Here is a 71712-nt window from a genome sequence, read left to right as displayed (position 1 = left end):
TAATGACTTGATAGCAAAGTTTGAAGGTTCCTTGACTACTTTTGAAATGTGAGAGGCTCTCAAACAGAAATTCGGCATCACCTTTTTGTCTAAGTTGCGCGAGTTGACCATGAAATTTGATTCCTATCAGCAAAAGATGCATCATTTAATGAAGCAGCATCTGAGGGTGATGTCAACTATGATACACGAGCTGGCGGCAGCAGGTCATAATTTGACACAAGAGTAACAAGTTCGAGCAGTGATTTTCTCACTTCCTTATTCTTGGGAAGAAATGAAGCATCATATGACGCACAATGATAGTGTTAAAACATTTGAGGACATATCACATCATTTGAAGCTTGAAGCAGAGCACCTAGATGCAGCTAAACCTGATAGCACTACTCTTGTTGCTGAGTCTAACTCTCGTCGGGCATTTGGCTCTAGGCGTAGAGGGGCTAATCATGCTTCCAAAAAGAAAGATGTGGTTGACCTTGGGCCAAAGCGCGCTGGCACTTTCAAGCGCAGAAGAGATAAAAGGGATGGCAAGAAAGCTAAGGCTAGCATGGCGTGCTTTAACTGCAAGAAGGAAGGACACTTCGCTCGGTATTGCCCTGAGCTAAAGAATGTACTCTTTAACCTATTTTCTCGCTTTGACTGCTATGTTTCTAATCAAGTTTTAGTTGCTCACTCTCCTCATTTGTGGGTTGTAGACTCAAGAGCAACCTGCCACGTAGCGAGGGACAGAGTTAGGTTTGTTGAGTATCGTCGAGTTCCAGCTAATAGCAAAAAAGTATATATAAGGAATGAATCTAGCGTGGAGGTGCTTGGGATTGGTAGTTACAAGATGGAAATGCGACATGGGCGCACTCTATATCTTCATGGCGTACTCTATGCTCCGGAGATTCGACGAAACTTATTATCAGTTATTAGCATGATGAGTCTTGGTTTTAATTTTCAGTTTGAGAGTGGACAAGTTAGTATTTTTTGGGGAACAATTTATTATGGTAGTGGTTTTATTTTAGATGGTTTTTTGGTTATGGACGTTAATAATTCTAGTTTGAATAATGCCAATAACTCTATTTCATATATTACATCTAATTGTGATGTTGATAATGATTCTATTAAATGGTATGCTAGATTAGGCCACTTTGGAAAAGACAAAATGATCAGGTTAGCTAAAGAAGGCCTTTTAGACTCACTCGCTAGGGTTAATCTACCCACTTGTGAGCATTGCCTTGTTGGCAATGCAGCCATAAAATCATTTAGAAAAGCCAAAAGTGTATCTTTTCCATTACAACTAATTCACTCTGACATATGCGGACCAATGAATGTTAAGGCAAAAAATGGAGCTCATTACTTTATCACATTTATAAATGACTCTACGCGTTTTGGTTATGTCTATTTGACCTCCCATAAGTCAGAAGCATTGGATTGCTTTCGATGTTATGTTTAGAGATTGAAAATCAATTGAACAAAAGCATTAAGGCTTTAAGGATAGATCAAGGCCACAAATATCTATCTAAGCTATTCAAAAAGCTTTGTGAAAAGAAAGGAATAATTAGACAGTTGACAATTCTTGGTACTCCGCAACAAAATGGTGTAGCGGAGAGAAGGAATCGAACATTATTGGATATGGTTAGGTCGATGATAGCGCAAGCCAATCTTCCTATTTGCTATTGGGGAGATGCTTTGCTAACTGCTGCTTACATCCTTAATCGTGTGCCTTCTAAATTAGTACCTTTCACTCCTTATGAATTATGGATCGGCGAAAAGCCAAATTTGGACAATTTGTGGCCATGGGGTTCAACATCTTTCATACACAACACTTCTCATAAGTATGGGAAGTTAGGCCCTAGAGGAAAGAAGTGTATCTTCATTCGCTATTGTGAGCATTCTAAAGGCTATGTGTTCATTGGAGAGTAGTTGGACGGGAGTGTGATTGAAATTGAGTCGTGTGATGTGGATTTCCTAGAAGGGGATTTCCTGGGAAAGGTGAGGTTAGTAGAGATGTAGATCTCTATGAAATGGAGGAACCACAACATAGCGCACCAAGTAGCTTAGTTGAAAATGAGGAAATCCCTAAAGCTCCTAGGGACAGTGGGAGCGACATTAATGGACCAGGTCCAATAGATGTGGATTCTCAAGAACCTCAACGTCATAGAAGCGAGCATAGATCCATCCCTCGTTGTCATTTTGAGATTGAGAGGGAAGCATTCATGATTGCTCCAAGTGACATTGCTGAGCCAAAAATAGTAAAAGAGACTCTAGCATCTCCTACTAGTAATGAATGGAAAGTTGCGATGCTTGATGAGATGGAGTTTATGAGAAAAAACCATGTCTGGGACTTAGTTGATCTACCACCTAGGCACAAGACCATTCGGAACAAATGGGTTCTCAAGATCAAACACAAGCCAGATGGTTCTATAGAAAGGTATATGGCTCGCCTAGTGGCAAAATGCTACACCCAATTGGAGGGTGTAGATTATGAGGAAACTTTTTCTCCAGCAGTAAGGTTTGCCTCTATTTGCCTTATTCTGGCAATAGTAGCTCAGTTAGACCTTGAACTATGTTAGATGGATATCAAAACTGCATTTGTCAATGGAGAACTGGATGAAGAAATCTATATAGATTAGCCAGAGGGCTTTATAGTTGCTGGCATAGAGCGTAAAGTTTGCAAGCTTCAAAGATCTATTTACGGTTTAAAGCAATCATCTAGACAGTGATGTCTGAGATTTCATCGAGCAATTATCATCGATGGGGTTATGATGATCGATGGAGACCACTGTGTGTATGTCAAACGATCCAAGGACAGTTCTTTGATTTTGTCATTTTATGTTGACAATATACTATTGGCCAGAAATGACAAGGAGATGATTGGCACCACCATAGAGTGGTTATTCTTAACCTTCGAGATGAAGGACATGGGTGAAGCTAGCTATTTACTTGGGGTTAAGATCCTGAGAGATCGCTCTAAAAGACTTCTTGGTTTGTCTTAAGAGACTTACATTAAGAATATCTTAGAGCGATTTCGAATGTAAAGCTACAAACCTGTTGACACTCCTTTAGCTAAAAGTGAGAGTCTAAGCCTTAATATTAGACCTAAGACTCCAGAAGAAAAAGAAGGACGGCCTATGTACTCTATGCTAATGCAGTAAGAAGCCTAATGTATGCTATGATGTGCATTCAGCGAGATATATGTTATGCAATAGGATTGGTAAGTCGTTACCGGTCTGATCCATGACTTGCTTATTGGAATGCAGTCAAGAGAATATTGAGTTACCTTAAAAGGACTACAGACTATATGCTTTGCTACCAAAGTATGGATTTACACCTAGTTAGCTACAGTGATGCTGACTGGGGCAGTGATATAGATAAGTGAAAATCCATATCTAGATATGCTTTCTTGTTTGGTAGTAGAGCCATTACCTGGAGCAGTAAGAAGCAATCATGTGTTTTCCTATCTACCATGGAGGCAAAGTTTGTGGCGTGCTCAGCTACCATGCAGGAGGCTGTTTGGTTACGAAGGTTCTTACAGCATTTGGGAGTAGTCTCAGAAGCCACAGACCCTGTCACTATTCATTGTGACAGCATGGCTGCACTCGCCTATGCCAAAGATCCTAAATATCATGGAAGGACCAAACACAAAGACATAAAGTTTAACTTCATCAGAGAAATAGTGACACAGAAGCAAGTTGTCTTAAAACACATTTCTACTAGTCGCATGGTTGCGGACCCATTGACCAAACCCATTTCGAGTGATGCTCATTGTTCTCATGTTAGGTTGGGTTTACGCAGATGGTAGTGATGTTTACGTGTTTTTTTTTTTGACTTAGATGATTACTTACATACTTTGCAATAGTTGGGATATTATTTATGCAATTAGTATTTATGCTTGTTATATTCATTTTTTGTGTTTGGATATGACTTGTGAGAAAGCACATGCATATTTGTTGATTGATGTCAATAGGCAAGATTGGCTCACTCATACGAGCAATCGTTTTTTGCACTCGATGGAGCGAGAAAAAATGAGACATGTGGTTGTTAGGTCTTAGTGGGAGTTGTTTCTAACTTAGATTATCCATAGCTAAAGTCGCCATGGTTGACCAAGATGAGGTCATGTTACTTGATCGACCAAGGATAGAAATTTGTATTTTCCATGATGTGCCTATAGATGATGGCCAGATGCGAGATCTCATTTTATCGCTTGTATAGCGGCTAAATAAAGAACTCGAGTTAGGCACTTGAAAAACGACATGTGCACTAGTTAGTAACTGAACTAAGATTTGTATGGTGTTTGGAGGATACATCACTCTTTAGAAGAGTAACTCCACCATAGCATGTATTCATACTACATGTGCTTGGCGACCAGTTAGTGAGGTGAGAGAAAGGATCCTAATTTTTCCTCATCATGTAAGTCTAAATACATCAAAATATATGCTTTAAATTTTGACATTTATACTATACCCTTAGCAACTTTTAGACTATGTTATAAAGGGGGTGTTTGGCAAAGGCTTTTTTTGGTTTTTTGGGATAAAATTCACAAAATAACAAAATAGGCTAAAATAGTTAATAAGATAAAATGTCACATCAAATCCATAATCATTTCACTTACTCTCACAAACATCACATCTAATTACAAAAAAATTTAACTATCTTCCCAAACACAAAAATTTTATCATACTAAAATAACAAAAAATTAAAATACCTACTAAAATAGTAACTTCCCAAACACCTACAAAGTAAGAAGCCAATGTTAGCTACTTTGGTATGTTGCCTGTGGTCATGTATGATTCAGCTTTGAGGAACATGTCCAGGAAAGCAATTAACTTCAAACTAAGTGACATGAGCGTGAAATGAAAATTGTCTAGAATTACACCTTTGCTCTATATTCACTGTCGACAACTCATATCGCTCTATATGGGACGTGGATTGGGTGTAAATACATATCATGATTGAAGGAATAAAGTTTGCACATTGAGGGATTAGAGATGCTTAATTCGGCGTAACTAGATGGATCTAGGGCATATGAGATACTATCTTTGGGTTGATGCCTCTATGCTAGCTTGTGACGAGTTTCTAGTGTAGAGCTTCCACATGCAGGTATCCTCAGCGGTCACACAATCCATTGGCTAAGTATGATTGCATTTATTGGGTAGATTGAGACACAAAATGTGCGGTGTCATACCAACGCATGTTCGAATGGGAGATGTTGGAAATTGGGTCAGGTTTAGAACCCAGACCCAATAAGGTCACCCATGGTAGCATGACCTGATTAAGAGAGATCCAAATAAAATAATCGATTATATTTCAAGATATGAGATAATCTTGATATGGATAATTGTCAATATATTAGATGATAATTATTAATTAGATATTGTTGATATGTGATAGACATTATCTAGGATAATACATCTATCCTATGGGTCTCCTAACTCTCCTATATAAACAAAACTTGGGTTCTGTAATTACAACAACAAAAAATATACGTTCTTTCTTCCCATAAACCATTCCACCTTTGCACTTTGATTGGTGTGGGCAAAATTCTAGTAGTTTTACTCCATTGCTGTAGAGATTATTCAAGAGTACGTGATTCACTTTGTATGTGATTTACCTTCTAAGATGAATTTATTGTGCAATCTGTTTATCCACAAGATATGCTTGAATCGATATAATTTTCGCTGTATATATAGTATTATATTTCCTTCAAAATAGATAGTTGGACAAATATGTGATACATGTATAGATATGTGACATTTTAAGTTTTGAATATATGTGTGTCATTTTGGACAGATAATGTCATTTGGCGAAGAAAAATAATATTTAAGCTTGGGTCTATTTGCCTATCACTTGCAGAAATGTGCTTCTAGGCTTATAGTTGTGTATAAGTAGGGGAGGCCACAGGCGGTTTTGTCATTCCCTGCCCCCGCAGACAAGCTCTACCATTGCTACAAGTGGAGATTTTTAGCCCCATCCCCGCTCCCACGGATACTCGATACCCGCGAATATCCGATCACATTTCAAATAGCAAAAAAAATTGAGAACCATTTAAATTCTTAACATACAAAATAATTTTCCTTATTTCAATATATACATAAACAGTGAGATTTTTAGAATTATTATTTATTTATATTTAAATAGAATCACAGATTTTTAATATTCTTTTTTTTAATATCTAATTATGTTATATGTATTATTAATTATATTGGGTATCGGGTTTGGATTAGGGAGGCAATACCCGCCCCTGCCCCGCCCCCGTTGCGGATGATCAAAACATAATCCACCCCCGTCTCACATAAGTGTCGGGGTGGATAACATCCACCCCATTTAGACGGGTATGGGTGGACCCACGGATTGGATTAAAATAGCCATCCCTATGTATAAAGTTCACTTTTGTACCTCGTAAAATAAAATTTTGTACTTCGTAAAATAAAATTTTGTACTTTTTCACTATAATTTTATTAAAATTACAATTTACACCCTCAAATTTTTATTATTAATTTTATCATTTGGCTGTTTTCTGTTATCTTTCAAAACGATGTTATAGAAATAGGTATAGGTCGAATTGGGGACAATTAATAAATTGAATGTAAAGAGTAGGGTGTAAAAACAATCTAAAAGAAGTGTTTAGTTTGTCATAATTGATTGTAAACATTTTAATGTAGAAACCTTCAAACTAAAAAATATCCAAGCCCAGTTTTGAAAAAATAATGGATTAGGAAAAAAGTTATTTTCTAAACTAGATTGATGATTTCAAATATATGAAAAGATAGGGGGTTTCAAAATTATAAAATAAAATTAGTGGGCATGGCCCCCCATAACTCCCATTGTTTCTTCATTAAGGGTGTGTTTGTTTGGATGGACTGGATAAGGAGGGATTGGAATCCATTGGATTGTAATCTTGAAATTCATAGTCTTGAGACCATTTGGTTGAATAGGATATGTATAATGTATCCCATGTTTGTTTAGTCATGAGATTAGATGTCAGGAGAGAACTGTTTGGTTAGATAAGATATGAATCCTATCTTTATTTGGGATATTATGGAGAATGATAAATGCTCAAATGACTATTTTATCATTTTCAATTATTTACTAAGTAATAGCAATATTAAACATATATTTAATATTTTAATTATTTTTAGCTAGATTAAATAAAAATTTATTTTATTCTATTTTATTTTTTACACAATAAAATAAATTTATTTTTAAAAATTAAACAAATTAAATAAATAAAATATCAATAAAAATATATGTTATTTTTTTAATTAAAATTTTAAATAAATTTATTTAAAAAATAATAATTAAATAATGAAATTAAATAAAATAATTTTAATTTTAAATTGAGACATTAAAATTTTATTGAATTTTACTAAATATAATACATAATTAAATAGTGGAGGGTCAAAATGGTCATTTCACCACATAATCCCATATCCCTCTTATCTCCCCATTTGTGTCCCACCCCCACCCCATGGGACACAATAGTCCAATACATTTAGGACTAATAATCCGGAGCAAAATTGAAAAATCAAACAACGGATATAAATTCTATCACACCCTTTAATCCTATCCCACCCTTCAATCCCTCCAAACAAACAACACTTAAATGGATTTCATTACTTTCTTTTGAATATTGTGAACGAATTTTGGGTTTGAATGAGATTGTTTTACCATCATTAATGATGTAAGGGAGATTTTCATTACAACTTATGGGGATATATTTTCTGAGTCCCAACACGTGGCCAAGGTGACGCCGACGTGTCAGCCGAGGTGTCACGTGTCCAGGTGATGACGCCGAGGTGATCTCAGCAAGGCCGAGGTTATCTCCAAAGATATCGGAATCCGAGATAAGCGGATAAGGCACGAGAGTCCAAGAATAAGGAAGGACTTTAACATGTATAAGGATAAAAACTCTTAGGGAGTTTATCTTTATCTCTTGGGGAGTCTAGGATAAGCACTGAGCAAGAGTCCATTGAAGCTAGGCTTCTAGTGGGACTAGGATTGAGTTAACTATAAAAGAGAGGCACCCCCGATGGGTCTAAGGTACGCAATTTATATTCTGAACAGTGAGTTTAGCACTATCGATTATCTTTGAGAGATATACTAACTTGATCGTCGGAGTGCCCCCGGGTGGACGAACCACAGCCAGAATCTTCTCTTTTTGTTGCAGGTCAGCCAGGTGCCATCTATTTTGCCAGTTCTCTCCAGCTGATTACTGAGTTGTCAGTGTGATCGGAAAATCACTCACACAATTTGGCGCCGTCTGTGGGAAAGAAAGAAGAATAGATGGCCAGTGACGGACAGAAGGAAAAGATTGGGGATGGCACTCCTGCTGGGAGTGGCAGACCTATCGACCTTGACGTCGAAGAAGACCATCGCAACACAGAAACTTGTGACTAGAATCACAGCAAGAAAGACGTCGGCCAGGATGGCGACGTACCAAAGAAGCCAGATCGAAGTGGGTACTACAATGAGGATGGCCTCCAGGTATGGAAGGATAGATGCCTGCGGAGGGACGAAGAGGTAAAAGAGATGGCAAACAAATTGGTAGACCTACAATCAGTCATCAATTTCATGATGCAAAACAATGTCAAGCAGCCACTATTCCACTACAGGACACGCCGATTCCAGCGGCCAATGCTCAGAAGGGAGGACAGAAGACAATTCCAATAGCCCCCAACATACCAGAAGCGAAAAACACTCTCACCAGCCTTCCAGGGAGGTCGGGCGAGGAGAGTCGATGAGAGAAGAATCACAGAGGACGCATCACACAAAGGAGGCAGACCCCAAAGAACATTGGCATGTTCAGGGGCAGGCACTTTGCTTCGACACAACTAATGGGGAAAGGTCGAAGAGGACTCACCATGAAGCTGAAAGTAGTGCACCAAAAAGATTGAGATCAAGAGATAGTCGAGCTCTTGGGCGGAGAAAGGAGGACTTAAGAGATTACCTCAAGAGGAAACAACAAAAGCCCGATGCCGCGGTAAACTCCCCTGATAAACCGAGAACATCGTTCTCAGTGGAGTTGGATAAATTTGAGGCACCAAAGAGATTCAGTATGCCGAGATTCCAAATATACGATGGTAAGTCAGACCCAAACTTCCACGTTGGATTATATTTGAACTCAATGGCATTGTATAGTGCGAACGAGCCGTTGCTCTGCAAAGTGTTCCCCTCATTGTTCGGGGAGATCGCATCAAATTGGTTTCACAAACTACCGAAGGGAAATGTGAAGACCTAGGAAGGCCTAGCCGAGATGTTTATGGCCAGGTTCGTGACAAACAAGCTGCAACCATTAAGGGTGGACGCATTAATGGCTCTGAAGATCAGTAAGGATGAAGACCTTAGGGCCTATACAAAAAGGTACTATAAGGTGTACAACCGAATACCAGAGTGTAATCAAGAGGTGGCGGTCGTATCTTTCAAAAACGGCCTAAAAGACAACTGTCCACTACGAAAATCTTTGGCAAACACATTGCCAAAAAGTATGGAAGAGCTTATGGCGAGAATCAAGAAGTATGCCAGAGCCGAGGAAGACACGTCGGGGACTAAGGAGACAAAGCAAGAGAAGGGAAACGGCTCGCTGAAGCGAGACCGAGGTAACAATGGATCAAGAAAGTAAGAGACAGAACTGAGGGCAACATAGGCAGTGACAACTGTGTTCCGAATCCCAATTCACAAAGGCCTGGATCAAATTCGGAATCAACCTTATTTCAAAACACCAGTAAAGGCACCAGGAGAATTCATGGGAAGAAACCTTGGCAGGCTTTGTGCTTACCATAATGAAAACGGGTCAGGGCTGCAGAGCCCTGAAAACACACTTGGAAGACCTGGTGAGGCAAGGCCATCTGCGAGACCTTGTCGATGAGGCCAGAACAAGGGAAGAACAGGCAAGACTACCTCAGGCACTAGCAGCTCCGTCTCCCCTAGCACAACAACCTCAGGTAGGAAGACCTCGGGTAATTAATGTAATTCACTCGAAGGTTAATGAGAATGAAATTAGGGGGGAGACCCAAACGGTGAAGCACTTGCAGCATGTCTACCAAGTCAGGAAGAAGAGACATCGAGCATAGGAGTGCCAAGGACCAATAGTGTCCTTTACTGAAGCCGACCTTGAGATGGTGCAGCATCTGCATAATGATGCCTTGGTAGTATCCTTCCAGGTTGGGGAATGCCAAGTAAAGCGCATCCTGATTGATCAAGGCAGCTCTTGTGACATCATGTACGTCCGATGTTACAAAGAGCTCGGCCTTCACCCAGACGATATGGAGCAATCCAATAGCCCAATGGTCGGGTTCAATAGAACACCGACATGGCCACTGGGAATAACCAGCTTGGAGGTGCAGGCAGGCACCAAGAAGATAACAACAGAGTTCACCGTAATCGACACACCCTTCCCTTACAACATCATTTTGGGAAGGCCATGGTTATATGCAATGGGGGCAGTTCCCTCAACATTGCATCAACTATTGCGATTCCCAACAGAGCATGGGATTGAGGAGGTCAGAGGAGATTAGCTGCAGGCAAAGAATTGCTCCATGGCAGCAATCAAATCCACCTGCAGCATAAGAGAGCCAGCGAAGGCAGAGATCGAAGATGAAGACGTGGAGGTCTTAGAGGATGTCGGCAAGGAGCCAGCTGAGAAGAGTGAAGAAGCACTAAAGAAAATCCTCGTCCAGGAAATGGATGAAGAATGCTTTTTTCTTCTCGGCTCGGGCTTAGCTGAAGAAGAGAAAAAAAAGTTGGAAGCTTTTTTGAGAGCAAATATTGAGGTGTTTGCTTGGACGCCTTACGAGATGCTTGGCATTGATCCCGAGGTCACTTGCCATAAGCTGAACGTTGACAGGTCGGCCAAACCTATAATCCAACGAGCAAGAAGACCGACGTTGATACACGTCGAAGCAGTGGATGAGGAAGTAGACAGACTTCTCGAGGCCAGGGCCATTCGAGAGGTAAATTACCCGACATGGCTATCAAACACAGTAGTAGTGAAGAAAAAGAATGGCAAATGGAGGGTCTGCGTGGACTTTACCAGCCTGAACAAGGCCTGTCCCAAAAACAGTTTTCCTCTACCCAAGATTGACCAGCTGGTAGACGCCACTTCGGGGCATGGAAGGATGAGTTTCCTGGATGCCTACAGGGGATACCATCAGATAGCCATGTATCCCCCAGATGAGGAGAAAACTGCGTTTATCACCCCAAAAGGTCTGTACTACTACAGAGTGATGCCTTTTAGGTTGAAAAACGCAGGAGCAACTTACCAAAGACTGGTAACCAAAATGTTCAAGCACCTGATTGGCGGAACGGTAGAAGTTTACATCGATGACATGGTCGTGAAGACCAAGGAACCTAAAGGTCATCTGGCCGACCTGAAAGCAGTCTTTGATATCCTTAAAACATATCGGCTCCGACTCAATGCAGCGAAGTGTGCATTTGGAGTGGGATCTGATAAGTTTTTGGGATACCTGGTGACTAGAAGGGGCATTGAGGCTAGCCCAAACTAGATTAAGGCCATTCTGGAATTGAGGAGCCTGGCGTCGGCAAAACAAATGCAAATGCTAACTAGAAGGATCGCAACCCTGAATAAGTTCGTGAGCAGAAGCTCAGACAAGTGCAAACCTTTCTTCAATTAGTGAAGAAAGCCACAGATTTTTTATATACAGAAGAATGTGAGGTCGCCCTGGCCGACTTGAAGAAGTATTTGACCACAGCTCCAGTTCTTTCAAATCCAGAACCTGAGGAGGAGTTGTTTTTGTACTTAGCAATCTCAGAACATGCAGTAAGCGCAGTAATAATCCGAGAAGAAAAAAGGAAGCAAAGGGCTGTTTACTATGTAAGCAAAACCCTGGCTGATGCAGAAACAAGGTATCTACCCTTAGAAAAATTGGCACTGGCTTTAGTAGTGGCTTCAAAGAAACTAAACCACTACTTTCAGGCCCATAAAATTGTAGTGCTAACTGAACACCCCTTAAAGTCCTTACTGCAACAAGGAGACCTGACAAGAAGAATAGCCAGATGGGCAGTGGCCTTAGGACAATATGACTTGGAGTACAGACCCAGAACAGCAATTAAAGGCCAAGTTTTGGCCGAGTTCACACCAAAATCCATTGTACATCGGGCTCCGTTGAGCCGAGGTGAACGATGTCCAGGCAAGCAAGGAGAAGCCCAGCCAAATGCAACAGAACAAAGGAAAAAGGAAAAACTCAGACCCTGCAGCATTTATATCAGTAACTCCTTTCGACTGTTTGTCGATGGGAGCTCAAACCGGCAAGGAGCGGGGGCAGGAGTAGTACTGGTATCTCCAGATAGAGAGATATTGGAATAGTCCATCCGATTGGGGTTCAAGGCCTCAAATAATGAAGCAGAATATGAAGCATTGATTGCAGGACTAAAGCTGGCGGTAGCAGCAGAAGCAGATGAAGTAATAGTCTTCTGTGACTCCCAGCTCATAGTCAACCAGACAACAAACAAGTTTGCAGCCCGAGATGAAAGGATGTCAGCCTATGCAAAGGAAGTCAACAGGTTAGTAGCCTTATTTCAGAATTGTCGACTATATTAAGTTAGCAGAGATGATAACAGTCACGCCGATGGCCAGTGCAATACAACCTGGAAAAGCAAGGACGATAATGGTCAAATACCTGTCGGGCCCGAGCATTGAACCACCGATCGCAGAGCACAAAGCAATATGTGTGGATATGGGACTAAGCTGGATGGATGCAATTGTAGCATTCTTAAAGGAAGGGAAGCTACCAGATGACCACAAAGAGGGGCACAAGATCATATTGAAGTCGGCAAGATTCAGTCTGACAGCATAAGGACATCTCTACAGAAGATCCTTCACTGGACCCCTTTTGAGGTGTGTACATCCTTCACAAGTTGAAGATTTTTTATATGAAATACATGAAAGAATTTGTGGCAGCCATGTTGGGGGGAGATCACTAGCTCATAGAGCCATCACCCAGCGATATTGGTGGCCCTACATGCAGAAGGACGCAGAGGCCTATGTCAAGAAGTGTGAAAAATTCCAAAGGTTTACACCACTGATACACCAACCAGCAGTAGACCTGAACCCAGTATCTAGTCCTTGGCCGTTTGCCTAATGGGGCATGGATCTCGTTGGGCAACTGCCCCAAGCAATTGGACAAAGGAAGTACTTGTTAGTTGCAACAGATTACTTCATCAAATGGATAGAAGCTGAGCCCCTAGCTAAGATCCGAGATGTGGACGTGAAGAACTTCATATGGAGAAATATCATTACCAGATTTGGGATTCCAAGAGTAATAGTTGCCGACAATGGAACACAATTTGACAGCAAGCTAATCAAAAGCTTCTGTGCAAAATTCAAGATCAAGAATTATTTTTCAACCTCAAGCTTTCCTCAAAGCAATGGACAAGCAGAAACATCCAACAAAGTTATACTGGATGGAATAAAGAAAAGGCTGTAGGTAGCAAAGGGAAAGTGGGTGGATGAACTACCAAGTGTGTACTGGGCATATCGGACTACGCCGAGAAAATCAACGAGGGAGTCCCCCTTTGCCATGGCTTATGGCACAGAAGCTGTCATTCCACTGGAGGTCGGCATCCCAGGGATCAGAACCCAGGGAGTAGAGAATGGGACTAATGATGTACTTTTAACCTGAGATCTGGATCTACTAGAAGAAAGAAGGGAAAGGGCTGTAATTTAGTTAGCAGCATACCAACAACAGCTTGCCAGGGCTTACAATAAAAAAGTTAACCCAAAGGAGTTCCAAGTCGGCGACCTAGTCTTGAGAAAAGTCGTCGGCAACAAGAAGGATCCTAGGGAGGGCAAGCTTGGCCCAAACTGGGAAGGACCCTACAGAATCACTTCGGTATTGTGCAATGGAACATATCGGCTTGAAGATAATGAGGGCAAAGAGTTGCCAAGGTCTTGGAACACTTGCAATTTGAAATTTTTCTATCAATAGAATTTTTTGTCATTTTTATCGAAGTAAATGAATAAAATTTTAGCAGAATTCTTCTATATTTGTGACTGATAAGATACTTGCCGATGTTTCAAAAATACATGCATAATGAGAACCCAAGTGGAACTTAGGTTCACATTAGGGGGCAGAGAGAAGAGAAATGATGTTTAACGCTTGTTCAAACTTGAGAAAAGTTTACAAGTTGAAGTTAAACCGAAATGATGTTTAACACTTGTTGAAACTTGTGAAAAGTTTACAAGTTGAAGTTAAACCGAAATGATGTTCAACACTTGTTGAAACTTGAGAAAAATTTACAAGTTGAAGTTAAACCGAGATTATGTTTAACACTTGTTGAAACTTGTGAAAAGTTTACAAGCTGAAGTTAAACCGAAATGATATTTAACACTTGTTGAAACTTGTGAAAAGTTTACAAATTGAAGTTAAACCGAGATTATGTTTAACGCTTGTTGAAACTTGTGAAAAGTTTACAAGTTGAAGTTAAACCGAAATGATGTTTAACACTTGTTGAAACTTGATAAAAGTGTACAAGTTGAAGTTAAACCGAGATTATGTTTAACGCTTGTTGAAACTTGTGAAAAGTTTACAAGTTGAAGTTAAACCGAAATGATGTTTAACACTTGTTGAAACTTATGAAAAGTTTACAAGTTGAAGTTAAACCGAGATTATGTTTAACACTTGTTGAAACTTGTGAAAAGTTTACAAGTTGAAGATTAGACTAAGGTTAAACACTTGTTGAAATTTTATGCAAAATTTACAAGTTGAAACCGAGGTCACGCCAAGAAAGGTACTTGGGTACTTGCCAAAGTAAATCATCAGTTTGTATAAACCGAGGTATGTCACCCCGAGAAGGTTGCACAATATTGAAGTATATATTAAAGATATGCAAAAATGTTCTAAGTATGAAAGTCATACAAGAGCAATACAGAGAAGACAAACATACAAGCATTCAAAACAAAAGAGTTGAATTGAAGGCACATTGGCCAGATAAAGAGTTTACATTACTACAAAAAGAAATACAAAATACAAAATACAAAGGAAAAAGACATCAAAGTCAAGACTCTTCGGCGACAACAGATGGTGAGGTCTGAAGTTCGGATGACTGCTGAGAAGACACCTCGGCAGCCTTTTCCGCAGCGAGCTCGACATCAATTTCTTGAAGAGTTTTGTCAAGACTCTTGTCGGCAAGAAGAACGTCGGCTAATGTCTTCTCAGCTGTAGCATCTTTGGGAACCTCCTCACCCTCCTTATCTTGAGTCAAGTCCAGGACTTGCTCATTCAAAGAAGAGGACTTGGTCCCAGCAGCGTCTTTTGACTTCCTTACCAAAACCTCCTCCTCAGATTCAGAGTCGTCATCGGATTGAGTTGGAGTTGGGGGGAATGGAAGAGGAATGGCGTTGGCGTTCCTAAGAGGCGAGTCCTCGGGGACTTCAAGCTTTTTTAGAAGAGACATCTAACCAAGGGTGAAACCCTTGTTGTATGCCTGCTTCACTTGCTTCTCATAGTCCAGCGTGACGTCGGCTACCCCTTCGTTGTAGCCCTTCTCATCGGCTGCCTTGACTTCGGCCTCTTTTGTGGCCAGAGTGTCTTGCAATTCTTTTTGGGCCTGGGCCGTTTTTTTCTCGGTATCCTTCTTTTCGGCCTCAAGCACCTTCTTGATGGCCTCAGCAGAGTCCGCCTTTTCTTCGGCGTCGTTTTGAGCTTTAATGGCAGCCTCGGCTTGATCCTCCATAGTCTTCATCTTTGACTACAAATTTTTGTTAATCTTTTGCAGATTGGAGACCTCCCTCTTCTTCTCAGCCAGCTTCTCCCGGTTCTGGAAAGATTGTACTGAGAAAGAATGAGCATGCTGGATGGCCTCAAAGTAAATAAAAGTTATTAGAAAATATTGTAAGTATGTAATGAAGAAAAAGAAAGGAAAATTTCCCAATAAAGAGACTTACCTGAACAGAGTGCTAGAGCATCAGTGTATAGTTTTCATACTCGCTCAGCTCGGCGTTTTTATCGAGATCGCCGGGAAGAAGCAGAGCAGTACTAAGGGCAACGCCGACATTAATGTTGTCGGCACTGTTGCTAGCCATAACTAGCTTATCCTCCAATGTGATTCGGGGGGGCCAGGGGGCTTTTGAGACCCCGAGGTCGTTGCAGAAGATGACCTCGGCCTTTTTGATCTGATGGATTCAGATGGGTGTGTTTCAGCAGATCTCTTCTCGGGGACAGAGGCAGTCTTCTCACTCTCAGCCAATTTGGAAATTGGCAAGGTGTCCTCAGTATCAACCTGAGTCACATTTGCCTTTGGTTGAGCCTTTTTGATTCTTTTTTACTTTGGTAGAGGCTGGGTTTGTATTGGTTGAACGTTAACGTCAGAAGGGATGCTGGCTAAGTGGTCTTTTGCGACAGCTTTCTGGCAGTCCATCTCGGAAGAAAAAATAGTTCGTTGCCGACGTTGTCGCTGAGATAGTGGGATCAGGTATGGGGTCGAGGTTGACGGCTGCTCAGCTGGATCAGAGGTTGATCCTTGGTCTGTCCGAGATGTGGACGCGACTTATGGAGTTGTGACAGAAGGTGGAGAAAGGCTTTTCTTCTTCTTTTTTGGGACGTCGGGAAGAGCCGACTTATAAGTGGGGATAAAGTTGAGAAGCAGAGAGGCCTTCCGCTTGTGGACTGGCAAGTTCAGTAGTTTCTTCAAGTCTTTTCTGGGAAAGAAAGACTGACGAAAGCCCTTTGGTGGCTGAGGAAGAACTGCAAAAAAGAAAAATGCGTAGACATTAGAGCAGAATGTTGAAAACTTTATGCAAGAAAGCAAGAAAATTTGTGAAGGGTGGCCTTTACCAGCTCCTTCCCCGAAAACTGTTCGACTTAGGGGATAAAGATGGAGGTCATCGTTTGGCTGAAACCCCTAGTTACCCGAAACGATGAATAATCATCCCCCGCTTCCTTGTTGGAGTTAGGGAGGTTGGCAACAATTTGTATTTCGTGGACCTCGGCTTGAGGTAATAGATGTGGCCTTTTTCTGATTTCAGGCGACAGGTGGTATAACAGTACTGGAAATCGGCAAGAGTACTCCTAGCATTCTCTTGTTTGGCTAAGGCTATGGTACCATTAATAACTCGGTATGAATTGATTGCAAGTTACATTGGGTTCAACCTATAGAAATGGAGGATTTCACAGAAAAAAGGGTCAAGTGAAAACCTAAGTCCACACTCAATAAATGCTACTACTGGGAAAGGCATGAGGTTTACATCGGGCATGATAGAGTCGTCATCCCCAGCCAACCTCAGATGGACGTCGGCAGGGATGGAAAACTCTCGCCTAAAGTATTCTAATTTTGTCAGGGTGTCTACCATATGCTTCCACATACCCATGGTATCGGCTTAACTGAAGGGGTTGGATTTCAGAAAGGTGTTTTAAAAGGGTTATTGGGACCTCGGCAAAAACCAAAATTATGTGCTGGGTAAGAATTTGTGGAAATAGTTTCAGTTTTTCCTGATAATCAAGGGTTCTACAAGCAAATCTCAAACCTAGATCTATGAAAACGAAGATTGAATACACAAATCTAGAAAACAGAAAAGCAAGAATGCGCTTCAGAATCAAGAACAGAGATGGACTATCAAGAACATTGTAAATACGAAGGTGTACGGGGAGCAAATATTCCGGCATGCCCGTATTCCTTTCTTCTAAGCTCCGTCGATGTCCGATCACCTGCGAGCAAGTAATGGTGAGCTACCCGGCGGTGTGTGGCCGAAAAAACCCTCCGACGGTCAAGTTAGCACACACCTTAGGATGGATAGAGAGAAGGGAAAGAGTGTTTGAGTGTAAGAAGTCCTTACAGAGATGTTCGTGTGTCGCGTATGGGGGGCGCAGACATGCTTATATACCTTCTGCGCCCCATATCCACTCCCAGTCATCTCCTGACACGTGGCTCTGCTATCCCATCTGTCAGCACAAACCTTGCTGAACATCACCTAATCTCATCTGCCTGTCATCACAGCTGGAGCTCGGCAGCCGAGCTGCCCTATGCGTTGCTGCGCCGTGCCGTGCTTCATACCCAAGTGCTTCCTTGGCAAACTCCAAGGGGGGACCGGGCTAGGCGGCATCTCAGCAAAGCCTAGCCCGAAGCACCCCGTGGTCAGCTTTCACGTCGGTCAAACATTAACCTCGGCCGACCGTGCCATTCCGGGCGCCGGTCACTCGGCTTGTCTGGCTTCGGCTAATCTCGGACCGAGCATCCTGGTCCGACCGAGCTCTGCCTTACCGAGCTGCTTCTTTACGGTCTTGGACGGGACGCACTCGGACCAAGTTCTGCCCGGCCCAAGTTCTGGCAGCCCTTCTCTGGGCGAACGGTCGATCATCTCGGCCCAATGCACTGCTGGGCTCTCAACCTGCTCGGTCGATACCTCGGCCCAACTCCAGATCATAAATCACCCTCTCAGAAGGGTAACAGGCCAAGAATAGTGGCAGAAATCAACAGGAGTGTGAACAGTGTATATTCAAGAAGATGATTTGGGTAAAAACAGAATCATGAAACAAACAAGTTCAAATACATGGTGGAATACAAAATGCAATATGAAATATCAAAAATATGAACAAGATTGCAAAGACAACAGGTAAGATAGTAAAGTTCAGTAAGGTAACAAGAAACTGAAACCAGGAGGAATAGTGGCTTACCAGAAAGAGGGAAGCCAGAATGGGGATTGCCGAAGTCTGACGACGGTTGCGAAGGCGAAAGATCGGTGAAAACCACGCCGGAAGAGGTGAACAACAGCGATGGCAAAGCTTGAAAGCTTGAAACTATGGAAGATTTGAAAAGGCTAGAGAGAGAAAGCTTCAGAGACGATGGAGAAAAGTGAGAAAATAAGGAAAGAAAAAGTTTTGTTAAAACTTGAAACGGTGGCAAAACAGAATTAATGCACCTAAAACAACGTGAGCGTTAGACGGCGCATGCATGCGCGAGACGATTAAGAAGCACGTACCAAGTACGATCCAGTAAGAGAAGGACACGTGGCTGAAACGGTTGAATTGTGATGCATGACAGCTCATACGCGTGAAAAAGCTCTTAGAATTCTTGATTTTTAAGAAGATATGTCGGCCTATAGTGATGAGCTCGGCTTAAACCGATATACTGGCAGGAAATACCGAAATAGGTTCCATCACCTCAGAATGCCGAGGTAATAGAACCTAGGGGGCAGTTGTGGGGATATATTTTCTGAGTCCCAACACGTGGCCAAGGTGACGCCGAGGTGTCAGCCGAGGTGTCACGTGTCCAGGTTATGACGCCGAGGTGATCTCGGCAAGGCCGAGGTTGTCTCCGAAGATATCGGAATCCGAGATAAGCGGATAAGGGACGAGAGTCCAAGAATAAGGAAGGACTTTAGCATGGATAAGGATAAAAGCTCTTAGGGAGTTTATCTTTATCTCTTGGAGAGTCCAGGATAAGTACTGAGCAAGAGTCCATTGAAGCTAGGCTTCTAGTGGGACTAGGATTGAGTTAACTATAAAAGAGAGGCACCCCCGATAGGTCTAAGGTACGCAATTTATATTCTGAACAGTGAGTTTAGCACTATCAATTATCTTTGAGAGATATACTGACTTGATCGTCGGAGTGCCCCCGGGTGGACGAACCACCACCGGAATCTTCTCTTTCTGTTGCAGGTCAGCTAGGTGCCATCTATTCTGCCAGTTCTCTCCAGCTGATTACTGAGTTGGCAGTGTAATCGAAAAATCACTTACACACAACTATACAGAAATATCAAATTTAACATATGTGGAATATAATTTTGTGTAATTTTACTTCGCGAAAATCTTGAGGCCAACCTCAAAAGGGAATGAAAAATGAAAATTTTATATATTTATGCTTCGTTTGAAAACAGACTATTTTAATAACTTGTTAGTTTTTTACGAAAAGATATACAAAAGAGTAGAAATAGTAATGTGAAAATTTATAATAATTTTTTGACTTTTTAGCTAAAACATGTAATTGCCAAACAAGACATTACTCACCCAAAAGTTACAAGGGCCCATTTAAATCATCCATATAGTTTTTAACCCTTTGACCTCATTTGGTAACATCACATTGTAGTCTAAAAGTTAAAAAGTTATTTAAAAAATTTAAAAATCCAACAAAAAATTATACAAAAAAGTCAAAGATTCTATTTTCTTTATTTTTTTTTTTTGCACATCTTTTCGTAAAAAACTAAAAATTCATCCCAAATATATTAAATTTTTTTACCTCATATTTTAACAAAATAATCGAAAAAATTATTAAAATAACATGTTCCCAAATGCGAAAGTACAAATTACTCCATTTAAAATCCTCATTGGCTACGACTTATGCAATTGGAGTCTATGAGGTTTTTGATTGAAAATTAGTAGACACACCACTAATCCAACATGCCCTCCCACCAAGGTTTGTTTTTCAATTTTTGTACTATAGGTGGTGCTAAAAGAGATAAATCTCATTTGACTATGGGCACTTCTGTCTTCCTACATTCTTTGCTTCATCGTGGTCACCTTCACTATAAATTCCCAAGCAAAACCAGTCCAAAAAATGCACTGAACAAGAAAAACCCACTTCACTATCATCATCTCACTTCTGTTATTTCTCTCTATTATGAGTCCATATAAACATTCACTTTTGTGTCTCTTTGTGTTGTTTTTTGTTTCTAAAGCTCAAGATGAGCCTCCGAGAACTTTGAAGTACTTGTTTCGATCTGTTTACTCGTTTGGGGACTCATTTGTTGATCCTGGAAACAATAATTACTTACCCAACGTTGCTAAGAGCAATTTTCCGCCTTACGGTAGAGATTTTGTGAACAAGCAGCCGACGGGGAGGTTTTCTAATGGGAAGCTCTTCCCTGATTTTGTTGGTGGGTTGTGAATTGTTTTCATGCATAATGTGTAATGTCATAGGTAGAGCTTTTGATGAAACCCACATTATTATTTTAAAGGGAAAAGATAAAGTGTATCAAAAAATTTAATTACCGAAATTATCAACTGCTCACATTTATTTGCATTTATAGATGCAAAAATCTCAAAAATTTTAATTACTGAAATTAATTGTGTTGTGAAAACACAACTTTAAGGTTATTATTTGAATTTTAAAAACAAAGTTTAATAAATAACTCTTAGTAAACAAATTCCCTTTACCCTTTCCTTCAAACTTAGTTTATTTTTAAACAAATTCCCTTTACCCTTTACTCTTAGTAAACAAATAACTCTTAGCAAACAAAGATTATTTTTTCAAATTATTACACTTGTGTCACTTTATCTTAGAAGTATCAATTGAAAATCAAACCTAAAGTTTTAAGAAAAATCAAGAAAACTAAAATTCAATCAGATACAAAATTGAAACGATCAAAATTTATATTTTAATACTTTTTTATATTCTAATTTTTTAGTATTAGAAAATAAATAAAGTAATACCACACATTTTATATAAATGTTATGCAAAAGTGAATTAATGTTAAATAGTTTTAAGAGTAGAATCCTCTTCTTGCCTTCTTTACTTGGCTCCATCCTTACAACGATCAAGATTCATCCTAAAAGAATCCAATGGCTCAGATCACCTCAAAAAATTTATATTTTAATTTTTAATTTTTTTAATAAAGCGATCTGAGCCGTTGGATTCGCTTGAAGTGAATCTCAAGCGTTGCAAGGAAGGGTGAAGTAGGAAAGGTAAGGAGAGAATCCTTATTCAGAATATGTAATGATGGTTATTTATTGAGTTATTTATTTTTTGCAGCAATTTACTTGGGGTCAGAATACCAGCGGCCATATATGGACCCAATGCTTAACTTGACGGAGCAACCCACCGCAGTTAGTTTCGCCTCCGCCACCAGTGGTTATGACCCTTCTACAACTAACAAAAGCGTCTCTCTCTCGCACTCAAACTCAAACGCGCATGGAATATTATTGTGATAAGAATTACTACTAATTTATAACTGAATTTTTCAATTTGTGCTGGCTCGGTTTCAGAATGCAACATCAATGTTGGATCAGCTAGAGGAATTCAAAGTGTACAAAGGCAAACTCCAGAGGAAACTTGGAAAAAGAATAGCCAACAGAGAGATTAGGAGAGCTCTCTTTTATGTCAATGCTGGATCGGACGATTTTGCCCTCAGTTATTTTGGTGATGGAAACCCAACCACTACTAGTAGTGGATCAATTCCTCAAAAGATAACTCCTGAGGAATATGAGCAATCCTTGTTGAAACGTGTCAAACAATTTGTTCAGGTTTGGTTTTGATCCAAAAACATAAGATTGGAATTTTGTTTACAACTCATATGTTAATTCCACATAAAAGCCAAAGAAAAATAAAAAAGCAACTACAAATTATAGATTGAATTTTCAAAAATTATCAAAATTAGTTTGGGCAAAATAGTCCATTTACCTTTCTTAAAAGAGTTAGCATCTAATTTTAAATGTTCTATTACTATTTCCTTATAAATGGACATTTTTATCTAATTCCATAACACATATTATCAATTGGACTTTGAGAAGTGCTAAATAAGTCACCTCTTAATTTGAACTCTTTTGTCAAATTTTTTTACTTTTCTAGTTTATCTGGTGTAGATGAATCTAAAAACTAACCTTTTTTTTTTTTTATAATGAAAATTTCAATAAAAATTTAAAAAATCCAAAATAAGTGTAATATTTTTTTACTTATTTTGTCTTTTCTGTACTTTTTGGATTTTTTTTAAATTTTATTTTCCGATTCAGCTCTTCGGTTAGAATCTAAAAGCCTATACCTTTTTTATTTATTTATTTATTTATTTTTTAAGTTAGATGAAAATAAGCCAATAAAAAAAGACATCAAAAAATAAATCCCAAACACCCACTAAATAGATAGAGTGTGAAAAATTAAAGACAAAACTAATACAATTGAAACTATAATAATCATATCGACACTAAAGACAAATTAAATGTCACTTTACTCCCCTTACAACATAATAATTTCTTATCCTTGTGATTTGGTCATTAGAATTTAGAGAAACCTGTAATTTTCCTTTCTAGTGAACATATATTCAAGTTTTTCTTCTGTTAGCTTACAGGGACTATGGTATCAAGGGGCTCGAAAAATCGCAGTTAATGGTCTTCCACCTTTGGGTTGCATCCCAATCGGTATCACTCGCCTTCCTCCAACTCCAGGAAATTCGCAAGATGCACGAAATTGTGTTGAATATGTGAATGCCATTTCAAAAGATTTTAATTTGTTGCTTCAGGATGAATTGAAGGCCCTGCAGAACAAGTTTCCAAAGTTTGGCACAAAGATTGCTTACATTGACTTTGAACAACCATTGCTCGACATTATACAGAACCCCGACGAATATGGTTAGTTGTTGATAATTCTTATGTCACTTTTGTTCCAAATTGCCGCAAGCCACAATAAAAAGCTTAGGATAAACTATCAATAGGTCTTAATAGTTAAACTTAATTCTCATCAAATCCTATTAAAAATAAATCTTGGTAAAATTATCGCTAAAAATAATTTTTTTGTGACAATTTTTTATATATGTCGCTAAAAATTAACAATTAGTGACTTTTTTATCATAATTTTTATAAATTGTCGCTAAAACTTACAATTAGTGACATTTTTTTATGACAAATTTTTCACATAAGACCTATTAGATAATAAGTCCACTTATTAAGACCTGCATGTAAGTATTCCAAAAGTTTATACCTTAAAAGTGTTGCAATAAAATTATGCCGACCAGCAACTAGTATGTTGCAACGGTTTAGCCGACACTTTTCTGACTGCTAGTAAAATTTCTCAATCTTTAGTAGCAGTTTTTGGTTCATTTAGCGGCAATTTTGGCCCTTGCTAGAATTAAGAAATTTTGTTATGAAATCACCACTATTTAATCTTTTGTCAATTATTTTTTTGTCTTATTTTTGGTGTTTTTCTTACAGATTTTAGTGAAGTAAACAAAGGTTGTTGTGGGACTGGACTTTATGAAATAGGAGTACAGTGCAATGAAACAACTCCGGTTTGTGCTGACGCCTCAGAGTATGTATTTTGGGATGCAGCACACCCATCAGAGGATGCTTATTACGCCATTTTCCAAAGCAATCTTGCAACCATTGATCAAATTATTAAGTTTTGATCCCATTTCACATGGATGCACAAAAGCATATTAAAAAAGTCCACCAAAAAACATGTGGCTAAATAATTTTGTGCAACTTTTCTCGCTAATGAAATAATATTTTCCATGCTATCTCGCAAAATCATGAAATATCATGTTGATCGGATTGTCTTGCAGAGTTTAATTTTCAGCTAATATTCACTGATATATTAATTGTCAACTAATATATAATTATATCGCTAATATATATACGTATATCCTTATACTATTATTTAAGACTATGTTGTTGTGCATTTGAAAGGGAAGATATACAGAAACAAGATATCAATTGGACATAATGTGCGAGTATATGCACTGGTCAAAGCTAATCATACTGTCTATCTCCAACAATGTGAATTTTGTAAATAATAATGTGAAGTCTGTAAACAAAGTTTGGAAAAACAATGGTGTAGGAAATTTTGGATTTTAGCATCTTGACTTGGACTGATCATAACTGGAGTCTACGAAAGTGATGGTCTGCCAATTTTGTGATAAAGAGCACCATATTCGGGTGAAAATAATAGTGATGAAATAGTAAGTGGAAGTCAGAATTGGAGCTATATCAAGATTATGAAAACAATCTCCACTACATAGCAAAATTGTTTGGTGTATTTTATGAAATTGCTTATTCAAATTTTTTTTTTAATAAAAATTTTGTGTTAAAATGTTTGATATAACTTATGCTTACACGTTTATGAGCTTAAATAAAATTAAAAAGCTTTATTGAAAGCAAGGGGCGAGATATTTTAATTTTTGTTTTTTGATTCTCAACTTGCTGCACCAAACAGGTCTGGCGTGTTCTTACCAAAGAAGAATCCAAATTTTAAGTCTTGATTTGGCAAATTATTTGGGCTAAATAATCACAAAAAGACAAAAAAAAAAAAAAAAAAAAAGAAGCTACAAAATCACAAAAAGACAAAAAAACTACAAAATTACCAAACTAACCCATATACAAACAAAAAGTCAGAAAAACATCATTTCCAAGTGGAGGGCAATTTTTTCATTCCAATGTCAAAATGTCAAAAAGCCAAACAAGAAAACCAAACAAACAAAAACGTTTTAGGCTAAAAAAGTCAAAAAAACCAAAAAATCAACTAAAAAAGTCATTACCAAACTACCCCTAAATAGCATTATGTAGTTGAGCCTTAGAGCAGTGATAAAGATTGTACTATTATGACTATAATGTAATTGGGCCGATCACGTTTGGCAAGTCAATCTTTTTATTTAAAAGTCAAATTGTTATTAAAAAAATTATAAAGTCAGAGCTTGTTTAGGAAGAGCATTTGGGCTAAAATAGCCATGTAAGACAAAAATATTTTATTTTAGCTAAATAGGATAAAATGTCATATTTAACTCATAATTATTTTATTTTTTCTCTCACAAAAGTTAAAAAAACTAAAAATCTTATTTCAAACGATATTTTTTAACCCCAAACTAAAATAACCAAAAACCAATCCAGATTCCAAACAAGTTCTCAATAACATGTATAAAAAGTCAAAGATTCTTTTCTTTATACTTTTTGTATATTTTTTCGTAAAAAGTCAAAAATCATCCCAAATATAATTTTTTTACTTTATATTTTAGTTAAAAAAACTAAGGTTGCATTTGGTAGAGTTTTGTAACTATGATTTGAGAGTATGAGTTGTATTTTGAGTTTGTGAGGTTTGGAATTATGATTTGAGTATGAAAAATTTGTTTGGTAGCCTCCGTTTGGGAAGTGGGTTGGCTTTTTGGCTTTTTTGGCTATTTTAGCCTGGGTTTAAAAGCTTGGTTTGGGAAGGGCTTTTTGGCTTTTTTGAGTTTTTTTGTGAGAGAAGAATGTAATGATTATGGGTTGGATGTGATGTTTTGTTTGTTATGGCTAAAATAGCCTATTTTGTTTTTTGTGGCTAAAATAGCCAAAAAAGCATGCAAACCCACTTGCCAAATACATGCGTAAAGAGTTTTGAAAAGAGTTTTGAATTGGGTGGGAAATTGTTGATGTGACATTTGATATTTGATACAAAAATTTATAACTTATAACCAAACATACAACTCAAAATTATTTTAAAGCACATAATTTTTTTAAAAAAATTCAAAAAATATTTTTTTCGAATATATAAAAATTAACATATTGATTGCAAAAAAAAAAAAAAAAAATCACTGTTCCGGTCAACTAGCCGGACGACTGGTTAGGCCAAATTTCAAAAAAAAAATTGAAAATCGCGCTATGTTTGACAGAGTTTTCTGCGGAAATGTGAAAAATTAATTCCACAACTCTATCCAAACACCATATGCGAACTTAATGATAGAAAACGTATTTAAGAAGGGAGCTTTTTTGATAAATCCACTTTCTAAGAGTTTTATTCCATCAAACCCATATTCTTTTTGACTATTCCATTAGGTCTTATTTGAGATAAGAAGACCAAAATACCCTTTTCATCTACTTATATTCCATTTAGTTCACATTATTTTCTTATGTTTCAATAAGTCCTACGGGTGACATAATTACTAAAATACCCCTAATGTGAATGTTCACACCGTCAATGTGAATGTTCATATCGTCAATGTGTAGGGACCCGACCCATGTCGATCCTCGTGGGTGCCTGGAAAAATTTGAGTCGGGCCGGGGCGGGCCCGGCCCATGCCTATTGACAATGTGAATATTCACATTGACATATTAACATTCATATTAATAGGAGTGTAAAATTGGCCCGCGTCCCGTGGCGGCGCGAAACCCACCCGCGGCCCATGGGTGGCCCGGGGCGGGCCCGGTCCTGCCCGTTGACAATGTGAATATTCATATTGATATGTTAACATTCACATTGATAATATTCACATTGTCAAGAGTATAAAATTGGCCCGCGGCCCATGGGCGGCCAAAAGCCCGCCCACGGCCCGGGGCGGGCCCGGCCTGGCCTGTTGACAATGTGAATATTCACATTGACATGTTAACATTCACATTGATAGGGGTGTAAAATTAGCCCGCGCCTCGTGGTTGCCCGAAACCCGCCCACGGGCCGTGGGCGGCCCGGGGCGGGCTCGGCCCAGCCTGTTGACAATGTGAATATTCACATTGACATATTAACATTCAAATTGATAAGAGTATAAAATTGACTAGCGGCCCAGGGCGGGCCCGGCCCGGCCCGTTGACAATGTGAATATTCACATTGACATGTTAACATTCACATTGATAGGAGTGTAAAATTAGCCCGTGCCTCGTGGCTGCCCGAAACCCACCCACGGCCCGTGGGCGGCCCGAGGCGGGCCTAGCCATTTTTTTTTAATTCTTTTTAATTTTTTCTACCAAAATTTTATTATTTTCCACAAAAAAAAACACTAGGCCTCGGTGCGGACCGGGCCTCGGACCGAGGCTTGAATGGGCCTTAATCGGACCGATGGGCCGAGCCAGACTTCAAAGTGATGGCTCAGGCCCTAGTCTAGGGTCTCGGACTAGACTCGAACCTGAGCCCAAACACCATATGCGAACTTAATGATAAAAAACCTACTTAAGAATCGTTCTAAACAGAATCTAAAATATTACCAAAATAACATATTCATAAACGAACAACTATAAAATTGTACCATTATGCCAACAACAAGAGTTTAAACCACACAAATAATTTTTCTAAAAAAAAACTACGCGTATCCGATGCTACGCAAAGCCTACAATGACAAGAGATTGTACTGCTCTTTTGTCCTTTAGTTGGGATTAGAACAGAATGATGAAACATCACCTTAAGTCAGTAATTTGTCTTGACTTTGTGCTACCCAACGGTACCCAATATATGCACCAAAAAAGAAAGGCCCAATTACATGAATTGCACACAGAAATCAATTTTTTTTTTAATTCTATAAGGCCATGTTTGTTTGGGCGGACTGGATTAGCATTTTCATGACTAATAGTCATAGGATTACCAATTCGTTGGATTATGTATCCTATCTTAACTAATAGTCAAGTTTAAAATAATTAATCTGTACTTCAATTGTTTAACCAAACATCGGATTAATAATTTTATTGGACTATTAGTCCAATCCCAAGCTCATGTCCATCCAAACAAACATGACCTAAGAGTACTCTTCTTTTCGCACTCTGTCGATAACAAAAAAAACTTTATCAGCATTAAGAGGAAATTGTGTAAAAATATGACTCAGACATCACGTTTGCTAAGAAAGTACTTTATCACCAGAATAACCCTTAGTCTTCCAAAGTTGGACCATATGTATATCTTTTTCGTATTATCAAAATCCTTCTTTTTAATTATAATTTGTAAAAATAAAAATTGGTAATGAAAAAGGCTGCATTACCAAAAGTTACGAAGTAGCCTCTTTTCATTGCCAACCTTCTTTTTTTTTTTAATTTTTTTATATATATTTTAAATAATGTACTTTTAAAACTAAGGCCAAGTTTGGCATAACCTAAATAATACAAAAAGTCAAAAAGTCACTATCCTATTTAAGCCACATCATCTTATTTAAATCACATCACCTCTCTAACACATCACATCAAACCCAACCCATATAAGCTAATAAGTCAAAAAGTGCACTTTTTTAGAACATCCCAAACCAAATTTTCATTAAAAGAGATTGTGTCGTCAAAAACTTTTTCCAAATACTATTTCTTACAAACATAAGTTTCTATGAATATACTTTAAAATTAAATTGGTAATGAAAGAGACTGCGTGGTCAAAAACTTTTCATGAATTCTATTTCTTAAAAAAAAAATAAAAAAAAAAAATAAATAAATAAATAAAAATAAAAATCCCCTATGCACAATATATGATAACATGTTCATTCATTTCATCCACAATATTATACCAAACATGTACTGTTCATTCAGCCACCATACTCCAAACTCAATTACTAAATTCATATTCATCACAAATTAACCATCTCAAAAACCAAACTCTTCCCACCATCACCAAAAAAAAAAAAACTATAATCCATCATGCGTGGTCCAATCCATCTGTCCATTCCTACAAATTTCTTCAGCCCGAGCATGTTCCTCATTCTGGTTTTCAATATGCAAAAACTCGGCACTTTATTTTGACGCAAAAGCTCATTGTGAAAAATCGCATATATAAATACATTTCATAGTCAATAATTTCCCGGATAATTGCTAATATTGGAATTTTTAGAATAAGTCCAAAATGTAGGGCATTATTAGGTTGTCATTTTAGCCAAGAACAACAGCAACACTACAACAACTTACATTTTTGGCGATTAAATTTGGCGACTTAAAGATTTTTAGTTACCAAAAGTGCAATTTTTGGAGACTAAAAATTATTTTGGTCGGCATTGGTTTAGGATTTAACTACTAAATTTTTTCAGTCGAGGTATGTTGTCTATTGGTTACTAAAACAAAATTAGTTGCTAAATATGTCACAATAGGCCATTAAAAAAAAATTATCGGCATTAGTCTAGTTTTTGGGCTACTAAAATTTGCTTTAGTCATGGTGTACTAATTTTGGCCGACTAAAAAATATTTAGTCGCCAAATAATAGCCATAATTTTACTATTACTCTTTGGCTACCAAAAAATTAGTTGCCAAATTACTACTTTTGGCGACTAAAAAAATATTTAGTCTCCGTTAGTTAAGGTTTTGGCTACTAAATAATTTAGTCAGTATAAATTAACATTTTCCGACAAAAAACCAATTTAGTCGCAAATGGTTTATAAAATTTTAGTGAGAAAAATTTGAGATTGGTGCCTAGATTTTAGATCATTCCTCTCTCTCTCTCTCTCTCTCTCTCTCTCTCAGAGAATCAGTCACCACCAAGCCTCACCTCAGCTCACCACAGTCGCTCACCATTGTTGTTCACCATACGTCGCAATTCGCAGCCACCACCGCCGCCGTCGCAATACAAACATGTTCCTTCTCTTTGTCCTCCCCTCTCTCTCTCTCTCCCTTCCTCAATTTTCCCATTTCTGACTCTTGCTCTAGGGTTTTATATGAATATATTATTGACTTTAATTTATTGTTCTAGTAACCTACTTCCTCAATATCGACATTGATTCCAATGCAAATGACAACAAAGATTTCATTCACGGTTAGGATTTCTTTTGGTAACTCCCAATTCCTTATTTCTCAATTTCGATTTCAAACCCTAAGGTTTTGATATACATTATGCTGCCATTTTTTTGTTTCTGATCGATTGCTCAAATACATGTTTGTGCATATCCTATATGCAACAATTTTTCAATGTTGATTTGATTGTATGTTATCTCAAATGATGTAATGTACATTCAATTGAATTGATTAACTATCTCTTGGAATGGTTTGTTTGGAATAGTACTCCTGACTATATCACTTTGGATGGTCAATATATCTCCAATTTGGATTGCGACAAGGTATTCGTTGAATACGTGCCATTATTCTTATTTGAATGCTGGATTTTGTGATTGACTCACTCACACCTTTTTTTATGCAATAAAATATTTCTCGTCCCAAGTCACCAGAGAAACTAAGACTGTTAAAAACAAAAGGCAAAGGCAGGGTAAGGTTAATTGTTATGTTATGCTTGAGCTTTAATGTGTATCATGGGTGCTACTCCAATTTCATGTCGTAATTGGTATTGATTGGTAGAATGCCATTTTCTATGTATGAGTTGAATTGAATCAAATTAAGACTTGGATTTTAAAAAAATAATAATTTTATTGCTTGGGGATCTTGATCATATTATGGATGCGATGAGGGTTGATAGTGTACCTATCTTAAATTAGTTCTTCCCCTTTAGAATGAGCAATGTGTTCATAATAGAAGTTATTAATGCCATTTTCTGTTATTTGATTTTATAAGAAACAATAACATGATATTGTAAGCATTTGTACTAATTCTTTTTTTATTGCTAGACATTTTGTTATTAATTTTTTCATTTTGCTCTGGTTATCAACTTCATTTTCACCTCAGCAGCTTATCATCTGTACGCATTAGCTATTATAGCATGATCTATTACATTTTCACATCCGATTGGTCTAATTTACGTATTTTGAATAAATTTTTTCCTCCTTTTTTTGTTTTTGTTTTGTTCAGATTTCAGTTCCAACTTGTCTTGCCATGAACAAATAGTAGAACTTCCCAAAGAAGCTTTTGGAACAGATGAAATCACGACAGAGAAAACTGTAGGAACTAAATCTCAAAAGATTCATAGTTATGTTTCACAATCAGAAGTTGCTTTACGCTGTCGAGTTATGCCTCATCCATTCATGAAGAATCCATGCATCAAAGATGCTTCAGAAATTGAAATAGATCCTTTCAGCAATAGAAGATCAAAGTGTGCAGGTATAAGCTCAGCAGGTTCTTTTAAAATTTTCTCTGGCATCTTGGAAACCTCTTTTTCTTGAAACAACATTGCGAAAAAGTCAAATTTCAATATCATGATATTATGACTCGAGAATGATTGGACACTTATATGATGATGAGTCAAGATTGCGATACTATTCTTAATATGTTCTTATTAATAGTGGCACGAGGTTGCTAGTTCTCTTTTAACTACTATGATCACACTTAGACATCTGTTATGCAGTTCTCTTGGTAATGTTCAACAAAGCAGCCCTTTCCTTTTACAGTTTCCCATCTGTGAATGTCATCACACTCTTTCAGGTGACTTATTTCGTTAAATTAGTTGAATGGACCAGCTTGCACATTATTGAGTTAGAAACTCTGCTTGTATTAGTGGTGATTGATTGTCGTTATTACTTGTGCACATGACTTGGTAGCTGTGTACATATTAATCTCATATATAGTTGAATATTAATAAAGAAAAGGCCATATACAGAACACACTTTGCCGCACAATCCCCCATTGTAAATGTATCTGTAACCTATATATAAAAGAATGGAAGCAGGTCTACTTGAATTTAACACATCAAATTCTCCAATTTGCCCTGCTTCTTTGCTTCGAAACCTGAGGCTTTGACAGAGTCCATGTCCACGTGAGGTAACCGAATGAGGACTCAATGAGAGATTTCCATGTATGCTGTCTAGAGTGTTCTTGTGGCAGTGAACTGATTCTATTAAATCATATATATAGCTGCGATTTGGCATTCACTGTGTCAAGAGATCAACTCCCAAACTGCACAATTTGAATTTAATGTTAGTGAACCCTTTTTTTTTTTTTTTTATCTAATCAGGTCCATTTACTGATTCATGTGAGGGACCTTAAACTTATTATACAGTATGGTGCAATCCAATTGTTTTACTATGCATCAAATCTTCTACATAATTAGTCATAATTTACCAGATGGTTCACTATTATGAATTTCAAGATAAACTGATCCAAACCTCTGCCAACATCATATTGATGGAGTTAATTATTTCTTAGGCTTTGGCCTTGCTTATAATAAGTTATTAGGTATTAGTTAGAATATGTTTCAAGCCATGGAACCCTGAATTATGTGATGGTTTACATTTAGAACTGATCAATGGCTTGTATATTTGATGTCTATAAGTTTTACTTTTTACTCCTTTGTTTTTCCTATTAGAATCTCTCATGGATTAATGGTTGTTTGTGATGGAAGATTGGGGTGCAACAGCTTATGCATATTTATTTACGTCACATCTGTTTACTCATATGCTTTTTGTGTTGCTCGCTTATGCAAATGAATCAAATATACTATTTTTTATCCTCTCAATTAGAAAGAAAAATTGTTTTTTTAAATTCTACTCTTACTAAATAAGAGAGCTTAATGACTTGAAAATGCCTTGCTCACTTGGGTTTTGCGTTAAAGTACACAAATGGATTTGCACTTATAAATGCTAATGGCAATGAAGTTGCTCACTTAGGAAAGGCTGAAGAATTTTTAGCCAAGACAGAGAAAAAATTAGACAGGTATTATGGAAGCTTTAACTCTTTAAAGGTATATATGACTCTGAAGAAAAAACCCAAAAGAACTTGTTCTGTCTTTTTTTTTTTTTCTTTTTTATTCATAAAATCACAAAGTGTTTTATGTATAGATCTCTATAATTACCAAAGCTAGAGGCTCAATTTCTAATTTGTTAGCTAAAGAAACAATGATACTGATGCATTAGGCAGAGTACAATTTGGACAAACTGACACGAGAACAAAAATTGTAGTTGCGATGCAACCCCCATGTGCAAAACATTTGATTAGGCTTTTCACAAGCTTCAAAGAGATAAACCTATGAAAATTTGTACACGCATGACAAACTTGTTATTCAGATTGTTTAATCCTTGCGGTTTTTATTTGATAGGAATTGACCTATAAAATTTCATATTTCTGACATCTTTCTCGGTTGAAACTTCCAAGCGTCTCATCAGTGTGGAAATAATTATACTTGGTGCATCGGTTGAAACTTCCAAGCGTCTCATCAGTGTGGAAATAATTGTACTTGGTGCATTGGTAGCAGGATCTCGGGACATGTCATTTGACTCCTACAGCTATGCTATTGTTTTTATTTCAAATATCTACACAGCAATATATCTTGTTTCTTTAGCTCACATTGGTACATTTATTTTTTTTTAAAACATCTTTCCATTTCTCATTGATATGTGAGACATTGCATATCTTGTGTTGATATGTTTTCTTAATCTTCTCAGGAAAGTCAAGTGGCCTCAATAGCTTTGGCCTCATGTGGTGCAATGGTAAGATGGTAGGTCTCCAACAAAATCACATCTTTCGAGTTCTAAATTTTTCTACAGAAAATAAAATTTACTAGCCTCATTAAGCTTAAATAACTCAGTCCTGCAATTGTTTGTTTAATTGAATTTTTTGAAGGATTCCTGTGGACCGATTACCATGGTAATTTGTACCATGCCAAATTGTCATTTGGCATGGTAGTGAATATATTTTTTTGTGTACGGAGGACTTGGTTTTCGTATGATTTTCTGTTTTGTATGGAATTATTATTTTAGATTGGAAATACTTACTTTGTATGGAATTTGAAATTAAAAGTTATTCTTTTTTGGATGGTTGTAAGTGAAAGTTGTAAGTGAAATGGATGTAGATTGTGTAATGGTTGATAATATATGTATTGTTTTGTTTATATATATGGTACATGCTACACGGAATACATATAGGCTGTAGACAAATTATTTTAAAAAAAAAAACGTAAAATGATATTTTTGGCGACTAAATAATTGGTAGCTGAAAAGGAAGTAAATATTTTTAACAACTAAATAGTTGGTAGATAAAAAAAAAATAAAATGAAAACAAATCTTTTGGTGACTAAATATTTAGTAGTCATAAAAAAAAAAGTAGACTTTAGGCAACTAAGATTTTAGTAGCTAAAATAAATAAAATCAAAAAAATAAAATTTGACGACTAAAACTTTAGTAGCCCAAAAAAAAAAGCAATTAACCTTTAGGCGATTAAAACTTTTGTAGCTAAAACCAAATTAGATTTTAGGTGACTAGAACATTTAGTAGCTAAAAAAAAATTGCCGACTAAAGCTTTTGTCGTCGTAAATAATTAAAGTTTTTGGCAACAAAAAGTTTTAGTTGCTGAAAATGCAATATTAATTTTATTTGAAACTTTTTGGTGACTAAAAAATTAGTCGCCAATAGAGGACTTACAGCGACTAAACTTTTTTTAGTTGCCAATTATCTTTCCCGACAATTATTTCGTGACTAATTTGGTGACTAAAATTATTTCGTGACTAAACCTTTTATTTGAACTCATGTTCCATTATCCTTTGAGGTGCTTGTCAATGGTTAATATTGGAATTTTTAGAATAAGTCCAAAATGTAGAGCATTATTAGGTTGCCATATTAGCCAAGATCAACGGCAAATGTGCAACCCATGTTCCATTATCCTTTGAGGTGCTTGTCAATCAATCAAAGACTATCTCCATCAGCCGCTGGGACAAGATAGGCAGAATTTTCCATGACTAACTTAGATTATTTGGGATATCTTAAATAAGTGTATTTTTTATCTTTTTAAACTAAAAAATTGAGAAAAAAATATAAATGTTTAGATTAATTTTTTGACTTTTTATAAAAAAATTGTATAAATTAGTGTGTGCAGCCGTAATTTTTGACTTTTAGTAAATAGTGATAACTTTTTAACTTTTTAAGTAATTTTTTGACTTTTTTAACTTTTTATTCAATTTGCCAAACTTAACCTTAACCTGACTCGAAAATTCGGCCTCCTAAGATGAAAGAACTGAACAATTGGATAAATCCATTAATCTATTTTCTAACACCTTGCTGGACATACAATTTAACTTTTTTTTATTTTTTATTTTTGAGAAACCCATTTCAGGCATAAAAGTGAGCCTCTATAATTTGTAAAGTGCTTGAAGGCCATTATACATGAGTTACACCATGGCCTAAAAGAAGTTTACTGACCTATTCACATTTGGTAATGGGATTAAAAAAGATAAGAGAGTGGGGATGAGACCCGGCCGACGTGTTTGTTATAATTTTTTTTTTTTTTTTTTTTTTTTCATTTGATTGCAAAATAAGATGGGACATGAAATAATAATTGGAGAAAGTAAGAGAAGATAGAGATGAGCGAATAGAGAGAGAGAGAGGCACAATTGTTTCTATAAGTTGTATATGTCAATTACACAAAGAAGGCACTCTATTTATAGAGGATGCCTTGGATGCCTATGAACAATTAAATAATGCTAGACTAACATAATGCTACACTACACTAACATAATGCTACACTAACATAATGCTACACTACACTAACATAATGATACACTAACATAATGCTACACTACACTAACATAATGCTACACTACACAAAGATAATGATACACTAACATAATGCACTACACTAACATAATGCTACACTAACATCCCCCCGCAAACTCAAGGAGGGAAAGCATCAACCAAGTTGAGTTTGGAAACAAGATCATTGAAGCGGCTAGGAGGATGAGCCTTAGTGAAGATATCAGCGGGTTGATCGACGGAAGCGATAGGGAAAAGACGAACAGTACCACAGGTAACATGCTGGCGAATGAAATGACAATCAATCTCAATATGTTTGGTGCGATCATGAAAAACATCATTGTGAGCAATCTGAATGGCACTCTGATTGTCACAATAGAGAGGGGTAGGATCAGAAGAAGAAACACCCATATCAGCAAGGAGCCAGCGAAGCCAGAGAAGTTCCTGAGTAGTATCAGCAAGAGCTCGGTATTCAGCTTCGGTGCTAGAGCGGGCAGTGAGGGATTATTTTTTGCTACGCCAAGCAAGAAGAGAGTCCCCTAAGAAGAAGCAGAATCCCGTGGTGGAGCGTCGATCCGTAGGATCCCCAGCCCAGTCAACATCGGAAAAGGCACGCAGTTCAAGAGAGGAGGAAGCAGAGAAGTGAAGACCATGGAACAGAGTGCCTTTGAGGTAGCGAAGGATGCGGAGTAGAGCAGTATAGTGGGGAGTGCGAGGAGCCGACATGTACTGACTGACAATGTGAACAGCATAGGCAATGTCAGGACGAGTTACTGTGAGATAGACAAGGCTGCCGACGAGTTGGCGATAAAGAGTAGCATCAGAGAGAAGAGTCCCATCGAGAGGAGTGAGACGAATCTGAGGATCGACTGGAGTAGAGGTAGTTTTGCAATCAGTCAGACCAGCACGAGCCAGAAGATCGGATGCATATTTGGCCTGGGACAAATAGGAACCAGTAGAATCATGAGAGACTTCAAGGCCTAAGAAGTAGTTAAGAGTACCAAGGTCCTTCATCTCAAACTGGCGGTGGAGAAACTGTTTGAGGTGGAGAATACCAGCTTCATCATTACCAGTGATAATCATATCATCCACATACAGAAGAAGAAGAGTGGTACCATGAGAAGTAGTCCGGATAAAAAGAGCAGAGTCATAGGAGCTAGAGGTGAACCCAAAATCATGAATGGTAGAACTGAACGTAGTAAACCAAGCACGAGGTGCTTGCTTGAGGCCATAGATAGCACGCTGTAGTTTGCAAACCTGATGCGGGGGAAAAGTGGACCCAGGTGGAGGTTGCATGTAGACCTCCTCAATAAGATGACCATTGAGGAAAGCATTTTTGACATCCATCTGAAAGAGCCCCCAGTGGCGAGCAGCAGCAACAGCAAGTAAACTGCGAACAGAGGTTAGCCGAGCAACAGGAGAGAATGTCTCCTCATAATCAATACCATATTCCTGGTTGAAACCCTTGGCAACAAGACGAGCTTTGTAGCGTTCAATAGAGCCATCAGAATGTGTTTTGATTTTGTAAACCCATTTGCAGCCAATGGCAGTCTTGCCAGGAGGAAGATCAACAAGATCCCAAGTATGAGCTTTGTCCAAGGCTTGTAGTTCATCGGTCATAGCTTGCTGCCAAAGAGGATTAGTACAAGCCTCACGATAGGAGGTAGGTTCATAAGTAGAGAAGGCAGCAGATCCAACAATATAATCACGAAGATGGATAGGAGGTTGAGTTACCCGGCGTGGTCGACCCGTAGGAGGATCGGTGGGAGGAAGAACCGGTGGAGAAGGAGGTGTGGCAATAAGAGGTAGACCTTCAGGGAGAGCAGGCTGGACAGGATCAGGAATGAGCAAGGGCGTCTCGATGGAGGAGGAACCTGTATCAAAATCAGCAGAGAAAAGATCTACAGAAGGATTAGTAAACAGTACAGTAGTGGAGAGTGCGGGTAAGTGAAAAGAGGATAGCGAGGAAAACATTTGGTGCTCCCAGAAAACGACATGGCGGGAGATACGAAGACGTTTAGAGAGAGGATCCCAACAGCGAAAGCCTTTATGTTCAATTCCATACCCAAGAAAGCAACAAAGACGAGAACGAGGTTCAAGCTTGGTGTGTTCATGGGATTGAAGTAGAACAAAGCAGGCAGAGCCAAAAACCCGGAGATTGGCGTAAGGAGGGGGAGTGCCATGTAGACGTTCAAAGGGAGTTTGATTATGGATGACAGGAGAAGGAGCACAGTTGATAGTGTAAACAGCAGTGAGGGCAGCTTCCCTCCAAAAGTTTTCAGGGCAGGAAGAAGAGAGAAGAAGGGCGCGAGTAGTGTCAAGAATATGCCTATGTTTCCGTTCAGCACGGCCATTTTGCTGGGACGTGCCAGCACAAGAACGATGAGGCAGTGTACCATGATGCTGAAGAAAGGAAAGGAAATCAGAATCCCGATATTCCATAGCATTGTCAGAGCGAAAAATTTTGATGGTTTTAGAGAATTGGGTGTGGACCATTTGGGTAAATCTATAATAAATGTGTTTAAGTTCAGACCTAGTTTTCATGAGAAAAAGCCAAGTAAACCGGGAAAGATCATCAATAAAGACAACAAAATAGCGGGATCCCCCCATAGTAGTAGTAGGGGAGGGCCCCCAAATATCGGAATGGATAAGATCAAAAGGTGCAAGGGAAACTGAAGTACTTTTATTAAATGATAAAGCAGGTTATTTGGCAAGTTGACAGGGGATACAATCGAAATTATCGGGAATTACATGACCCAACTGTCCACTAGAAACCAAAGACCGTAAGCGATTAACAGAAATATGCCCTAAACGACAATGCCACAGATGAAAGGGAGATAATGAGGAAGTAGATGTAGGAGCAGCAATCGGAGGAGAGGCAGGAACATGAAGGTGAATGAGTTCATAGAGATGTCCATGCTTACGGCCGATCCCAATAGTCTGCCCCGTCTGAGGGTCCTGTACCAAACAATCAGTAGCAGAAAATGTGACAGTTATACCAAGTTCACATACTTGACCAATGGAAATAAGGTTTAAGGTAAGAGCAGGGATATGATAAACTTGAGGGATAGATAAAGAAGAGGTGGAAACAGTACCAACATGACGGACAGACATGAGGGAACCATCAGCAGTATGTATTGAGGGAATATGAGGAGATGAAGAGAAGGAAGAAAAGATAGTAGAACTGGAGGTCATATGATTACAACAGGCAGAGTCAAAATACCAAGAAGAGTTACCTGGGATTACAGACAAAGCAGTAGGAGGAGGTGTACCAGATGGGGAGAGAAGTTGTTTGAGCATGGCCTCTACATCCGTTGGAGAAAAGCGAGGGGTAGACGGAGCAGACGACTCAGAGAACCCCGCAGAGGTGACAGCATCAGTGTGGGGAGACTGATTCCCGGAAGCAGCAGCAGCAGTGGGATGAGGCTGATTCCTAGAAGCAGTAGTAGCAGTGTGATGAGACTGATTCCCGGAACGATGAAAGCTTCCCCGGGCAGAGCCACCGCGAGAGGAGTGGCTATTGGACGATGATCGGGATGGATTGTGAAAACAATCCTATTGCAGATGACCAGGACCAAGTTTGTTGCAGTAGCGGCAGGATCTGACGGGGCAATTGACCAAGAGATGGGTTGAAGGAAGACCCCGATTCTGACAATAGAGGCAAGCAGTGGTCCGTTGGGTAAATGATGGCCGGTACGGAGGAGTGGCCAGAACAGAGTCCACATGATGAGTTTGAAGAGTACCGAGACGCGTCTCCTCTGATAGCAACTCAGAAATTGCTTATTCAAGAGTGGGCAATGGATGGCGATGAAGCAGAGAGGCACGTACGGGCTCAAAGAAGGAAGTAAGAGCCATAAGAAAATGCACCAACCTTTGCTGGTTGCGATAGATAGTAAATAAAACAGCATCTTCGGGGGTATGCCAAGTTGGTTCTGAAAGAGCAAGCTGATCCCAAACAGAGTACATTTGAGAAAGGAAGTCATTAATGGACTGAGTGGATTCTTGGCGCATGCGGTGAAGTTGGTTCTGAAGTTGATATTGGTGGGCAAGACCAGTAGTCTGGTATCGTTCTTTCAAGAAATCCCAGATGTCTTTTGCAGGAGTAGTTACAGAGTCAAGCTGAAAGCGACCAAACTGAAGACTGATAGATGTAACAGAGGTATTACGAAACCAGGTAATGATTTGGTAATTCTTACTGTCACATTCCTCAAGTCGGTCTTCAAATGTAGCAGTAGGAACAGTAGTTTCATTAGTGTCACTGTCTTTCACCGGTTTAGTCACATCCCCGGTGACAATTCGCCAGAGCTTCTTCCCTTTTAGGAAGGAGGACATGGCTTGGGCCCACAGAACATAGTTTGAACCATTCAAAATAACGGAAATAGGATGGGAGACATCATGACGATCCATAATACTAGTTGAATAGGGTTTAAAGTAATATGATAGACCTGTAGGAGCAAAATTAGGTAAAACAGAGTGTACCAGTGAGTCCGGAAGGTCGAAAATAGCCAGAAAGGTATGCTGGACAGAGATGATGTCAGCAAATATGTCAGCGGCGCACGTTAGCAGAGTGCAGGAAGGAACACGTTAGCAGGAAGCGGCGGTGCACGGTAGCGTCAGGCGCAGACGCGGCGCACGGTAACGGATTCGGCGCACGCGGGTGCACAGTAGTGAAACGGCGCACGAGAGGCGCACAGTAGCAGGCACGGCGTACGGGAGAGGCAGGGCTGACGTCAGCCGCGGGTCGTGTGGGCGCGTGTAGGCGCGTGTCGGAAGGGAGAAACAACGGATGGCGCGTGCGGGCGCGTGTGAGAGTGGTGGCGGAAATGGTGACGCGCAGTGGACACTGGCGGCGCGTGTGGGCGCGTGAAAGGTTTTCTGAGGCCGGGCTTGGTGCCGTTGGAATCGTGAGGAAATTCCAAGTGGTTTGATGTAGTGCCGCTGTAGATGGGACTAAACACCAAAATTGCAAAATGCCAGAAATGTAACACTGCGCTCTGATACCATGAAATAATAATTGGAGAAAGTAAGAGAAGATAGAGATAAGCGAATAGAGAGAGAGAGAGGCACAATTGTTTCTATAAGTTGTATATGTCAATTACACAAAGAAGGCATTCTATTTATAGAGGATGCCTTGGATGCCTATGAACAATTAAATAATGCTACACTAACATAATGCTACACTACACTAACATAATGCTACACTAACATAATGCTACACTACACTAACATAATGATACACTAACATAATGCTACACTACACTAACATAATGATACACTAACATAATGCTACACTACACAAAGATAATGATACACTAACATAATGCACTACACTAACATAATGCTACACTAACAGGACACAAGAGAGAGGAGAGGATACCATCTGAACTCACATCGTTTTTAATTAATTAGACATTTGGTTGGGGAGGGTAACTGATACCATTTTTCTTTGAGATTGTCTGGATTAGGACTTACTTTCTTCCTTCATTCAATAATAAAAAATAATTATATGTTCTTATCCTATTTTGAGATTGTCTCGATTATTCTTATGTATAACTTATATCCTTATATTTCTATTCATAACCTCATTCATATAGAACCTTAAAATATAATCCACATATCAAAGTGGCCAATTGTACTATATTTAAACATCAATTCACTATTATTATTATTATATTATTATTATTATTATTAAGTTTTGCATTAGTACTGAATAACTCGATAAAAATTAGTCAAATTTAAGTCAAGTTTGAATTTATTTCATTTTCACTTTTTCCTATTTCTTTGAAGACTACCTCCTGTAATTTATGATCAAACACAACCCCAATCATGTTGACCTACCATCGCCAAAAGACTTAGACATTTACCAAAATCGTATTTTCTTTAAAAAAATTATTTCTTAAACTCAAGTATTCAACTTTAAAAACATTGCTTTAATTGTAAAAAATAAAAAAAGTAATAAATTCTCTAACTAATTAGGTCTCGTTTAGCAACTCACTGTTTTAGCCTAAAATTTAAAAAGTCATTAAAAAAATTAAAAAGTCAACAACTTATATTAAAAAGTCAAAAAATTTATTTTCTCTCTATTTTTTGCACATTTTTCGTATAAAATCAAAAAATCATTGTAAACATACTAATTTTTTTAACCTTATATTTTAACTAAAAAAATCAAAAAGTTACTAAAAATAATATGTTCCCACCTTAATCAAAAAAATAAAGGAAAATTTTATCGACAACTCGTGCAGTTGGAGGTGATTGATCGAACTGGTAAGAGTCACACCACTGAAATGCACAACATTCCCTTCCACTTCCATCATAGTAGACTTGATAGCTCACTTGACTCATGAGTGCTCTTCTATGGTACATCAGATTCAACTCCCTTGACTGTCTTCATTCCGTTTCTTTCATCCACAATCATACCCATCTTCCCTATAAATTCCCAACCAAACCTCTCACAATTGAGTCACCAAGGCTTAAAAAAAAACATTCTACTTCTCTTTGCTCCAAATATGAGTTCTTATAAACATTCACTGTTGTGTCTTTCTATTCATCTTATTCTCTTTGTTTTAGCATTTGTTTCAAAAGCTCAAACTCTGTTAAATTCCAGCAACTTTTTCCGATCTGTTTACACCTTTGGTGACTCTTTCGTTGATCCGGGAAACAATAATTACATTGAGACTAATTCTAAGAGCAATTTCCCTCCTTATGGCAGAGATTTTGTGAACCATACTCCCACTGGGAGGTTTTCCAATGGGAGGCTTTTCCCTGATTTTCTTGGTGGGTTTTAATTGGTTCCGTATATACATATATATATATATAGTTTCCATGCAAAATTTGTAATATTTTAATATGGGTATCAAGATGAATCCAATCACTGGTGTGTTCAGTTTCTGTGCTAAATTTTTTTTAATCTAATGTGCTTGGAAAAGTGATTAAAATTTAAATTTAAACTCAGTGTAACGTGTAGGATGGATTTGAGTGCTGATTTAGTAGTTTTTTAAAGTGCAGCATACAGCTTGGGTGCTAAAAAGTACCAGCGTCCATTTTTGGATCAAATTGCACTTAACTCGTACCTGACGGAGCAACCCACGGCAATTAGTTTTGCCTCCGCCACCAGTGGCTTTGATCCACTTACAACAAACACAACCGTGCGTCTCTCTCTCTCTCTCTCTCCCTTCCTTGATTTAGATTCTTCTCTAAGAATTTATTGAATTGTTTGGTGCAGTTTACAGAGACTACTTATAATTTTTTTATTTTAAGAGTTGCATGACAAGTGTTTAATATGATTTTTGTTTATAACTATATAACGAAAAAAGCTCAATAGAGCTAACAAATGCCTTTTTTAGCAGTTTTTTTTTAAACTTAAGTGAATTTTATTTTAAAGATTATTTTTTATTTTTTTAAAACATTTTTAGTCTTACTAGACTAGACACTATAAAAAAATAATAATTAAAAATGCCCAAGAAGTTCATTTTCTTTGTTTTTTAAAAATTTTCTAGTTTTTTTTTTCTTAAAAAAAATAATTATTGCCTTCAAGTATATAGAAGAAGCTAAATAAATAATAAATAATAAATTGTGTTTTAATTTTAAAAAATGACTTAAGTTCAAAAAAAATTTAAAAAAATGTGACAAAAAAAGAGTTGTTGCCAAACTCTGTAACATGTTTCCCAGCAACCCGAAAATAGTACTGGCATCATACTAATATTTTGATATTTTTATAATAAATTTATATATGAAATTATTTATTTATTTATTTATTTTTTAACTAGAGTGATTTAGAATTAAGAGTAATTTGAAACTGAATTTTCAAAATTTTCCAGAATGCAATCCCAATGTCAACGCAGCTGGAGTATTTCAAACAGTACAAGGCCAAACTCCAGAACAAAATCGGAAAGAAGAGAGCTGCAAATCAGATCAAGAAAGCCCTCTTCTATGTGAATGCCGGATCGGACGATTTTGCTTTCAGTTATTTTGGAGATGGACTCAATCAAACTGCTCGATATCAGACTTATAAACTACCCGATTACGAGCAGTTCGTGCTCCAACTCATGCAACAATTCATTCAGGTTTCTTTTCATCCAACAACCCAACCATTCATTTCTACTGAACACACTAATCACAATTTTTATTTTATTTTATTTTTAAATTTATAGGGATTATCGGACCAAGGGGCTCGAAAAATCGCAGTTACAGGTCTACCACCACTGGGTTGCATCCCTATTGTTATCACTCTACTTCCCGGACCAAAGGCATCTCCACAACGTAACTGTGTTGATTATCAGAATTCCTTTGTCAGAGATTTTAATTCACTGCTCCAGAATCAACTGAAGTCTATGCAGAGCAAGTTATCAAAGTTCGGCACAAAGATTGCTTATATAGACTTTGAACAACCATTACTCGACGTTATACAGAATCCCAACAAATATGGATTTACTGCGGTCAACAAGGGTTGCTGTGGGACGGGACTTTATGAAATAGAATCCCAACAAATATGGATTTACTGCGGTCAACAAGGGTTGCTGTGGGACGGGACTTTATGAAATAGGACGGAAGTGCAACCAAACTACTCCGGTATGTGCTGACACCTCAAAGTATGTATTTTGGGATGCGGCGCACCCAACGGAGAAGACATATGGCATCATATTTGCAAGCAATATTCCAACAATTCTTGGACTCATTAAGGACTAACTTTTGATTATCATCTTCCTGGTAGTTTCAATTTGGTCCCAAATGTCAACTTTTACATGGCTGCACTAGTGTTAGAAAAAAAGCCCATTAAACAAATGTGGCAAAATAATGTGTGCATCCTTTTTTTTGTCTGCAGTGAAATAATGTAGTGTGTTTTGTTCATCAAAATCATGAAATGTCTTAAGCCAGTTGGTTTCAGATCAATAACTCTGTTTGTATGATAGTAGAAATATTAAGTACTTTTTCTCCAACAGAAGATCTTCATTAAAATGTATATAAAAAAAAAAAAAGGGTATAAAGATATCAAAGGTATACCTTACAATCCAGGACAAACACAAAACAAAACAAAACTATATGCAAGATGACACCTGGGCTCAGAGAGAATTGCTGCAAAGCTTTCCTAGCTAGACCATGAACAAGCTAATGACCACGCTCCATTCCGATGATCCTGCAAAAGACAACTGATTTACGATAAATAATAAATACAACTTATCAATAAACACATATAGTGTTGAAATTAATTATCATGATCCGAGCCTCTCAAACCAACCTGACTGTACCTGGGAGTTATAATTACATTACTCAAAAACATTAAATGAACACTAGCTCCTCTTCCACAATTAAAAAATTGCCGTAATTCTTTCTATAAATTAATTCTTTTTCCATCGTCAATTCATCAAAATCACATTCTTCATTGATACCTTACTAGAGGTGACAAGCAAACTTTTAGAATATTCAATTCAAGCAAATTGATGTTTTATTTTGAGAGCTAATATTTAATTTCCAGGTCCATTCAATAAATAGAGAAAGGGAAAAAGTATGCCATTTTACAACATTATAATTATCTACAGAAAAGGAAAATGTGAAACTCGGGATAAAAGTAGAATAACAAAAATACAATTGCAGATGCTTATGAATATAACACCAATATTGGTAAAAGTTTGGAACAAAAAATAGAGTAAAACTATCATTATTTTATCCGATTTTTGACATCTGTTTGGACATTTTGTGACAATCAGCTAAATGAAAAGTTTACATAAACACAATGGAGTATTTTTTGACAAGACCCAAATTGAGTCTAGTGAGCAAAGTTGTTCAATCATCCGTATTAATCAACAGAAACAATAAAAAATTAGAGAAAGAATCAAGTGCAAATTATTTAAAAGAGCATTGTCTATTTGGACACAACACAAGGGTATTCAAGAAGTATAGCAATAAATTTATTATAATTGCCTTTCCCAATTTAGAAATTATCAGTAACTCCATAACATTATTATAGAAAAATCTCAGAAACCAGGATGACTTAGAATAACAGTAACTCCACAACATTATTATAGAAAAATCTCAGAAACCAGGATGACTTAGAAACTTACAGTAAGTATAGGGAAGACTAAAAAGCCATGGCATCATATAGTTGCCCAAATAGCGTCAACAAGAATGTGAATCATCATCATGATGGTTGCTGAGCCAAATTACAGAGATGCAAAACGGAGGAGGAACAGGAAGGTGGGGTGGCCACTAGAAAGAAAATGGAAAAGTATCCTCCAAAGTCCCGCCAGTCAATCTACAACCAGCCATTGGAGCCAATCAGGACCCGGCCTTCTGGTCCTGATATCATCCAACTCAAATGCCCACTGAACATGTCAAATTGATGAATCCAATAAATAAAGAATCATATCTTCTTTAAGTATGGATCATTGCCCGGTTATTAAAAGGCTTCCATCACCATATTGGGATGAACATTGATCAGAATATGATTGTATGCACCAAATTTCCTCCCAAAGTCATCACACCAGCGCAAATGAAATCAGACCTTCATAAAATAAACTTTCTTGTACGTGCTTTATTTTTCCATTTAAAGGTTTGCTATCCTTAAAACTTTTTATGAGGGTATGTAACATACTAGAATTAACAGAATCAATTTAAAAATTACAGTAACCTCATAACATTATTATCAATAAATCTTGGAAACCAGGGAAGACTTGGAGACTTACAAAACTATAGGGAAGACTGAACAAGAATGGCATGACATAGTCGCCCAAATAGCATGAACAAGATTGACATCATCATGATTATGTTTGCCGAGCCAAAGAACAGAGCAAAAAAATGGAGGAAATGGAAGGTGGGGTTGCCACTACAAGGTTAATGGATAAGCATCCTTCGAACTCCCCACCGGTCTATGTCAAGTTGTCAACCTTCATCTGGGGCCAATCAGCACCCTGCAAGAAGACCATAGACAAGTGGAGACATTATCCAATCATCCAACTCAGATGCCCCAATAAACAATGTTGTAGTCCAATTGATGACTCACAGAAACAGAGAGCCATATCATCATCTGGGTATGGATCATTGCCCAGTTATTAAGAGCCTTCCATCACCATGTTGGGATCAATACTGAATCAGAATATGATCTCAGGCACCATCTATCAAATTTTCTCAATAAGTCACAAACCAATGCAAATGAAATCAGACCTTCACAAAAAAATAATTTCTGCACTTGCTTTGTCTTGTCATTTATATTTATGCAATGTTCAGTACAGTATTGTTTGAACGTGACTCCATTGACATAACCATTTAATGAAATGGCCAATACAGTATTGTTTGAAGTGGCTGCCCTACAACCCATTTTCCTAGGGTTACAAAATCAAAAACACCACCTCGATGAAATTTGACAACTGATAAATCCAAGATTCTTGAGAACTACTCACCATAACACATTGAATCAAAGTCACACAACCAATTTTCCTGCATTTGTCTTCCCTGTGATCTCCATGAAATGATCAATAACAGTACCTTGTGAAACAATTCAGTATAAACCCAATCAAATTCAATAAAAGAAGACAAAGCCTCTTCAGCATCCATCAAATTTCCTCCAACAGTCTTCACATCCATGCAAATGAGATCAGACCTTCACAAAGCAAACTTCTTGCACTTTTATTTTGCCATTTATATGTTACGGATCGATACAGAATTGTTTGAAAAGGTCGCCATTGACACAACCATTTGTATGAATGATCAATTCAGTATTGCTTGAAGGTGTCAACATCAACACAAATTCAATAACATGTAAAAAAAACCCATAACATCACAAGCTAATTCCAGGTGAGAGCACAAAATCTCTTCAAAGATTCAAATTTTTCTACAATCCATATTCCTAGAGTCAAAATCAAAAACCACAACTTGAGCAAATTTGATTTCCAATTAATCCAAGTTCCTTCAGAATTTGTTATAAAGTGTATCAAATCAAAGGTATACAAAACAAATTTTCTTGCACTATGATCAATATAATACCTTGTGAAACAAATCAGTATGAACCCAATCAAATTCAATAAGACAAAGACGAAGCCTCTTCAAAGATTCAGTTTTTGCACAATCAACCCTGTTCGGGGGTCAGGAAATTGAAACTGCACCCGAAAAACCCGAACTTTCCCACACCTCAATGCCTTCAGAATCTTCTCTACAAACAAACAACCTATCCCCACCACCTTCAATTTTCGTAATAACCCCTCTTTCTGAATCCACAACTTTATCTACATAATTCCTCTTATATGAACCTTCATGAAACTCATTTTCTCTCTCAACATTTCCTTCTCTCTCCTGAACCCTAGACCACACCTCCAACCCACCATCTCTACCCACAAACACCTGCTTCCTATAGCAATGAATCACACTATCACTACCTCCACCAGTGTTTCTCATACTAGGGTTTTTATCTACCAAATATACCCATGGATCTTCCCCTAATTTACGCAAATCTGCCATTGCCAAATCTCCAGATTTCGAACAGACCTTGAACAGAGTCGACTCGTCCGTGTCAACATCAACGTCTGCGAACGAGTCTCCGAACCTGCTGCTTCGGCCCGAGCCTGGTTCGTTCGTCTCCCAAACCACCGTTCCGGATCTAGGGTCCCACAACCGGACGTAACCGGAGTAACCGAACGCACCGGACGTGACGGCACTTCCGACGAGGACGCCGGAATCCGGCAAGTACGCCAGCTTTCCGGCGACCATCGTTTTGGAAGAATTACCGGATTGCCGCGCGAACTCCGACGAGATTTTCAGCGACGATTTGTCGATTACGAGAACGCAATTCTCTCTGTGGTAACAATCGAAGGCAGAGAAGACTGAGTCGGGCGAGTCAGCTATGGCGGTGACTCGGGCCTTGTAGATCCGAGGATCGGACGGGTCGGTCCAGTCAGCAAATCCGACATGTCGCCCGTTTGAGAGGCTGTAGAAGTGGAGCCCCGACGTTGTGTCTGATCCCACGGCGGCGATCTCGGGGCGGATTCGGTGGATCGAGGTGATTTGATCCAGGTGAGTCCGAATCGTTCCGGCGTGAGTGAGATTCGAGTCGTAGGCCGAGATCTGACCGCCGTGAGCCATCCACAGCGATCCGCTGCCGTCGTCAGCGGCGAAGGCGGAGACGACGCCGTCGGAAGCCGGTCTGACGGTGGCGACAACGGAAGCGTCGATTCCGCTGAGTCGACTCGGCAGCATCGCCGATTTGAGCTGAGACTCGATGCCGTAGTAAGAGGCTTCATCGGCGAGTTCTTGTTTGGTGAACCGGCGAGAAGTGGAGGGAAGGCGGTTGGACCGGAGGAGAGAGAGAAGTACAGAGAAGATTTCAGGGTCGCGGTCTATGAAAACCGGGTCTGAGAGCAGATCTTGGCGAGGCCGGTTCGAGAGGGCGGCGAGGAGGGAGTCTGGACCGCCGGACCAGAGGGTGGAGACGGTGGTCTCGAAGAGTTTGCCGCCGACGTTGAGCTTGATGCGGTCGCTGGGTTGGGTCCTGAGGGCATTATCGGAATTGCGCTCCATATATGTAGGAGAAGAATTAGAAACACATGTGGCGAATACAGTGGGTTAATGGGTTTTGATCTAGCATATTATGGAGGTTATACTTGTCTACTATTTCTTATAATATCATTTTACTATTTGATTCTTATTTTTGTTTTTTGTTTTTTTTTTTTTTTTTTTTGTTAATAAATGAAAATTTTAATACACACATCTTTAAAAATGGTATATTATGTACAGCCTTAATTATATTAATTTTTTCTCTAGTTATGATCAATTTTTTTTATTTAGTTATAACATTATTTTAGTTATAACTTATGAGTTTTTAATTATGCGTCATATTGTGTTTGGTTATTATTTTATTTTTTTTTAGTTACGATTCAAAAAATTAAAGAGCAATGGTAGAGGGCCTAAATTCTGTGGCTCAAATGTGACTCAAATGGCCAAAACGACGTCGTTTTGAGTACAAAACAACATCAAAATGGCCAAAACGACGTCGTTTTGGCCATTTGAGCCACATTTGAGCCACAGAATTAGGGCCCCCAAACATTTTTCAAAATTAAAATTATGTCATTTTTCTTTTTAGTTATAAGATGTACATGGTGCACACTCTTTGAAAGTATTTCTCATACTCCAATAGTTTCATCAAATCTAAGCCTTCGTTCGGCCAGCCGTCCGGTTTAAAGTTTCATCAAATTCATCTCAAAATCGATTGTTCGAGAGGACGTCTGACCTAATGGTCGCCTACAAATTTGATAAAAGAATAAAGCTCCATTGATTTGATGAAAAAAGTAACTCTCCTTTTATTTGATATCAGTTTGATGAAAGGGTTGGAACTCACGATTTAAGCATTTTTTTTTTATCAAATTTGAATTTGATAACAGATTTGATGAAGGATTGGAGATCGTCTAATTTAGGGTGGTTGGGAAGTTTGATTATTGGCTAAAATTTTTATTTTTATTTTTAATTTTTTGCTTTTAATGATTTTTTATCAAAATTTTTGATCTATCTTAGGTAGACGAATCTAAATAGTTAAGAAATTCTAAAATTCCAAAAAAAAAATGAAAAAGCCAAAATAAGCCTAAAGACTTCACTATTTTTAATATTTTTTTGTTAAATTTTTTGATTCATCTTACCGAGTTGAATGTAGAAATCTAAATGTTTTTACTAAAGACGAAAGTAAAAAATAAATAAAAAATAAAAATAAAAACAAAACAAAACAAAACAAAAAAAATTACCAAATAAACAAACACCAAGCGCCCATCAGTGGTTATTTTAATGTTTTTATTATTATCTTCTTTAGGTGATTATGTGGCATTATATGACATGTCATAAAGATTCTTAAATTTGCCCATTTTATTTAATTATTATTTATTATCCAATTAAGTTATGAATGATGCACCAATAAATCTTAAATTGTGGACTTATGCACTGTTTGGTCCTGAAAGATTTGTTATAGACGAAAATGTCCTATTATACACAATATTACCAATAAGGGGTGTTGTAATGAGCACGCATGTTACAAAGTAATGGACATTAATGGTATTTTACACGGTGCGAATTTACGAAATTAGGTAATCTTCATTTCCTTTGTGGTCGATGTTGAAGCCGGGGAAATAGAAAGATTCTGGGAGGTCAATGTTTAGTTTGTAAACATTGGAGTGTTTGAAATGGAATGGTGGTTGTAACGTTTGCATCTCCAAAAATGAAGCATGGAAACCCTAGATGTGGGGAACCCAGATATGACATCGATTCAGTCACTGTATGCGATTAATGAAGCATAAAGGGTGAATTGAGCGGCAATTGTTGAATGACACTTGCAATACCTTGATTATGGTTCGAAAACATAGCGTCAAGGTGTGTAGATTTGGGACATCGTAACATGATACAAAAGCAAGAAGGTATCTATTTTGTTATGTGGTTTGAGTTTTCTATTGTAATGTTGTATGATTTGGGTTTACGTTACGTATATGGTGATAGTTGTTATGATATGTATAGGTTTGTGAAGTTGGTGTATTGTTATCGTGATGTTTGTTATAAAGTGATGTTAGCTTGATTTGCCATGTAATGTTGTTTGTTGTCGAAAGCGAGTAGTCACTGAAAAGAAGACATTGTAAAAAATAAAAGAATAGTTGTCACGTGTGGGTGTGCAAAGATATGATTTGGTTGATGATGTGCTTCCCTATTTTAACCCATTAGAGTGGTGCTAATGTTATGTCGAGTCACTACAAAAAAATTGACTTTTTGCGACGGTAAAATACCGTCGCTAATACTTTTTGCGACGGCAAAATGACTTTTTGCGACGGCAAGAGGGGGGTCGCAACTGCAGGGGTTGCAAAAGCGTTTTTGCGACGGTAAGTGTCGTCGCTAATGTTTTGCGACAGCATTTTTTATCTTTTTGCGACGGCACCGTGCAGTCGCTAATAACGTTTGAAATTTCTTGACTTTTTTGCGACGGCACCGTGCAGTCGCTAATAACGTTTGAAATTTCTTGACTTCTTTGCGACGGCCATATTTTACCGTCGCTAAAATTGTTATTTGAGACGGCAAAAAATACCGTCGCCAATAGTCTTTTTTTTAAAAAAAAACACTACTTTTTGCGACGGTGTGGTGCCGTCGCAGAAAGTATAAAAAATATGAAATTTTCTATTTTTTGCGACAGTGTAATGCCATTGCAAAAATTATTAAAAAATAATAAAATTTCTATTTTAAATAATAAAATTTCTATTTTTTGCGACAGTATAATGTCGTTGCAAAAAGTAAAACCTGGAACAAAATTAATAAAAATATTAAAATTTTCTATTTTTTCCGACGGTGGTGCCGTCTCTCTCTCTAAGAGCTGATTATTTACATTCTATTCACAAAAACATCATAACAGAAAATAAAAATAAAAATTTAAATTGATCAAACCATCAAATTTAATATTTTACAAAGAACAATTAAACTGTACATGTTCATAAAAGCATATTTAAATTATAAAATTCACCCAAATCCTAAGAAATAATAAAATAATAAAATAAAATCTAAAATTCACCAATCAGCACATTGGGTAGTTAAATGCTCTTACAAAAATTAAAAAATTTCCAACAAGATCTCAATTTTGAGCCTATTTCAAAAATCAAGCTGCAAATTCCTTACTTTTAGAATCAGATCTTCCCCTCGGCAAAATTTATCCTTTTGACCTACAAATAAATAGATAACAGTTGCAAATTATAATCTTTTGGAGAAACCAACTATTTAAACACCAGTAATGAAGACCATGAAGACTGTGGAAAGAACACTTACGTTGTCATCAGGAACAACTGCATATCTCTCAATTGGAGAAACCAAAGCTTTCCCTGCTCACAAAATAAATAAATAAATAATAATAATAATAATAATAATAATAATAATAATAATAATAATAATAATAATAATAATAATAATGGAATTCAATGTAGTCCAAAATAGTGTAATAAACTCTTTTTGTAATATACCTGGGGAATTTTTTCATGTCTGATGGGAGTGGGAAGGGTTGGACTTAAAGGGTTCCTACCTGTCTTGGATTGTAGAATACACAAATTTATTTTATAGGAACTCACATGCAGAGGGTCCATCATAAAGAATTGTGAGAAGAATACTAATATGTGATTACAATTAACTCTATATATGGTAGTTAATCAGGTGTAACGAAAAAAAATTTACGAAAAAATAAAAAAAACAGGGTGCCCACTAAAATTTTTTTTTTTTTTTCTGTATTTTTTGTGCAATAATTTATGATCTATGGTTGTTAGGAAAGATGAGAGGGAGACGATATAAATGCTTTAGAGCTCTAATATTGGAGTTCTAATAGCTCTAATGGAAAGAAATGCCTATGAATACAGAAATCATGACCCACAACTATATCCATGACCCACAACTATACCTTTTGCCTCGTCTGGTGCCAGCAAAGAAATGCCTATGAATACAGAAATTATTCCTAATATGAACATTGTTGTCCTTAGAGCACCAAATACCTGCTTAAGCAACAGTCAATAGTCTACCAATGTGTGTGAATTCAAGAGAAGCAAGACTGGACATATGCCAACAGACTAAACTAAAGCGGGTTAATATTGAGTAAACATCAAAGGTGCAACACTTTTTTCTACAGGATACATCATGCATGATTCCCACCACATGGACATATCTAACCGTCAAGTCCACATGGAGCAACTGAGCAAGATATTTGACCTCAATTTGCCCCAGAGCAAATTGCTCTCGCTTGATCCCAATTATTTGAATAAATCAGCTGTCCCAGTTTTACATAACCAGGAAAGAACACCGACCCATTATGTCAAGAAGTACAACTTGATTTCATCTGGTCTGGTTCAGTCTCAAACCAAAGCTGAGCTCACTATAGTTGTTTTTGTTCCTTTTAACCCACAATCAAAACAATGTGTAATGAGGTTAGCCAGTTCTTTATCAAGTAGTGAAATATGAATACATAGATTTTATAAGACCACATTTTAATTTGCATACACTTGATAAACACACACTAATCACTATTATATGATAAATTTATTTTTATTAAACTTTATATTTGGGTGGTTTCAGGGGCTGGACAGTTTACTTGAAACATCAACCTAACACCACATTGACTAAGAGTTGATTTAGATTTGATAAAGTCTTAAGGTACTGATATGCGCACACAGAGAGAGAGAGAGACAGAGAAAGAACCTGATATTCCTGAAAGTATACAAATCCTGTACAAATGGAGAAGAAAGTCCAAGCAATCTGAAACATAGGAACAATAAGTATTGCATCGAAGAGTGATAATCCTTCATTCAACCTTGCCATCTGCAGTTGTAACAAATTAGGAATAAAATCAGGGATTCCCAAATTCATTGTCTCCACAAACTCGTACATTGTAGAAATATGAAGAAAAAAAATTGACTTATTCATGTAAACATTACCCAAAAGCTAGCCGTACTAAGAAATAATAAAAGCATGGAGTATGTGAACCAGCTATGCAACTGATAGCCACCAGACATGGACAATCTTAGCAGGTTAGAGCTGCAAAAATCAAGGTATTGAATGTCAAAAAGAATTTCAATTCTAGTTTTCTTTGTCTTCTTTTTTTTGACCATCCAAGATGGAAAATAAAAATAAAAATTGGAAAATTACACTGACCTCCCGTGAGATTTGGAAAAAATACAATTAAGCCTCATAGTCTCGACATAATTACATTGACCTCCCTTTTAGTAAGGTTAAATGCACCAAAACTAATCTAGATGGTACGAAAACACAAAAATAAACAACGTAAAGTATACATTTTCGTGTACAAGAGATGACAACATCATTTTTTCATCCATATAACTAATAAATTATTGGTGAAAAGAGGGTTAAGAGTTATATGAATTAAAATCTCAAGGGCACTCAATGTAATTTTGTCAAAATTATGAGGTTTGCTGTATTTTCTCTAAATTTCAAAGGAGGTCAATGTAATATAAAAATTTAAAACTTCAGCTTACTTACAGGGATTTTGCAAACAACACCGAGCATGATCCTATAGCACCAGATACAATGGCATAGGAAAAAGGAAGTAGCATTTGCCAGTAGGGCTTAAGGTCATATCCAGGTATTACAAGAAGTACTTCTCCCCTCCTGCATTTTCCAGTTTTGATTGAGATGACTGAGATAGCAGATTGGTGATTAATTTATTATACAAAGGAAGGTATAAAAGAAAGGATGAGAAGGAGAAAAAAAAAAGGTTAACAATCAGAATCAATTTTCAGATCAAACAAAACAAATTCATATTTCAGATTCAGATTTAGATTTCAGAATTAATAAAATTAACATACAGATTTCAGATTTCACAACTAAGATCAACATTACATAGTGTGAGACACAACTAAGATCAGATTTCAGATTACACAGTGTGATCAACTAAGATCAACATTTCAGATTCAGATTAACATACAGACATTACAGACATCACTGAATGAGGGAGACATTACACACACAAATTCAATCGGTGCAGTGTAGAGATGAGAGATCAGGGAGAGAGAGAGAGAGAGAGAGAGAGAGAGAGAGGCTAACCTGTGAGACAGTGTGAGTCCATCGGGGCTAGAGAGGGAGGGACAGAGATGAGACTGATCTGATGAGATGAGAGAGTGAGGGAGACAGATTAGATCAGAGATATATCTGATATATATATATAAAACAACCATCGGGCCGAGAGAGAGACAGACAGAGATTGAGAGAGAGAGTTTACCTGTGAGTAGATCGGCGGCGCGATGATCTGTGCGAATCGATGAGATGAACAACGAGAGAGTGAGAGAGTGATCGGTGCAGAGATGAACGAGATCGGTGCAGAGATAAACGAGAGGGTGAGAGAGAGAGAGAGAGAGAGAGAGAGAGGCGACTGATAGAGTGATGCGAGGGAGACGATTAGATTTAGGGTTTTTTTTTGTTCTAAAGAGATTGGGGATTTTGGGGCGCGGGAATGGAAAAAATGGGGAAAAAAAAAATTCATCATAAATAAATATTTTAATAATAAAAATAAATAAATAATAATTTTTATTTTCTTTCCATTATTAAGGTTGATTTGTTTCATATATATTTTAATGAAAAATATTTTCACTAAAATAAAAGTTAATTTTCTGTAGTCAATGAAAAATATTTTTCTGCGGCCTATTTTTTTTTTATTACTAAAAATTATGAACTAATTTTTTGTGGTAGAGGAAAAGGAGCGGCAGCAGTAGTGAAGGTGGTGGATAAGAGATGATGGTGGTGGTGGTGGTGGTGATGGTGATGGCGAAAGAGATTAGTGGTGAAGTTGTGGTAGTGGTAGTGTAAATGGAGTGGCAGAGGTGAAAGAGAGATAATGGTAGTAGTAGTGGTAGTGGTGGTAGTGGAGTGGTGGCGATAGTAGTAGTAATGGTAGTGGTAGAGGTGAAGTGGCTACAGTAGAAGTAATGGTGGTGGTGGAATGGTGTTTGCAGTAGTGGTGAAGGTGGTAGAGGAGATGGGTGGTGAGAGAGAGAAATGAGTGAGAGACAGATAGAGGAGAGAGAAAGACAGAGTGATGAGCGAGAGAGAGATAAAGAGAGAAAGAGATATAGAGAGAGACAGAGAGAGAAATAGATAGAAAGAGACATATAGAAAAATAGAGATAAACAAGAGATGAGAGAGACATATAGAAAGAGAGCGAAAAGAGATGAACAATAGAGAGAATAGAAAAATAGAGAGATAGAGAGAAGAGAGATGAGGGAGAGAGACAGAGAGAGAAAAGAGATGAGAGAGATAGAGAGAAGAAAGATGAGCGAGGGAGACATAGAGAGAAGACAAATGAGAGAGATAGAGAGAAGAAAGATGAGCGAAAGACACACAGACAAACAGATAGATAGACAAACAGACAAAGAAGTAAGAGTGATGAGTGAAAGAGAGAAAGAGAAGAGTGGTGGTAGTTGAATAGCATTTGCAGCAGTGGTAAATGTGGTAGAGAAGATGGATAGTGAGAGAGAAAGATGAGTGAGAGACGAATAGAGAAAAGAGATAGAGAGACAAAGTGATGAGCGAGAAAAAGACAAAGTGATCGCTAAAAGTGCATTTTCTTGTAGTGGATCGATAAATCGATAGGGAGCTCAATAAATAAAGAAGACAGATAATTCAAAACTCTGTTCAAAACTTAATTCAAATCAATTTTTTAAATATTTAAATATTTTTAAAATATTTTAATTTTGTGAGAGACAGATAAAGAAGAGAGATAGAGAGAGAGAGACACAGAGATAGAGTGATGAGCGAGAGAGAGAGATAGACAAAGTGGTTGCTAAAAGTCTATTTTCTTATAGTGGATCAATAAATCGAGAAGGAGCTCGATAAATAAAGAAGATAGGAGTAAGAGAGTGAGCAAGGCGAACATAGTGAGGGAGAAATAGACAAATAGACAAGTAGACACATAGAGAGAGAAGAGTGATGAGTGAGAGAGAGACAGGGAGAGAGAGATAGACAGAAAAAGAGATAGAGAGAGATGGAAAGATAGAAAAGAGAGAGAAACAAGAGATGAGCGAGAGATGGACAAAAAAAAGAGAAATAGAGCGAAAAGAGATGAGCGAGAGAGAGACACAGAAAAAGAGAGAGACAGAAAGAAAAGAGAAATGAGCGAGAGAGATAGAGAGAGATAGAAAGATAAGACAGAGAGAAAGAAAGAGAAAAAAAAGAAATGAGAGAGATAGAGATAAGAGAGATGAGCGAGAGAGACAGAAAGAGAAAACAGATGAGAGAGATAGAGAGAAGAGAGATAGGCGAGAGACACAGAGAGAAAATGAGAGAGAGAGAAACAGGCAGACATAGAAAGAGAGAGAGATATAGATAGAGAGAAATGAATGAAAAGAGATAAAGAGAAGAGAGAGAGATAGAGACAGAGAGACAGGAAGATGAAAAAATGAATGAAAAGAGAAATGTTATATCAAAAGAGTAAGACGACATTGTTTTTTTTAATTTTTTTTGCGACAGAAAAATACCGTTGAATTTATTCAAACCATTTTGTGACTGTATATATATGAAGCTATCTCAAAACCACAATCACCAAAATCTTTTAAAAATTCACTAAATACCAAAAATACAAAAAAAAAAATATCATAATTCAATACATTTTTTTTTTGTATTTTTATGTATTTATTAATTTTTAAAAATATCTTTTCATAAATTTTTTATTTTTTAGATACATCTAAGTAAGGTACATCTAAAAAAATATTTAAAATTTTAAAAATATTCACTAAAAAAAAAACACGAAAGTCACTTTTTGTGACGGCAGAAAATGCCGTCTCAAAAAAGCAGAGTATTTGCGACGGCACCATTTGCCGTCTCAAAAAAGCAGAGTATTTGCAACGGCACTATTTACCGTCTCAAAAAATGAGAGTATTTGCAACGGCAGAAAATACCATCGCAAATACTTCCATTTTTTGAGACGGCAAATAGTACCGTCGCAAATGCTCTGCTTTTTTGAGACGGCAAATGGTGCCGTCGCAAATACTCTTCTTTTTTTAGACGGCATTTTCTGCCGTCATAAAAAGTGACTTTTTGAGACGGCAAGTGTGCCGTCGCAAATAGTTCCATCTCATATACCCAATTTTCTTGTAGTGTACCTTTCTTCTTAACATTAAAAATTATGGAAATTTTAAGTCTTCTTATTGAGGCAAAATAAGAACTAGGAGGCTTTTTTTTTTTTTTTTTTTTTTGAGCCTCACACAACTTCCTATTTTAGAAATTATATTTTTGTATTTTTTGTGCGAGCAATTGCTTTTCTTGTTAGGCCTTAATGAACTCAACATGTAACCCACTCCAATTATTTGGACATTTTATTTATGGAGTCTTTTGAGAAGATCAACATACAAAAATAATAGTAATCAGAAAATCCTAACAAAATAATTAAAAAGTATTTGTCTTTAAAATAATGAATGATGTATTATGAAAATTATACTTATCAAAAAAAATTATTTTTTTATAATAAATGTAATTTGATTATGTGATTATTATTATTTGATCAATTTATTTATTTATTATTATTATTATTATTATTTTATGTGTGTTTTGATAACTAAGGCCAAGTTTGGAAACACTAAATAAGTGTACTTTTTGAATTTTTTTATATTATGTATAAAAAAAATAAAGAAAAAATGTTGATTAATATAACCCAAAAAAAATAAAAAAATAAAATAAATATACTTTTTTAAGTTAGTCAAACTTGACCTAAATCGTGGGCTCACCTCAACAAGACAGTCCAATTGGCCAAGATGACGGCTGACAGTCCAAATCGTATTAAAATATTACCTTTCTTTTGGGCCCCACATTAATAATAGTAATTTTTTTTTTCAAACATACATTTATATAGAATATGTGAGTTTATGGCTGGAAAATGTTTGAGGGTCACAATTTTTGTTGTCACAATAGATTAAAATTATTAAAACGATGTCGTTTTGGCATATTTTGCACCCAAAATGACATCGTTTTAACAATTTTAAGTCATTGTAACCATAAAAATTGTGACCCTCCAACATTGTTACTTATGATTTTATGGGTAAAGATCTATAGCATAGAATATGTGAGTTTATGGTTTTATGGGTAAAGAGATATATGGCATGTGCTTCACTTTTTAGCACAGTGGTGCAAAATTCAGGTACATTGGGTTGTCTGGATTGAGCTAAATAAATGTATTTTTTATCTTTTTACGAAAAGATGTGCAGAAAAGTAGATAGGTGATGTGATGAAAAAAAGATAAAAAGATAGATTATTTTAAAGATGCCAAACTTAGCCTGAAGAGATAAAATTTATAAAATCATTCAGCTTGAATTTGTGGTTGTCCTAACCTTTACTATTAAATGCTCATCCTATAAAAAACATTACATAAGGTCTCGTTTGGAACAAATTTTTTTAAGTAATTTTTTAATTTTTTAGTTAAAATCTAATGTAAAAAAATCAATATATTTAGAATGATTTTTTAATTTTTTAAAAAAAGATGTGTAAAAAGTATAGAGAAAATAAAATTTTTGACTTCTTGATATAAATTGTTTATTTTTTGATTTTTTTAATGACTTTTTAACTTTTTGATTAAAAAAGTCACTTGCTAAACGAGACATAGAAAACAAAGAGAGAGAGAGAGTTCCATAATATATATATCAACAATGCTAGACACCCAAATTTTCATGGCTCGAATGACTTAAATATCTCAAAACGATGTTGTTTTGAGTGTAAAATTACGTTGTTTTGACACATTTGAGTCATTAGGAACATATAAATTCAAGCCATCAAACATTTTTCTATATATATATATATTTTGGGTAAATAACACTAACCCCCGAGGTTTAGTCCAATTACATTTCATCCCTTGATATTCTGGAAATTACATTTTCACTCCTGTGGTTAATAGTCTCATTTCACAACTCCCTACTTATATAAAAAGCAACAACTCTTAGTAGAAAAATAAAGAAAATTACATTGAAAAAAAAAAGTAAAACAAAGGAAAAGGAAAAAAAAAACAGAGGGGGTGTTTGGCAAGAAAAAAAATAGCCTAGTTTATGTTAAAATTCACAAAAAGACAAAATATGCTAAAATAGCTAATAAGACAAAATATCACATCAAACCCATAATCATTTTTTTCTCTCACAAACATCACATCCAATCACAAAAAAATCCAATCATCTTCCCAAATACAAAAATTTTAACCTACTAAAATAACTAAAAACTAAAATAGCCTACTAAAATAGCAACTTCCCAAACGAAGCCAGAGAAAGTAAAGTAAAGCATGAAAAAAGAGAGTGTATGAGTTTAATATCTTCATTCCATCTAAATAATTACAATAACAATAAGTTAGTGTAATTTTTCAAACGTCAAAAAATGATATATATTAAACTAAAATCTCAGAAGATGCAAGTGTAATTTACCCATATATTTTTGTTCTCTTTCACGTGATACTATCTTTATAGTCAATAATTAATCAAACCAACTGCATTGACGGCTGGACAATTAAGTTTCATCAATCCAACTTTATGCAAAGACGTAACGAACAACTAATCAAATAATTGGAAACCAATTGCAACACATTTTACGTTTTAAACTGAACTTGCGATGATTGTATAATTTAAATAAATAAAAATATAATATAATATTATTATATATATATCACTTAAATGGCATGAGTTTTTTTTTTTAGTTAATTACTAAAAAACTTTATTTACAAATTTTATAATAGCTCAGATTTTATTTAAAATTTTTTGAATCAATAAGTCTTATTTAGTAAAATTAATTATCAATTTTTTTTTCTTTTTAATTTTTAAAGTTAAGAACATTATCAATTTTGTATAATAATATTTCAGATAATTATTTCACTAACTGATGAAAAGAAGAAAAAAAAAGGGGATTTTTTTTTAAGATCCCTAATAATAACAATTTAGAGGCTAAAGGACACACAAAAAGATAGTGATGCCTCACGTCCCTGAAACAACTTGGCGCGCGTTTTTAATTATTTTGTGGACCAAAATACCCTCGCCAAAATCAACACAGAACCAAACTCATTCCGACGTCTCAGTTACATTCCAAACATCCAGCATCTTCACGAACAGGAGACCAGCAGAATTAGGGTTTCAACATCATCTGCACCATCGACATTATAGCTTCGTTATCCTCTCCAAAAATCATTCCCATTCCTTCCTCACAAATTTCTCTGACCTACGTTAAAGCTTCGTTTTCACGGCTCATCATCATCTCAGTCCATCTTCGTCACGTCGCATCTTCATCGCGGACCATATCAGCTCATCATTCAAGTTTCATCCTAACTCTGGTAAGTTTTTCTACAATACAACTAGATTTTCTCTGGAAACACAGTTAATAGCATTTTATAATAACCTTTCATAAATTAGGGTTTCAATTTCGTAATAAAAAGCTACCTGCATTTGAAAAAATTTATTTCTGTGTATTTTGAACTTATTCTTCAACATGTTTGTTTGACTTTATCTGTAAATTTCTCTGGCATTTGAATTTCTCTGATTTTTGATTAATGTAATTTTCTTCTTTCAATTTTCTCTGGCAAGTTTATTTTCACAACAATTTTTTGTGTTTTTATCTTATTCTTGAACATGTTTCTGTAATTCTGTCTATAAATTTTCCTGCTCCGTAAATTTCTCTGTAATATGTATTTTTAATTGCAATGTCTATCTTAATCTAGAATGTCTATTGCTTTCTTGCCTCTGTCTTAAGTTTCTCTGGTATTTATAATTTTCTCTGACCACATCACATCACTTTCCTCTCTTGTGTCTTTGTCATTTTAAATTTTCTCTGGAATTTTAATATTGTGGACTGGAATGAATGTTTCTTCTTGGAATTTTCTCTGCCATATGTACTTTGAGAAAAAGTTATTTCTCTGAATTTTGATCTTATTCTTGAATATGTTACTGTCATTTTGTATCTGAATTTCTCTGCTTTGTAAATTTCTCTGGAATATGTATCCTTCTCTGCAATGTCAATTACACTCTTGCCTCTGTCTTAAGTTTCTCTGGTATTTATAATTTTCTCTGGAATGAATGTTTCTTCTTGGAATTTTCTCTGCCATATGTACTATGAGAAAAAGTTATTTCTCTGAATTTTGATCTTATTCTTGAATATGTTTCTGTCATTTTGTATCTGAATTTCTCTGCTTTGTAAATTTCTCTGGAATATGTATCCTTCTCTGCAATGTCAATTACACTCTTGCCTCTGTCTTAAGTTTCTCTGGTATTTACAATTTTCTCTGACCACATCGCACCACTTTCCTCCCTTGTGTCTTTGTCATTTTAAATTTTCTCTGGAATTTTAATATTGTGGACTGGAATGAATGTTTCTTCTTGGAATTTTCTCTGCCATATGTACTTTGAGAAAAAGTTATTTCTCTGAATTTTAATCTTATTCTTGAATATGTTTTGTCATTTTGTCTCTGAATTTCTCTGCTTTGTAAATTTCTCTGGAATATGTATCCTTCTCTGCAATGTCAATTACACTCTTGCCCCTGTCTAAGTTTCTCTGGTATTTATAATTTTCTCTGACCACATCGCACCACTTTCCTCCATTGAGTGTCTCTATCATGGTTAATTTTCTCTGCTTGTGTATGTAAATTTTTCTTGCATTTTAATATTATGAATTGAAATTTTCTCTGGAATGGAAATTTCCTCAAGAATGTGTAATTTTTTTCAGAATGTGCATTTTTCTCTGGTATGTTTATTTTGTTCAATTCTTGATTTCAATATGGTATACTTCTCAGTGCCATGTTTACATTACTTTGTTTATTTTATCTTTGCTAATTGTGGAATGCAAATTTTCTTTCACTTGCCATGTTTTACTTTTTTCTATCATTCATTTTCTCTGGTATGTTTACTTCTATCTGTAATTTAAACAATTATTGAAAATTTCTCTCCCATGTTTATGATGCTGAGTTGATTTTCTCTGACATGTCAAATTTTCTGTAATTTTCTCTTATCTGTAATTTTCTCTGGCATCTCCAATTTTCTCCCTTATCTGTAATTTTCTCTGACATTTCCATTTTTCTCTGGGATTTAATGTTGACATCTCTATGCTTTAATCATTGTCTAGAAATGGCAAAACGTAAAGGCAGCGAAACACCGGAAACACCAAGCAAAAAACAAAAACTGTCTCAGTCTTCTTATGCACTAGGATCAAAAACCAGCAGCAAAACACTAGAAACACCAAGGAAGCAAGAACAACTCTCTCAGTCCTCTTATCATCTAAGATCAAAAACCAGCACTAAAACACCACAAACTCCTTCCCAAAACACACAAGTCCAAGCTGATGAAGCAACTAGCATCCAGATGAGTACCCCAACTTCAAAAGACTCAAGCTCAAGGGGGAAAAAACCTGTTAAACTCCACAGAAAGAGAGCTCACTACAGCATTCAATACCGATCCAACCTCTCATCTGTCGTCTCCTTCTTTCAAACACTTAAATTCAGTTCAAAACATCTTCTAGAGCTTCAAAAGACCCCATTCTGGTATTTGATTCAAGCTCTAACCACTGGAAGGATGGATCCAAAGAAATCTAGGAAATCCGATGATGATGTAGTTGCCATAATCCAATGTTACAATGAAAAAACAAAAGCATTCACAGTTGGGAAGAAGAACCTGACCTTTACAACAAATGACATGACCTTGATTTTTGGTTTGGAAGGAGGTAAAGGAGCCATGTCATTAAGATACTCTAAAAAGCCAAAATCTGCATTCCTCAGGAGAAGATTCCAAAAGGACACAAGGCTCACTGGTCCTGTTCTTAAAAATGCCTTGGTCAAAGCAATGAAAGGCAAGCAACCAACTGACTTCAAAGATGTAGCAATCATTGTTACATTGTACTTGTGTCTCACCCTATTTTTTTGCAACAAGTGGGAATTCAATAGGTTGGGTTTTTATAAAGTATGTGGAACCTCTTGAATCAATGAAACAGTATGATTGGCCGGAAGCAATCACATCAACATTGATTGATTCTATCATGGCATTGCATAGAACTCCAGAAAAAGTTACGGGGTGTGTCATTGCATTGCTGGTAAGTATAATATCCATTCAAATTTGCAGTTATCATACTTACAAATTTGTGCGTTTACAAAATTTTATTTACTTTCATTTTCATCACAGTATTGGCTATGTGAACATGCAACTATCATTGACTCAGAAGACAGTAACACAACAGACTTCCCAAGATGTGCCAAGTGGAACCTTCAAACCTTGACGAAACAGCTGCAGAAGACACCAGTCCACTCTCTTGCACCTCGACAGGTTAGATTCCTATTGCTACCGAAATCTCAGTGAAATTTCAAAAATTTCTCTGACTACTACTTTGTTTCCCTCCTTATGCATTGATTGATTAAGATTAATTTTCTCTGAAATATCAATTTCTGTTTTCTTCTTTGTTAACCACTGGTCTATTTCTGCCATTGTAATCAATTTTCTCTCCCATCCAAATTTCTCTGACCACAATTGTAACACATTAACTTATATGCCCTGATTCATTTTCTCTAATATCTGAATTATGTTCTTTGTCACATAATTTTCTCTGGCCCATCAAATTTTATCTCCTTGTGTGTAATTTTCTCTGCCCATAACTTGTGTGCCTTGCATCTTTGATTAACACTGTTTATTTCTACCCTTCTAATGAATTTTCACTGGAATTCAAATTTCTCTGACACAAATATAGTAAAACATTAACTTATAAACACTGTTTATTTCACTGTTTCATAATTTTCTCTGCCCCATACAATTAACTCCATGCCTCTAATTTTCTCTGGCCCAATACAATTTTCTCTGAAGTTTGTTTCCAATTAGTATCATTTAGATGAATTTTATTTTCCTTATTTGAATTTTTTCTCTGAGTGAATTTTGTAACATTTCTCTAATAAAAGAGTCTCCTGTTACAGATTGATAACAAGCAGCTAGTCAAAAACCCATCTGAGGAGTTTTGTCTTGGCAAAAAGACGAAGAAAGAATTAAAAAAGGCAATTGTCATATTCAAGGAGAAATTACAAGATCCATCTGAAGATGGAGGGAATGAACAAAAAGAAGAAGAAACCACCAAAGAAACCAGCAATGGACAAGAACATCAAGCAAGCAGCACAGAAGAAGAAACCACCAAAGAAAGTGAAGAAATAGAACCAGAACACAAAGAACAAAATGAACAGAAAGAAAATGATGAAGAAAGTGATGAAGAAGAAAATAATGAGCAGATGGACCAACAACATGATGAAGAAAGTGATGAAGAAGAAAATGAACAGAAAGAAAGTGAACAAGAAGATGAAGATGAAGATGAACAAGAAGAAGAGAACAAGGATGAAAGTGATGAAGAAGAAAATAATGAGCAGATGGACCAACAACATGATGGCATTTGTGGCTCAACAATGCATCAGCCTGAAGAATTTGAGGAATCAAAGGATGCCCAAATTGCTGATCTACGTCAAAGACTGAAGGCACTATCTCAATCTAAAAAAGAAGAAGACAGAAATTGGATGGAATTACTTGCTGAAAAGGATATTTCAATAAGAATCCTGACATCACATAACTCAGAACTTCAAGAAAAAGAAAGCACAATCCGAATGAAACTAAGGATGTTGGAGGTTGAAAAAGCAGACGATGCAAAAACAATTCAACAGTTGAGGTGTTCAAATTCGGAGCTTGAAACTGAAAATGCCAAATTGCATGAACAAGTTCAAGAACTATCCGTCCAACTAGCAACACAACCATACCGAACACCAACACAACTTCAACCACAAGGTCAGTGAAAATCTTGAGCCACAAAAAGTTATGTCCTTGTGCCATCATAACTCAGAGAAATTTCTATTTATTATAATTTTCTCTGTCATTGGTAATTTTCTCTGGAAGTTATATCTCTCTCAACACATTAGTTATATTTCTACTGCTCATTTCATTTCTCTGTATATTTTCTTATTCCATTTTTGGGGCTTGTTTGATTTTCACTGTATATAGTTGGAATGCAACTGGAACAACAACCAACAACCCAACAAGAGCAAATCCCACACAAACAACAACCGAAACAAAAGAAGAAACTCTATGGTAACTACAAAATATTGAATTAAATAAATTTACATATTGAAATATCATCTGTTGCTTCAGAGAAATTTCACTTTTCCTAATATTTTCACTGCCTACAGTCAAAAAAGATCCAACCTCAATGATAAAAAATTTAAAGGCAAAAGAAAGGAAGGAAAAGCAGCATGATCCAGAATTCCAATATCCGAAAGTTGCGAAAGTGACTAGAGCTTCAAAACAAGCTGCAAAACAAGTTGAGCAAAGCACAAAGGACAAAGAAGTGCTTGATGCTGATGCATACGTCTTGCCTCAACCTATAAACATCACAAAATCTTGGGTCTTTCCACAAACTCTTCCCATTTCAAGATTGATAAAAGATCATATAAAAGACATCTTGCAGCACATATCAAATGTGTCTGGGCTTGAGTAAGTACAACAAACAAAATAGAACATAACAAACAACAAATTACAAACTTATGTTGCATTAACAACAATTCAATCCCTTCTTTGTCATCTTGTAGAGCTTTAATTTGGACAAGTGAGTTGAATATCATTACCTTTGAAGACATTGGAAACCTCATAAAGCAAAAAGAAATTGCCAACAATGTAAGTCTTTCCCTTTCATCAACATTTCTCTGCAATGTTCCATCAGCCTTTATAAAACAATATTACAATTATAAATCATATTTTTCAGGTCATTGATGGCTATGGAGAGATCCTTTTGGCTGACCAAATCAGAGAGAAACAACAACCAACCTCATTTTTTTTCACATCCATGTGCTTAGTATGTTACTACTATTTTATTTGATTTTCTCTGGAATTTACTTTCTACTTTCTCTTCTTAATATACTTCTTGAAGTCAGTTGTGTCACTAACAAAACCATTTTTTGATTTTCTCTGAGCACAGAATTTCATCAACATGACAGAAAATCAAAGTTTTCGAGTGTCCTTATTTGACAAGCATATTGAAACAGCATGGAGGAACTATAGGTTCCTCCATTTCCCAATAAATACTGGAGGTAATGAGAAGTCCACACATGGAAATCACTGGACCTTGCTTGTCCTGGACAAACAAGACAATTTATGGAGGTTCTACAACTCATTGAGGCCAAGGAGGGATGATGCAGAAGACAAATATGTCAAAGATGCAAAACAATTGGTAACGAGTGCAAATTTCTCTGATCCATCATCATCTTTATGTGATGATAATTTTCATAGAATCCCATTGACTTGTCCGTAAATTTCTCTCTTATATAAAAATTATTTTTTTGCAGCAAGATTACGTGGAGAATTTTCTGAAAGCTTGTCTTGAAAAAGACGCTCAATCACAACCCTCTTTCAAATTAATTAACTCACAAAACACAAGTTATGACTTTGAGTATATCAACAATGCTCCACAACAAGAAAGCGATTCGTAAGTTTCATACATCTATAAATAAGATAATTTCTGTTGCATGTTTCTTAAAACTAACCATACCTATAATTTGTATGCAGTCTGGATTGTGGCCTCTTCGTCTGCTATATAATGAAACAATATAGCAAGCATGAACCTATCAAATCCAAATTATCCACACAAGAGATAAGGTTGATGAGGGCAGAACTCATAGAGAGATTTGTGACCGAAGTTGGCAGGTCATGGACTGAACCAATTGAAATACCCCCAGAAGAACCACAAATGTAATAGTGAAACTAGTGAAAGGAAGACAATGTACATATCCACACAGAGAAAATTGTCTCACATATATGTATATATCCTTTCTTGTTCATACATTGAAGGAATGATGATCCTTGACGTATATGTATATATCCTTTCTTGACTAATCTAAATTTCATTTTTTTTTTATTTCGACTAATGTAAATTTCAACAATTGTCTACCAGAGAAAATTGTCTGCAGAAATTTCTCTGGTATAAACTACCAGAAATTCACAGAGAAATTTAACTTGTATCGTCCCAAGGGGATGCCTATATGATCATGTAATCTGTAAAACTTTGTGTTGGTACAAAACAATCATCAAACTCAACAAAACACAATGCACACAATAATTTTATCTGCCACTGGAAAATTTCATTGCATGAATTTCAAATTTCAGACCACAATGCCCATATAGTTTTCTCTGTTGGTGAAAAATTTCTCTGGATGAAAATTTCTCTGGCTTTGACACAAATTTCTGAGTTCAAGTGAGTCCAGAGAAATTCTATTCTGGTCCAGAGAAATTCTCAACTCAGAGAAATTTTTTGAATGCTCTGTCTGCTGTGCACATTTCTTGAAATGACTGATATGAAGCTACCAGAAATTTACAGATAAATTTAACTCCTATCTCACCAAAGAAGGTGCCTATATGATCATTCAATCTCTAATGCACTGTGTTAGTACAAAACAATTATCAAATTGAAAAAACACAATCCACACAGTACTTTAGTCTGCCATTGTCAAATTTATGTGGATGAATATGAAGCTTCAAAACACAACACACAGAATTTTCTCTGCCATAGGAAAATTTCTCTGGATGAATTTTACAGGTACTACAAACCCACTGCCTATAGTATATATCAACAAACACACTTTAACTCATATTGAAAAATTTCTCTGGATGAATTTGATTGATATTATTATATACACTGTCCAAAAAATAAATTTCACAAAACAAAATACACAAAGTAATCATCAAATGTATTATTCCATCAATAAAATGTATAATCCTCAACTATTTAACAAAGGTTCCTTGCATGTCCTCTTATTATGGTGACCAATACTCTCACAACGACTACACTTAATCACCCTTTTAAACTCTCCAGTAGAAGCAATTCTGTTCTTCTTCGGCCTCCCAGCAGGTCTCTTGCTCAATGGAGGTAAAATCATAGCATCTTCAATGCTACACACAGGTTTTTCAACAGTTGGAACTGGGCCAATCGAAAAGGAGTATGCTTGACGATACATATCAGCATGAAAAAATGGTTCAACAAATGAATTCAAATTCTTTCCACTCCTAAAAATTGCAGCAACAGCATGTTGACATGGATACCCATTTATTTCCCATTTTCGACATGAACAAGTTCTCAACCCAAGATCAACCATAACCGAAGGAAAACAATGCACTTCAAAGACATTATCAGATGATAAACTCACATTCCATGTCCTCTCGTCCAAAAAAGACTTCTCCAACACACTATCCATACGAGGACACAAAATTTTATTCCATTTACTAGAGAGCAGCCTCCTATCAGACCTCATATTCATGATTTGCAACCGTATCATGTCCACCAAATTTGTTATTGGCAAGTGCCGAGCTTCTCGTATCCATGAATTGAATGACTCAGCAACATTTGAATACATCTCACCATAACATTTCCCTGCAAAATATGCATCACTCCAATTTTCATATGGTAAACTTCTCAAGAAAACACTCACAATGTCTCCTCCCTCACTTTTTAACTCATTTAACTTGAAATGAAATGATGCCTTTGTTGGAGCATATGCACATTCTGAAAACTTGGACACAATCGTCTCCCTAACCAAATTTGTGTTTCCACATGACAACTTATCCCTCAAATTTCTCTTTAGATGTTCCAGACAAAATCCATGAAAGCAGTTAGGGAAAAACCTAGCAATTCCCTCCACAATTTCACAATGTCGATCTGATATGAAACTTATCACCCTTTCTGATCCTAATACTCCATATAAATGTTCAAGAAACCAACACCAATTGTCTTTATTCTCAGCATCAACAACAGCAAAAGCTACAGGAAAAAAACCTACAAAACAAATAGGAACAAGCATATTAGGTACACACATGCAGAGAAAAATAGAACAATAAACATCCAGAGAAAATTCACACATTGGCAACATCCAGAGAAAATTGAATAAGTGACCAGCTACAGAGAAAATTCACACAATCATAATATACAGAGAAAATTCACTTAGTGACCACCTACAAAACAACAGAGAAAAATAGAACAATAAAACAACAAGAGAAGTTTGACACTGCCAACATCCAGAGAAAATTCACACATTGGCAACATCCAGAGAAAATTGACTTAGTGACCAGCTACAGAGAAAATTCACACAATCATAATATACAGAGAAAATTCACTTAGTGACCACCTACAGATACAATTCACACAATGACAACATCCAGAGAAAATTCATACACTGACAAAAATCCATTGAAAATTCTCACAGTGGCCACAACAATAGAAAATCCACACAGTGGCCAAAACCAGAGAAAATTCACATTCACTCAATTCCTACATGTATAGAAAATTCACATACTTAGATAAAAATAGATATATTTACAATTACCTTCATTCCCATCTTTCCCCGTTGCAGCAAGCATAACTCCTTTGTATCGTCCTTTCAAAAATGTTCCATCAAGAAAAAGCAATGACCGACAATATTTGAAACCAGCAATGCATGCATGAAAAGCCACAAACACTCTTTTGAAACGCTTGTTATCTTCAAAATCTAACTCAAAACGACTCTCTGGATTGTTCTTCAATGCCTCATCAAAATACCACCGTAATTGATCAAATGACAAACAAGAATCCCCATATGTACTACATTTTGCTTTCTCAACACTCAACCAACCACAGTTATAACTAATTGAGACCCCATACTTGTCTTTCATTCCTTTCACAACATCCACTGGACGAGTTAAAGGTTTTGCACTTACCTCTTCAAGTATCAGCCCAGAAACCAAGCTGGAAGTCATCCTCGAATGTTTACTCGTACGAACCGCCACACCACACGTATGTTCATTGTTCAAAGTCCTTATGTAGAAGAACCCATTTGTTTTTTCAACAGAAGCATGTACACGCCACATACATCCCCTTGATTCCTTATATGCACATTCTGCCGTAACCCTCAGCTTGTCATTTTTAACGTACGTAAACTGAAAACCAACCTCAATAGCATACTTGCATAAAAAAGTACGGAACTCAACCACACCACCCTCAAACTTTTGTCCAACACTCGTAATATTATTCCGCCAACTAGCCGACAATAACACCTTTTCTTGGTGAGAACAAAACTTAGAGAGTGAATTCCTTTCAACATCCACCAGCCTATCACACTCACCATCCACAACATCTACCCAATTAGACCCCACTTCATCCTCTTCATCAGAAGTACTACATCTACTAACTGAAACATCAACTATATCAACACCGCGTGCACAAACAACCCTCAACATATTCAGAAAATCAATATTATTTCGAACCATACAATTCGGATGGCCCAAAATAGAATATGAAATACACATAGTCTCAGGTTTCAAATTCTCCCATGTTTTACACAAAATGCCAACCAATTCCTCAAAATTCAATTCGCATGAAACATTAATGACAATAGTATCATTCCCATATTTGCACAGCAACAACACTGCACTATCCATTAAAACTGAAACAAAAAACAACAAAAAAAATCACACAAACACTTCACAATAACAACATCTCTGGTCAGAGAAATTTCTAAAAATTATAATTTTCTCTGAACTTAAAATAAAACTCCAAAGACATCTACAAACTGA

At 36.7% G+C, this 71712-nt stretch overlaps 5 protein-coding genes and 1 long non-coding RNA gene across 15 annotated transcripts; 4 read left to right on the top strand and 2 right to left on the bottom strand.

Annotated features, from left to right (window-relative positions):
• The first annotated feature begins 20370 nt into the window (after nucleotides 1–20370).
• LOC114307992 (GDSL esterase/lipase At5g45960) lies at nucleotides 20371–24161 on the top strand. The gene is made up of 5 exons (XM_028253490.2): nucleotides 20371–20803; nucleotides 21679–21806; nucleotides 21912–22169; nucleotides 22988–23267; nucleotides 23847–24161. The coding sequence occupies exons 1-5, from the start codon at nucleotides 20548–20550 to the stop codon at nucleotides 24038–24040; spliced, it is 1116 nt and encodes a 371-aa protein (XP_028109291.2). The 5' UTR covers nucleotides 20371–20547; the 3' UTR covers nucleotides 24041–24161.
• Nucleotides 24162–28183: 4022 nt separating this feature from the next.
• On the top strand, nucleotides 28184–31895 carry LOC145821322 (uncharacterized). Its single transcript, XM_082917830.1, has 5 exons — nucleotides 28184–28199; nucleotides 29759–29908; nucleotides 30025–30087; nucleotides 31071–31319; nucleotides 31564–31895. Exons 1-5 carry the CDS (start codon nucleotides 28184–28186, stop codon nucleotides 31746–31748), a joined length of 663 nt encoding a protein of 220 aa, XP_082773956.1. The 3' UTR covers nucleotides 31749–31895.
• A 1354-nt stretch (nucleotides 31896–33249) lies between these two features.
• Nucleotides 33250–33980, top strand: LOC114308003 (uncharacterized). Its single transcript, XR_014363451.1, has 2 exons — nucleotides 33250–33501; nucleotides 33596–33980. It is a non-coding gene; the product is annotated as an uncharacterized LOC114308003 (long non-coding RNA).
• Nucleotides 33981–42033: 8053 nt separating this feature from the next.
• Nucleotides 42034–44563, top strand: LOC114308005 (GDSL esterase/lipase At5g45960). The gene is made up of 4 exons (XM_028253497.2): nucleotides 42034–42448; nucleotides 42680–42819; nucleotides 43492–43737; nucleotides 43825–44563. The coding sequence occupies exons 1-4, from the start codon at nucleotides 42181–42183 to the stop codon at nucleotides 44209–44211; spliced, it is 1041 nt and encodes a 346-aa protein (XP_028109298.2). The 5' UTR covers nucleotides 42034–42180; the 3' UTR covers nucleotides 44212–44563.
• A 36-nt stretch (nucleotides 44564–44599) lies between these two features.
• LOC114308004 (BTB/POZ domain-containing protein) lies at nucleotides 44600–49249 on the bottom strand. Of its 10 annotated transcripts, none has more exons than XM_082919123.1 (4): nucleotides 46671–49249; nucleotides 46354–46578; nucleotides 45733–45993; nucleotides 44600–44807 (listed from the first exon to the last, which is right to left on the bottom strand). In XM_082919123.1, exon 1 carries the CDS (start codon nucleotides 49175–49177, stop codon nucleotides 47750–47752), a length of 1428 nt encoding a protein of 475 aa, XP_082775249.1. In that variant the 5' UTR covers nucleotides 49178–49249; the 3' UTR covers nucleotides 44600–44807; nucleotides 45733–45993; nucleotides 46354–46578; nucleotides 46671–47749. The 10 variants fall into 10 exon arrangements, with proteins under 10 accessions (XP_082775249.1, XP_082775251.1, XP_082775248.1 ...); XM_082919125.1 differs by having other exon boundaries at nucleotides 44600–44820; nucleotides 46671–49243; XM_082919122.1 differs by having other exon boundaries at nucleotides 44600–44820; nucleotides 45733–46578.
• Nucleotides 49250–52874: 3625 nt separating this feature from the next.
• Nucleotides 52875–54772, bottom strand: LOC114284148 (putative magnesium transporter NIPA8). The gene is made up of 4 exons (XM_082919116.1): nucleotides 54647–54772; nucleotides 54085–54184; nucleotides 53849–53968; nucleotides 52875–53148 (listed from the first exon to the last, which is right to left on the bottom strand). Exons 1-4 carry the CDS (start codon nucleotides 54718–54720, stop codon nucleotides 53020–53022), a joined length of 423 nt encoding a protein of 140 aa, XP_082775242.1. The 5' UTR covers nucleotides 54721–54772; the 3' UTR covers nucleotides 52875–53019.
• Nucleotides 54773–71712: the final 16940 nt, after the last annotated feature.

Source organism: Camellia sinensis, chromosome 3, assembly GCF_055761805.1.
Source record: "Camellia sinensis isolate YWXY chromosome 3, ASM5576180v1, whole genome shotgun sequence".
NCBI lineage: Eukaryota > Viridiplantae > Streptophyta > Magnoliopsida > Ericales > Theaceae > Camellia > Camellia sinensis.
The sequence above is the reverse complement of the archived record's forward strand: the minus strand, read 5'-3'. Positions and strand labels throughout refer to the sequence as shown.

What these genes read in the sequence shown, in the direction of transcription:
- LOC114308005 (XM_028253497.2), top strand. Translation starts at nt 42,181, where the DNA reads ATGAGTTCTTATAAACATTCACTGTTGTGTCTTTCTATTCATCTTATT. An exon ending in GCTTTTCCCTGATTTTCTTG is followed by an intron (nt 42,449 to 42,679) that starts GTGGGTTTTAAT and finishes TTTAAAGTGCAG; the next exon opens with CATACAGCTTGGGTGCTAAA. An exon ending in TCATGCAACAATTCATTCAG is followed by an intron (nt 43,738 to 43,824) that starts GTTTCTTTTCAT and finishes TTAAATTTATAG; the next exon opens with GGATTATCGGACCAAGGGGC.
- LOC145821322 (XM_082917830.1), top strand. An exon ending in CAACAAAGATTTCATTCACG is followed by an intron (nt 30,088 to 31,070) that starts GTTAGGATTTCT and finishes TGTTTTGTTCAG; the next exon opens with ATTTCAGTTCCAACTTGTCT. An exon ending in TAGAAGATCAAAGTGTGCAG is followed by an intron (nt 31,320 to 31,563) that starts GTATAAGCTCAG and finishes TCTGTTATGCAG; the next exon opens with TTCTCTTGGTAATGTTCAAC.
- LOC114308004 (XM_082919117.1), bottom strand. Translation starts at nt 49,177, where the DNA reads ATGGAGCGCAATTCCGATAATGCCCTCAGGACCCAACCCAGCGACCGC.
- LOC114307992 (XM_028253490.2), top strand. Translation starts at nt 20,548, where the DNA reads ATGAGTCCATATAAACATTCACTTTTGTGTCTCTTTGTGTTGTTTTTT. An exon ending in GCTCTTCCCTGATTTTGTTG is followed by an intron (nt 20,804 to 21,678) that starts GTGGGTTGTGAA and finishes TATTTTTTGCAG; the next exon opens with CAATTTACTTGGGGTCAGAA. An exon ending in ACAGAACCCCGACGAATATG is followed by an intron (nt 23,268 to 23,846) that starts GTTAGTTGTTGA and finishes TTTTTCTTACAG; the next exon opens with ATTTTAGTGAAGTAAACAAA.
- LOC114284148 (XM_082919116.1), bottom strand. Translation starts at nt 54,720, where the DNA reads ATGCTACTTCCTTTTTCCTATGCCATTGTATCTGGTGCTATAGGATCA. An exon ending in TTAGTACGGCTAGCTTTTGG is followed by an intron (nt 53,969 to 54,084) that starts GTAATGTTTACA and finishes TTACAACTGCAG; the next exon opens with ATGGCAAGGTTGAATGAAGG. An exon ending in TATACTTTCAGGAATATCAG is followed by an intron (nt 53,149 to 53,848) that starts GTTCTTTCTCTG and finishes TTGCTTAAGCAG; the next exon opens with GTATTTGGTGCTCTAAGGAC.